Here is a 72,089-nt window from a genome sequence, read left to right as displayed (position 1 = left end):
TCTTTAACATAAAAAAAGCCAGGTTCCTAGTAATAGTTTTTAAAAAAATACTGTGAATCTATAACAAATAATAGCCATAAGAAAAGGAAGAGCAACAGTGATGTCCCACAGCCCTTCTCATAGTACGTGGTATGAACTGTATTTCTATATTTAAAATCTTTCATCATTTTCTCCATCTGTGGGGCCTGGACATTGTGTTAGTGGTCCCCACACAGCTTTGGAAACTTGGGGCAGGGTGGAGGCTGCACAGTGTTCTCATGTTTTTTGAAAATATGAGAGTCTATAAAATGAATAAACATTTGCTGAAAGCTAAAAAGATTTCTGCTGGCTGTTAAGTTACTTTGACACTGTTCTTAAAGTGTCCTTAATTGAGGAGGCCACAAATGGACCAGAACTGTCTCTCAGCTGACATGGATGCCCATCAGCATGGAGGGTGTTTAGTTATCTCCTTATAGGATTATGGCACTTTCTAATGCAGTTTAAGGCTCCTTTTCACAGTAATATGCACATTACTTTTCCTGACTTCCTTTTAATTTTTGACAAAAATTAAACTATGAATTGTTTGTTCAAATCCATTGATATCTTGAATATCTTGGGTTTGCATTCAAAACCACTGATTTACTAATAAAAAATGACACAGGGCAAGAAGTAGGAAGTAGGAATATCATTCTTCTTGCTATATCAGGATTTGTAGGATTCCAGTACAGGCTGAGATTGTAAAGGAAAGAGAACCTTCAAAACTACTCCTTTATTAATTTTGTAAAATCCAAGAGATGATGATTTCCTGTGAGACAGACACTGAAATAACTGGAAGGAAATGTAAGCATCACCCTCCACCCCCACCCAACCCAATACAGATCTGTACCAGCTAGGGCATATTGCAGGGCAAAAATATGTCAGTCAGGAAATCTGTGCTAGATACACCCCTGCTGGTTCAGAGGGTTGCAAATAATTTGAATAATTGCTAGAGAGCAGATGGTAGAAATACTCCAGTAGAAGAGTTTCAAATAAAGCTTAATTCAACAAGGGGAGTGAGAAATACATACAAAATTTCAAAGACAATCTGGCATAAAAATTAAAACTAAAATTAAAATTAAAACAATGTAATTATAGTTATAATAATAAATTAATGGGGGAAATTATGCCAAAAATTTATGTTTGAGGCTATTGCACTCTAATGGATGCCTCTAGAAAAAAAAGCAGTTTATTTCACATCATCAGCATGTCTGAGAGTACCACTAGAGCTAGATACCATCAGTTTGGTGATACATTATGCTATTTCTGACTTTCGAATAGAATCAAATGGATCTCCTGAATTTCCCAGCTCTTTTCCGCCTTCCCACAACATTATCAGATACTCGGGTGCCACTCAAGGATGAGAAATGTGCCACTCCTTGAAATGCAGTAACCTCCTCAGCCAGAGCCTTGCCCCAGGGCACAGACCCATGAAGCTCAGGGTCGAACTAAGTTGCTCATCTTTAGACCCCTCTTTTTTCCAATGGCAAAACTGCACGAAGGTGTGCCCTGCAATGCCTGGGAGCCCAAGACAGATCACAACAGCAGAAATGGGTCACAGAATCAGCACTACAACACAATAAATCACCAAAGATGCAGCTCTCCTGTGGAACAGTGCTGTTGTAAAATCAGAGAGATTGAGTGAACCTTGCTGAATGCCCTTCCTCAACACTGCCAGGAACGTTCATCATATTTGTCAGATTAATAAATTGTAGCAAGAGAGCAGAAGAACACACATTTGAGAAGGACACCATAAATACATTTTGATACAGGTGATAAAAACACACCACAGGATGAAGTGTTACTTGGTTAAATTCTTTATAGACTCATGATTAATTTGAATTTCTTTTCACTACTTTATAAGCAAACATGGAAAAGAGATACATAGTTTTGTCTATTCATTAATCACCCCATATGATCTTGAAAATAAAGAACAAATCAAATGCAAATGTGGCAAAGAAAGCTGGCACTGGCTAAAGTATGTGACTTTGCAAAAGTAATGGTCAGCAAACTGATCTTTGTAAAAAGAAATAAAAGGAATTACATAAAATTATACAAACACCATGTACTTTGCCTCAAAATCTGGGATTCACCATACTCAGTATAATGTAAAACTCTGTTAAAGATAATTCACTATAATTTACACTGCACCCTGTGTTAGATACTTTAAAATCAATGATGGGAACATACATTTGGATAAAATTAAAAATTAATAAATCAAAAATAAAAATCAATAAATCAAAAATGGTAGCAGTGACATCAGAATTTGAACCTTCTACTTATACCTGTAAAATTTAAGTCAAATTCCTAGCTTTTCATCCAAATGATTACATTTATATTAGCAAATCTGACTTATTTGTATTTGTTTCTCTTAGGAAATAATAACCTTGTGGATTTTCATTTGTGTACAGAATTTGTATTGCACAAGGCACATTTTAGAGACTTTGTACTACCAAAGCCATGTGTATCCTATGCCATGTTTCATATTCACAGCTGCTGCTTACCTTACAAAGGTTTTAAAAATCTACAGATGAAAAAAACAGCAGGAAACAATATAGGCAAAAAAAATCCTAGGTTTTTCTATATTTCCTTAAGCACTGAAGAAAGCTTAAAGAAGATCAAGCACTTCAAATATTGCAAACTGTTTCTCATTTCCAATCAAATCAAGCAAGAACAGAATAAAATTACATGAAGAATAATGAAGTCTATAATAACGATTGCTAGATTTCAGTGAGTGGTCTGCTTCAGCTTCTCAAGCTTTTCTTTTGTAAATGTCACCATTAGCTGCAAAAGTAGATTAATTAGGAAAAGAAATTTTCTGTAAGAAAAAAAATAGTCAGTGTTTAAAGCTGAAGATACTCATCTTTTACAAAGTGCATTGCAGAATGTTCTAAATGTGCTGAAAATAAAAGTGTGCTCACAGCCTAGAAAGCCAACAGTGTCCTGCATCCAAAGCAGCGTGGGCAGCTGGTCAAGAGAGGGAATTCTGTGCACAGTGCTGGTGCAGCCTCCAACATGAGAAGGACACAGAACTGCTGGAGCAAGTCTAGAGGAGGGCCACAAAGTTGGCAAGAGGGCCGAAGCACCTCACCTAAGGAAAAGGCTGAGAAAGTTCAGACTGTTCCACTGGAAGAAGGGAAGGTTGTGTGGAGACTACCTAGCAAACTTCCAGTGTCTGGAAGGGGCTACAGAGAAGCTGGAGAGGGATTTTTTGTCAGGAGCTGTAGCGATAAAACATGGAGTAATGGGTGCAAATTGGGAAAGGGAAAATCTAAGCTAGATACTGGGAAGAATTTCTTTATTGTGAGGGTGGTGAGATACTGGAAATAAGCTCCCCAGGGAGGTCGTGGATACCCCAGCTCTGGAAGTGTTTAAGGCCAGACTGGATGGGGTCTTGAGCAACCTGGTATGGTGCCAGGTACCCCTGCCCAGGTAGGACAGGTTGGGACTAGATAATCTTTAAAGTCCCTCCCAATCCTCATGATTCTATGATAAAACTGTACCTACACTGCTGAGAAGAGGCAGGACTATTACTTCCCAGCAGAACAACCCACAGAGAGTAAACACTCACGTTCAATAAATCTCTGTCTGTGATGTTGGCAGGTCCTAGGCAATGCCAGGCACATAAACTGCTTTAGAAATTAACATTCCCACTTTTGTTTAATGACTGTGACAGGGGAGAGAGGAAGAAGAGATATTTGTAATTAAAGATGGATACAGGAAATACAAGATTTAGAGGAAATACTGTATTAGTTGGCCTTCAAAGAGTCTAATTCCCCAGGATGATTTAACTAACTCTGCCAACCAGCTGCATGTCAGATGAAGACAATGAGTATTTTTTCAGTGCTTCTTTAAGACAGAGGGAAAGAGAATCAAGGAATACAAAAATGTACTTTATGCTATGCCACGTGGATTCTCAGCCATACTGATCACCAAGACAAAGCTTTCACCAATCCCTATGACTATCCTGCTAAATCCACTGTTTAGGTTGAATGTCTGTGTGTGATTATTCCTAGTTGAGGGTTTATAAATATCAAGGACAAAAATGAATGTTGCAGAATGCGACTCTAAAAATTTGATGCCATACACAGGTTGAAAAGTGCTGCTTTCTGAGGACATGCTGGATTAAAAACAGCAGCAGTGTCTGTACTACAAAGAAAAACTACCTGCACACATTCTGCAGAGAACTGGTCATTTCAGCTAACTATTACTAACTACTGGAAACAGAAGGAGGTTTTATAAAATCAATCCATTCAAACAAACTTCAAGCAGTAGATATGAGTGTCAGTTGAGCTACAACAAGCAGCATACAGCACAGAAATGCCCCACTTCCCTAGGAAGAACAGCACTGGGGTGTGCAAGAAGGCAACAGGGTCTGCCTGGAGGCAGAGCTGTCTGATGAGCTCTGCAAATAGAACATCTCACACAGCTGGGTCTTGTTCTTGACCCCTCTTGAGGAACCTCACATCTGCCATCACTATCAACAATTTGAAAAAACCCCCAAACCCTCTAGCTGAAGTGGACTGAGATGCTACAAACGGCACTGGAACACTTGTACAATGCTGACACAAAAAGGCAAATGCAAATCTGGGACATGTGGATGTGGCTCATCAGACACAGAGGTGACAATTCAGGAAATTAGGTTCAGCAGAAGTCAACAAGACTGATAAACAGAGTACATGAGGAGAGAGTATAGAGCCATAGGATTGACTTACTTTCAAACAGAGGAGAGACATAATGAGATTATGGGAAATACTGTCATAAACAAGTCAGTGATTAATTGCTTTTCTGTGTATTATCTATACAAGAAACCAGCAATGTTGGAAAAGAAGATTTCTTTAAGGTGTAGAAAGAATCTGTTTATAAGGAGAGGTAGGTGCTGAAGCAGCTGGGGAAGAAATCCTTGTGTTCAAAGATTTTTAAGAAAGAATGCAGCACTATTTGGACTCCTACCAATTGGACTTTTTCCTACAGTGTCAATTCAAGACGGGCAAAGATATTCTAGATTTCTCTTGATTCTTTCTTGTCAATATCTCTTTGGTTGTGGGTGGATTAAAAAAGCCATGACCATATTGCAACTATAACATAACTCTTACGAATGATTAAATATGAATACAGAAAAACACATTCACATTCTTTCTTTTTCACATTTGTGAAGCCAAAGAGATTTCCACAACTTCCAATTTGACTCTTAACACCCCACAATCAAAACAAATATTGAAGATAAACAACATTAAATGCTCAAACATTTTTTTTTATAGGTAAACATAGATGAAACAAAGACATATATGCTGTTCGATATGTGTGGTATTTTTTCATCTGTATATTTCGAATTTGAGTAACACAATAATGTGCTTTTATAAATTCTCTAAAATACCCAGAGAATTAGATACAATGCAATACAATCATATTGCTTGAAATAGACTCTTTTATAGAAAATAAAATATTTATCACAAGATGAAACACTAGGAACCAGTGAAGGCACCAAAAATAGGAACCTAACACATCAATATTCATTCTTAATTGTGTACAGTAGCTCACAGAGGTCTTCTGCATTACAGGCCTTAAGGCTGATACAACTAGAGAAAACAGATGTGCCACATGTTTAAAAAATTAAATCCAGGACTTTGTGCTACTTGGAAATCTCAGACACTGGGCTTCAGCATATTGAAAAGATACTAGAAATTATGTGAATGTGAAGAGAATCATAGAATGGTTGGGACTGGAAGCAGCCTCTAGAGATCATCTAGTCCAACCCCCCTGCTAAAGCAGGTTCATCTGGAGCAGGTTGCACAGAATTGCACATCCAAGTGGGGTGTGAATTTCTCCAGCCAAATAGATTCCATGGCCTCCCTGGGCAGTCTGTGCCAGAGCTCTGTCATTCTCAAAGTAAAGTTTTCCTTCACATTCAGATGAAATGTCCTGTGTTTCAGTTTGTGCCTGTTGCTCCTTGTCTTGTTACTGGGCACCACTAAAAAGGGTCTTGGTCCATCATCTTGACACTCACCCTTAAGACATTTGCATTCATCAGTGAGAACCCCTCTGGGTTGTCTCGAGGCTGAACAAGCTTCAGCCTTTCCTCATAACCAGCCCTTCTCCACTAGCTGCTTGTTTCTCTTGAACTGAGGAGCCCAGAACTGGACACAGCACTTCAGATGAGGCCTCACCAGGACTGAACAGAGGGACAGGATCACCTCTCTCTTCCTGCTGAAAATGTTCTTCCTAATGCACCCCAGGATACCCCTGGCCTTCTTGGACACAGATATGCTGCTGTCTCATGGGCAGCTTGTTGACCACCAGGACACCTAGGTCTCCACAGAGCTGTTTTCCTGCAGGGCAGCCCCCATCCTGTCAGTACATGGGGTTATTCTTCCCCAGGTACAGGATCCTGCATTTGCTTTTGTTGAACTTCACCATGTTGCCCTCCACCCAGCTCTCCAGCCTGTCCAGGTCTCACTGAATGGCAGCACAGTACTCTGGAGTATCAGCCACTCTCCAGTTTTGTAGCATCAGTGAACTTGCTGAGGGTACACCCTGTCCCTTCCTCTAGGTGGAACATGACTGAATCCAGCCCTGATCCCTGGAGAGCACTGCTATCCCAGTCAGATTCTGCACCACTAATCACCATCCTCTGAGCTGTGCCATTCAGCCAGCTCTCAATTCACATCACCTTCACTCATCCAGCCCACATTTCCTGAGCTTATCTACAATGTTGTATGAGATGTATAAGGTTATGGAAGCATCACGATGACAGTTCCACTTCACCCCTGCACCTACACAAGCAGTGGATTGAGATGCCTAAAATTTCCTGTGCGTTTGTTTCCTGGACCTGATCAACAGTGTGGGGCATTTTGACATCTTGCCAGGCAATTGCTTTCCCTTCAAGAGCACCTCAGCCTCTCCCCTGCTTTCCTAAAGAACTGGATATTCAGAAAATGAAAGAAACATTTCAATTTGCAAACTGGTTATTTAGGGTATGGTGTGGTCATGCCTATTTGAATGCCTTAGTGTCACTTGAGACACACCAAAGCATCTGACAAATCCCTGAAGAGCTGGTCTATATACACTTCACAAGACCTCTATGAGACCCATTTGCTTCTAGAGGGAGCTGGATACTCTGGATAGCTCAGACACCACTGGAGCAAATTAATCAAGCCCAAGGATTTCAGCTCTTTCTACTTATCCACCACCCTGAAATGTTCAAGCCATAAGAGAAAATGCTGACAGAAATAGCTCTGTACCTCCTTCTTAAATCTTCTGATGGAGTGGGAAGAGGAAAAACAGGTCAGGAATGGTGGAAGCACATTGGCATTGCTTGGCTCCAGGGACAGACAGAACAGAATATCTTACTTTGGGTAGAAATACACAGTCTGAATGACAAAACAACATAACATGGCCTCCTCCTGTGAAGCCTCTTGAGTATAATAATGCAATTGCTTTTTTCTTATTATTATAAATAGATTGTTACACAGCCCTGACTTCTCTAACCTCCATAGAAATATTAGAAGAATTACACCACCAGGACAATAATAATACAATGGTAAATCATATTAATTCTACAAATAGTGTGAGAAATTGTGGATAACCAAAAAGGTTAATCCCTGTTTAATCTTCAGTTGCTGTGCTAGTGTGGTATAAATCTAATGGCAAATGGGGTGGCAGGAGAGCAGAATAAAGTGCTGCATGTAAAAGTTGTCATCTGAAAGTTCACCTCTTACTTTGCTTTAGCAGTATATTATCTCATAAAAGGCTAGTGAATTAACAATAATTGGAAAAGAAGTACTAAAAAGAATAGCATTTTTCTGCCCTTTCTGATATGCTCACTTCAAATGCAAGAGTGTAGGGAAAGATAGAAATACTGCAGCTGAACTGCACAAATCATTTGTTTTCAGTACAGGGAAAAGGCTCCTCAAGGGCTGGCTAAAATACTCAAAGGATGTATTTTCTATACATCCAAACAACCCTTAAATTACTCTGCCCATAGCACTTCAACAACAGGCAAGGCAGATCCTGAAACAAGTATTAATTCTCTGCATGGTATTTTTTGTCTCTCCCTGCTGCTGATATTATTCTTATGACACCAGACACTGCATAATTTGACATTTCAAATGTATGGCACTGTCACAATGATACATGAGGAAACATTTACAGAATCTGGCACAGGAAGCAAAATTAATGCTGAAAAGAAAATTACTTGCTTAGATGGGCTGCCATTTCTCAGTTTGCAGGGTAAATATTCAGTTTAACAGTTAAACTTGGGAACACAAATAATTGATAACTTTTAAGCAATGACTGTAGATATTTACCTCCTACCTGTTCAACTACCTGGTTTTTGCCAGCACCAATGTTATTTTGCTGCAGGTATGTCTGGATATATGACCAAATGTGTCTAAAAATACACTGTGAATTCATTATGTTCTTTATGTAATGAAATTATCTTTAAGATTTCAAGGAGAAAATGTTGCATAAACACAACTGAAGAAATAACCCCATGGAGGTCATTCAAGGAAAAATTAAAAAAAAAAAAAAAAAAAAAAAAGAAAATTAGTAAAGTAGTATTCTCTTCCCAAAATATTTGTTCCTCTTTTGACCAATTTGAAAAACAATTTATGAAAAGATAATGAAGAAATACACTGAGTGTTTTTGCTATGCTGTCTTGCCCCTCCACCCGCCCACTTCCTTGCACAGCATTCATTCAAGACACATCCTCATGCTTGGTTTGCCTTAAGCTCAATCACCCTAAAAGAGTTTTTCTGAAGGTCAAAAAGAAACAAAAAAATGTATCAACATTAAGGGAAGAGGAATAATATGAGTGTGGGTGCCAAGAAAGAATCAAAGAGAAACCAATCATATCCTGGGTAGCAGAAGAAAAACAGAAAATAAAAAGCTTCACCCTCCAAATTCCAACACTCCAAACAATTATTTCTCATAGCATAAATCAGCAGAATGGATTATGCAAAAACTGTAAAACCACCAGTAGTATGTCCAATGATCTTATCACAGCTGATATTAGTGCATAAAATGCTTTGGTCTGCACTTTCAAGCAGGTAGCTAAAATGGACAGCTGCATTGCCAAGGACTAAGATTAAATGGGTCTTTCCCAGTTCAGTGTTTTAGGGTGAAAAGAAACAAGCTATAGCCTTGAGCACTGCTAGATTAACTTTCTGCAGATGATAATAGACCTGTAATCTCCACGGAGTGGAGCACAGCACCATTGCAACACACACAATGCCTTATTACAACCCCAGCTAGGACTTCGAGGTGTTTGGAAGGTTATCAGCCAAGATCCTCCTGATGTAAGATCAAGTCTCCATATAACTCCAGCCTTCTGGATCTAAACTGCATTTGTTCAGAGGTTTTAATACATATACTTGGTTGTAATAAGCTTTTGGTTGAGAAGCTTTGTCTCATGAGTGATTATGAATGCATATTTGTGAAGAGGTCAGAGAACAAGGACTGAATACTCTGCACTTATTTTCTTCATACTCAATCCCAAATTAACAAAATCCTGATGTTATTTCTGGGCTACTTCTAATATATATTACCCTTCACTACATTTCATTTTTCCTTAGTTAAAAAGACAAACTCAACAAACACTGGTATAAACAATTTTTGTCATTCTCTAAGCACTCAGATGTGCCATCAAACATCTAGCTGGGTTTTGAAATTTTAATGATAAAGAAAACAATCTTTCCTTTAAATTAGGTCTTTTAATGTCATTTAGTAAGTTCTGTAATGTTTTCATTTATATTTTTAGTAACTGCTAAAGGCCTTATTAAGTGACCAATTAATTTACTATCATAATAATATAATTTATTTCTGAAGTGGAACCTAAAAGCAGAGCAAATCTCAGTCACAAATTCCTATTAAGCACTGACCCTGAAAATGAAACCACATGGAGAAAAACTGGTTTTAGATAAAGAAGAAGAAAGATAAAGTCAGCTCACATTTCAGAGAGGAACAAAGCTACTTCACCTGGTCCCGCGTTGAAGTGTCTTTTGTGAAGACTCTACACAGAGCATTTTTCTTCCTGTAACAGGAATGATCAATAAATATCAATTTGCTTTAAGAAAAATTCTCTGTCTATAAGCAATTTCTACCAAGTTGACAACCCTTTTTTCTTATAGAGTCCTGAAGCAGAGCTTTTAGACTGCATTTTGGTGAGAGCTGTGTCCTTCAGGAACACTTTCAAAGTCAAGTGATGTTTCACATAGAAATTGCATCTAGGACTGGCATTGAAGGCATTTAAGTTGGTAATAAAGCCTCACATGGCCAGTTAGATCCTGCAGCTTGGATGGCTCCCATGAGATGATACATCAAGACCTTATCTGTTCTCTTCTTAACTCAGATGACTTCCACATCAGCTTGCCAGAAGGTAAGATTCCAGCTCAGAGCTTGAGACTGACATGTCTTTTGAAATAATCAAGATGAACAGATTAATAAATGTAATTTTTATATATGCTTATTTTTGTCAGGTTGACAGTGTTTGACACAGAAACACAGGAGTGTTGAGGGAAGGAAAAATAAGGCCTGATTCCCTTTGCATTTAAAACCCTATCCTGTCTTGCAGGACCTCATCAGGGCTATGATTCATTAGACTAAAAAGACTATACCAGATAAATAAGATTAATAAGTAATATTGCCAATTATGCATCTGTCTAAGCAAAACAGTGAGACTGAAACAATTACACTGAGATTTGCATTGTTGTACTTTAAAAATAATGTCACTGGATATGTGACACATATTGTCCACACTGCAGTCCTGTCCAGAGACTGCCAGTCACATTGCCCAGCAGCAGAGCCAACCACAGACATACACCATTAATTACATTGGAGAGTGCTGGAAGTACAGAGAAAGGTTGAAAAGGGAATCTGCTCAAGACAGGGAGATAGGAAGATTGGGAGAGTGGGAGAACATAGACCAGTATAGTGTTTGACTGCATGACAAACCTAAAAAATTTGTCAGAACTCAAAGGTATGTTTTTGATACAAAATTGCTTGGTGTAAGTGAACAGATTGTATTCTGCTGTGGGATATATCAACTCAGGTGGATGTGGAAAGTAAAACCATCAGTCAGCAACAGAATAAATTAGCTCTGTGTACACAGAAAGAATTCTGAACATGTTAGAAGTTATGTGCCTCCATTCTGAAAGAAGATGTGAATACAGCTGTGCACTTGAAATTATTACAATTAATAGCTTGCATGATAATCCAAAAGAATAATAAACTCTTTACAGAATTTAAAACAACAGACATCAAGTAAGACTGATTTGTTCAGCATAACTTGTTTGATGCTGTTAAAGCCAAGCTGCATGAAAAAAAAGATAGATTTATGTATTCTCTAGTATGAAAGATGTCAGAAAGTATTGGGGAAAAAAAGCTATATTCAGTCTTGCAGGAAGATGATTCACCATCCGCCCCTTGTAGTCACTGAAGTCAGACACATTCATTACCCATTATGCTGAGGAGTTCTATTCTTCCCCTTTCAGTGAATAAATGCTGAATTACCCATATCACTGAGCCACCTCACTAAATGTGCTGCCTGCTGCTCACCGAAATAATCATGAAAAGTTTATCTGTGAGGAACTCCAGACATTTAAATACATGGAAGCTGCCTCTGCTAATAACAGAGATTTATATTCCATTCTGAGAGGGGTGTACACAAATTCTAAAAATCTCTAGTCAATATTTCATGCAAGTACAAATGCTCAGTGAATACTTGTGGCTTAAGTCTCTTCCTTTCATAAGAAGCATTCAGCAATCTTCAGGGACAGGTTAATGAAAATGTGAAAAGAAATCACTAGTGAGGATGTATAATCTTCTAAATTCTAAGGGTCCCCTGTTACATATGGATTGGATTTTGAATTCATAGCCAGAAGCCAATCCAAACATCAAATTTACTATTTTAACGTAAAATTTAATTTCACTTTTTGTCAAGCTTCACATTGTTTTTAGCTTTCTTCTTTTAATCAATTTACTCCACAATAGCAAAATGCAACCATTAGGCTGGATTTTTACCAGTATATATCTTCCAATCTAGCTTGATACTACCCATGTATTAATGTGTTCCTGTAATTAAACACTTAAAATAATATTAATCACTTAAATTGTACTGCTACTGTCACCTAAATCTATGCACTACAGTACCACACAAAGGCCTGCTTATTAATGTATCTGTGTAGCTGGAGAATAAATCAATTTATAAATAAATTCATAACAAAAATTTCTAATTTAGAATAAACAAATCACACAGGTGTTATAGAACTGTATGGAAGAGTCCTCTAAGCTATTATATCTAAGTTTTTTCATTTATTCTATTCACTACTTATATGTGGAGTTAAGTGCTTCATTGTTTGCAGAAACTGGAACAATGAGGCAGGTTCAGTCACTATTCCATTAAAAAGAATGGAATAAGATCTACTTGCTGGACCAAATTTGACCCATTTAGGATTTTCACTTATTGATTATGCTGGTGACTACCATTTAATTTTTCAGAAAAAAATTTTATTAATCTTGTACAGTTAAGCTCTGATAAACCTAGCCAAGAAAGACACACATCATTTCAAAGCTTTTTCAATTGTTCTTCACATTTTTTGAAAATTTTATATGTTTAAGTGGCTTTTATTCTGCTACACTTAAAACTAGACCTATATACAATAGTCCAAAGATGGTGGGGTCCCTGCCTAGGAAGTGATTGAGGCACAGTTCAGTGGTAGCTCTCCAACCAAGCTTCAAGCAATGATGAAATCAGTTTTGACTACTGTGGAAGAAAGAAGTAGTTCACATTTTCCTAAAATTTTAATACTGCTGATTAATGCCAATAAGCTAAATCATGTATTCAGTGTTTTCAAAAGCATAAAAAAAAGTTAGCCCTAGTGATTAATCTATTTGCTTGGTAACTGGAATAAGGATAGGCCAGAAAGATAGGTCAGATCATCATAAAGCAAATCTCAGTCCAGGCTCAGTCCTGAGGATGCTGCAAATTAAGCTGTTTGCTTTGGCCTTCAGACCTTTTTAGGCCATGTACCAGAAATGCAAATTTCAGTCATTTATCAGTCTCTTGCATTGAACTTCATCAATTGAACTTCAACAATTCAAATATAACTCAATCTTATTTCCACTCAATCAGATTTTGTCATCCTTTATGTCAGGGAAACTGCTTACCCAGTAAAGGACTCCCCAATATGTGGCATCCTTCTCCTCACGACTCATGTAAGGTCTGAAGACAAAAAAAACCACTAACAGTTAAGCCATGAATATAACATCTCAGTTTTTACTCACCACTGCAATAAATACATAACACTGCAATAGCTAAAGGTACTACCAAAAAAAAAAAAAAAAAAAAAAAAGGTAAGGAGTTGACCTTGATTTTAAAGCTTTTCATATTATACAATTCTGCTGAATAAAGATCTTGTGTACTTTTAGAACATAGACTCAGATTAAGATTCCCAAAACTGTTCTGCAGATATGAAGGAAAACCGACTTCAATGCAACTGCCTTTGGTTATTAGAAGTGAGGTGCTCATACACAGCATGCTGTCTCTGCCAAACCCAGCTGCCACCAATTTTACAGAGGAAAAATTCTATGCAGAAATTTCAGACAATTAAAACTGAGTAGTGGTTTTAATTCTGAGCATATTGAAAAACATATAGAGTAGATAAAATTACCTATACAAATGGCAAGACTAAACAAACCAAAGGGTGTTAAGTACAATTAGAAGTTTAGGTGGAATGAATGTACAGCGTGACACAAGAATGATAATGACTCACTTTCCTGTTTCACAATCTATTTTTCCTTCCTTGTGGAGATCTGATTACATATCTGATCTAGAAGCATCATTTTTCTCATCATTTCCACAAAATCAGCTCTAGATCTACTAAGAAAAAAGGTTCAAAAAGGGTTTGTTTGGTAACTGAAGCCAAACAGAACCAACTCCTGTGAGAGCACCCCTCTGTGCTCACATCTGGTCCGTACAATCACTTCAGGAGACACCTTACATGATGACAGAGCCACTCCAGCTTAGCACCCTGAAATTAACCCTCTGCCACAGCCAGGATGCACCAAACTCAGGAACTCTGAAGAACTTGGTACAACAAGTCAGATGTGGTTTGTTGGGACATTTCAAATCTTTGATCGTTCTTGCTCCTGAAACAAATTTTTAGTTTAATCAAGTTTCTGAGGAAAATACATTCTCTTTCAGCTAATGAATGTAACGGAATATTAGCCTACAAAAATTGACTAAAAAGAGCCCTGTTTTCCTCTTCTTTTTCTTTTATTCCATGGTGTTGTGAATAAAATTGTTTCTGACTCAGTCTCAAGATAAATTCAATACTTCAATAATACTCCTCAGAAATTAGCTGTGGTGACAAAACCAGCACATTTTGCATGTACTAAAATGCTACAGAACTTTCTGAGTGAAAAGGAAACATTTTAAGGTCCTCATTGAATCACATGCACTTTCACTGGAAAATAAGAAAAAAAGAAAAAAAGTAAAGAAAAAATACTCTCTGTGAACTGCTGCTATCTACTGGAAATTAAATAGAAAGGCATTTGGTTTATATGTCTAGAACAAGAATCAAAACAAGGAAAATAAAGAACATACTCCCTACAATACTACCCATAATATGTGCCTTGCTGACTTGATCTAATAAGAAAATAGTTTTAATTACTTGTGCAATTGCTTCTGCTAGATTCATAGACTGATTTGTCTGAACTCCTAGGCTTTGCAGGATTTTTGAGTTTGTTTTTTTCTTAAATGGTCTGAGATGGTTCATTCCCACGTATCACCTTCTCATCACCTCAATAAACAAGCTGTTATTTATACTAGATAGTGGAGATCTCAGGCTAGGAACGTCTCTTCTTTTACAGTACCCTGAACATCAAATGGTCCAGCACATGGCTGAGGTGACACTTCAAACACCAAAAAATGCACCTCACTGAACTCCAGCTGTCACAAAGACCAGCATCAAGTTCAATGCTACCATTGAGGCTTCTTCTCTGCCTCAGAAGAGGAGAAAGACAGACACCTCCAGAGCATGATTCATCTCTTCTGTTCCAGGAGGGATAAAACATTCACTGGAAGTACCTTCCTCTCTCTTTTTGAGGTGACCAACCAGTCCAGACCTCATAGCTAACCCCCAACACCTTCAGTTAAATGAGATGACTGCCACCCTGACTGCCTGAGGCTGTACCTAATTACCAAGAAAAGAACAGCACATACTCCAGGATTTGATTGCTGATCTGGGGTCCTCCAGGACTTTGCTTGGTTTTCCTTTCTGCAGAAATTAGAGCAATGAGATGAAAGGAGGAAGCAGCCTTGTGCACTCCAGGGGTCAAAGGCTGACCAGGAGGCAGGACACGGTCTCTGACAGCCCCTCAGCCAGATTAGCAATGGCAGCTTACAGCTGTACAGCCTTCCACTGCTGGAGATGTGCCTGCTCAGTGTGGTGCAGAGCTGCAGAGACAGCCCCTGGGCTCCCCAGAACAAGCCAGTCCAGAGCAAGGCAGCTGCCTTGACCCAGCCCTGTCCATCAGCTTTTCATCACAGCTAATTAGCTATTTTAATTCAGCACACTATCCTTGTTAAACGGGCTCTACACAGTTCAAAGACAGCTTGATTATATCTTCATTTTAGACTCAGCCAGAATGCCTAGGAGCTCACAGAGATTTAACTTGCTTATACTTTTAAAGGTGCCTCTGCAACTAAAGGATAGGAAACACATTTTCCCCACATGAAAATTTATTTTCTGGAGCACAGATCAGGCTCAGGGAAGATAAGAGAGGGAAACAGTACAAGGACAAGCCCTGAACTGCAGGGCTAGAGACAGACTACCAAAACACAAGAAAAAGATATTTCCATATTCAGGAACCTCCATGACTCCAAGGTCAACATGTTCCCAGTACTTATAGGCTCAGATAAGGTTATAAAATAGGTGGGAGACAAATGTCTCTTTCTATTCCTCAAAAAATTTTGAATGCTAAAAATTTCAATCACATATTACAACCAGGTATTATGCAAATTTTTTTTCTTTTAGATCTATGTTTCAATTGAGAGATTTTGAAGGGTGGTCCTTTTGTGATCTCCAGCAGTGACAGAGCTGCCACTGGGAAGAGCTCCTTGCTTAGGTCTGGGGTAGCTGAGGCATGGACTCAGACTCACCAGAACCAGTCCCACCCTGCACAGCTTGATTTCTTCCAAAACCTGGTATAAATAGCAAAATTACCTAGGGCTTCCTCTGACAGTCATTGAAATCAATGCAGTGATGGTATATATGCTGTATGTCTTTCCCATACATCTCTTTATTTTGTTGAGTTTAGCCTGCCTGTTTTTTGGGAAAGAAGACTTCTCTCTCACAATACAATTACTTGTTTGATGGTTTTGGCTGGGGTAGAGTTAAATTTGTTCACAGTGTGAGGTTATGCTAACAGTGTTAATAATTCAGGGATGTTTTTGTTTTTGCTGATCAATGCCAAGACATTTTATGCCTCTCCCACTGTCTCAGTAGTGAGCAGGCTGGGTGCACATGAGGAGTTGGGAGGGGAAATAGCCAGGACAGTTGACTCCAACTATATCTGATACCATATCACATCATGCTGAGCATAAAAAGCTGGGGGAAAGAAGAAGGCAGTGGGGAGGGGACATTCAGAGTTGTGGTGCTTGTCTTCCCAAGTCACCACTGTGTTGCACGGAGCCCTGCTTTCCTGGAGATGGCTGAACACCTGCCTGCCTATGGGAAGCAGTGAATTAATTCCTTGGTTTGCCTTTCTTGGTTGCACAGTTTTTGCTTTACCTGTTATGCTGTCTTTATCTCAACCCATAGGTTTTCTCATTTGTACCCTTTTGATTCCCTCCCCCACACCACCAGGGGTAAGCCAAGAGCCTGGGTGCAGATTTATTGCTGTCTGAGGTTAAACCATGACATTTTCAAGGTATTCATGAGCAGATATCAAAATTACATGGAACTTAACTTTGATATATATATTTATTCAGTTTCTGAGGGCAAGAAGCAGTTTAATACATCTACAGTGTGTAAGGCCAAATGCTCTACTTCCACAATCATATTCATGGTGTGCAGAAATGAGCTGCACATTCCTTCTTCTCATAATGCCCCAGGTAAAGGGATCTCTCAAAAGAAATAGACACTCAGCATCACCTTTACAAAAAGCTCTAAAAACAGTAATGGGGACTGGTAGGAACACAATATTTCCTGGAAGTCTCCAGCTAGTATAGAAGCTATTGCAAACTCATAAAACACTCAGCTTCAAGCTTCATATTGCTCCACCAACAGTAATGGCAGCTGAACAATCCTCCTCTTTTTCTTTTTCACACAGCAGAAAAGAATCCTTACCAGAAAGATTTGATCCTTTATCCATTAGGAACAATAATAAAATTTGCTAGAGGTAGATGTGGGATTTTGATGGTTCACTGAAGTTATACCTGTGCAATAAACTACCTACCTTTGAATTCTGTATTCTAAAGATGATTTGGTATGATATGAAAAAGAATGAGTATTGTTCCAAGGGTTTCTGAGCACAGTAATTCCACACTTCTGAAAGCTTCCACTCACCAACATCCACTACTGAATATGCACAAGTCTTTAACAAAATATACCTTGCTGGAGCCTGATACACTGTCAATGAAATCCAAGTGCAGTTTATTTGGGGCCTGTAAAAAAAGCTTTTGAGGTATATCAGCACAAACAAACTCAGTCACTGAACAGAGTAGCCCTGTCTGCTAATAGAGTCTTGAAAATAAATGTCAGGCATGCTTTCATCTACACTCAAAACTGAACCAAGTTGTCTAAGGGGACAACATACCCTTTCACATAGCCACTCATCTGGAATGAAACACTTTCACCATGGTACATGAGACTGGGGAAAAAACCAAGAAATTAATTCTAACTCTGAGAGGAACTCTTTTTTTTTTGTTTTTAATTTACAGATTTGCACACATTACTCTGTCTTGTTTAAAATGTCTGATGGAAATTGGCTTCATAGTTGATGACAGATCTTGATCTCATGAGACATAAGGAGACAACAGCTTGAGCTACAAATGAAAGTGCAATTAAGAGTTAGTTACATCATGTTTTAATTTTTAGTCACTCCACAGTATCAATCACACCTAGTTTATACTGGAAAATAAACACCAAGGAACATGGGTTAAAAATTATGTAACTTAAAAGAAGCAAAAGGAAGCATCAGTACCTTTCTAAGCACTTTTGGGGGGGTGGGGGATGATTCCCCATGAGAAAGATAAACATAGGTGTGTTTTCTGTTTTCCAGAAGGATGTTTTGATCTGCACAGAGAGTTGGTCCAAATCAGATTCAGCATACACAGGGCCTGAAGGAAACACTCAGCTGCACCAACTATAACTCAGATTTTTTAAAATAAAAGTAAGATTTTTTTTTTTTTAAGAAGGGGTATAGGGTTTGTTATATAACTGAAATATTAGCAGATGTTTTTATTTTTAATTCTTTTGCTGTTTGGATAGTTCTAATCCTCACTACCCTCACATGGCTCCTACTAATCACATATTGAGGAAAAACATGTGTTTATCATTTCATATCTCCTACAGAATATATGAATCCTAGCTTCTCAATGTTCAGGAGAAATGCCTAAAAGCAAGCATTTTGTTTATACACAACTTGGCCACAACTAATCATAATGCAACTGCCCATAGGTAATGAGAAAGCTTAAACAATCTTCAGCTTCCTTCTGAGTACTAGGGGGAGAAAGGGAATTCAAAATGAAAAATTAGTTTTAGACTTTATAATGAAATTTTGTCAACCATCCAGACATAGTGTAAACACCACTGAATGTTAAACCAAACAGATAATCTTCTCCCCAGGGAAGAAAAAGCATGTTTAAATTAATGTTCAAGCATGAGATTAAGTAAGTAAAATTAAGGTTACAGTCTAACCTCTATTCTACCAACTCCAATCATAAGCAGCCCAATTCTGCAAAGAAACAAGTATACTTTCACACTGATTGCCAATAAAGCCAATGCTTGCCAGGACTGCAGTTCAACTTGTTATCTGTACCATGTTCACAGTCAGCATTGACTGGCAAAGAGACCAGACCAGACTCCCAGCTGGGCTCTTCAGTTTACCATTAGTTTAGCAAGACAGAAACAGGGAAGAACTCACTGTCTCAATTTCTCAGTAGTTTCTGACAATAGCTACTGACTCCTCCTCTGCAGACAGTGGGACAAAGGAATTCCCAATTTAATAGGATTGTAGAGGAGTTTCACATGCAACACTGGTAGAATCATGATGAAAACAAAGAAACAGACCATAAATGAATCCTTCAGGGTGATAAATAGAAACCTCAGCCCAATCTCCAGACACAGTGTGGTAGAAGAACTGATGTAGATCCAGAGCACAAGGAACAGCCTAAAGAATGAGGCTGATGTGTGAAAGTCTTTGTGCAGACGTGAATAGAAGTCCTTTCTACAAAGAGAGCCCATGACAAAACAAAATGTTCTCACTGTATGGTGGTGGTCCAAATGGCCTTTTACTAAACACCTTTCACAACCATTTGTACCACTCAAGCCTTCTGAACTCTCTTTCCTTGCAGGTGGCCCCATGTAGTGTACAAGCACAGGCACACTCCCAGGGTACCTTGAAAAATTCCTCTTACCTTGAATAACCTTCAGTCCATGGTCCTGGATCAGGAAAGGATTTAATGGCACACATCTGTGCTCTTTTAAGCAAAGCTGGAAACAGAAACTTCTAATACAGAAGCATCTAAGTTATGTTTAAACACTCTGCAAAATATGTTTCTTCTAGAAGAAGAATAGGAGAAAGAATGAGATATCAACTCTCCTCCTTCCTTTTAACAGACAGGGAAGGAGGCTCAGGACTAGTCAAAATGTCTGTGGCAGAGTTAGGTACTAGTTTTAGTGTTAGTAAGTTTAATAATTTTAACATCAAAACATTTTGTCTATTAAAAGAGTACTTTTAACATGCAACTGGATAGCAGAGTAGGCAGTAAGGTGAAATGCAGTACTCTAACAATAATAAAGCATGCCTTCATCAATGAAAAAATGTGAAATCCAATGCAAATGTTTTGCTATAATATAATGTTTGGACCACTGAACAGACAGAAAAAAGCTATCAAGAGACCAAGACTGTAAGAATTCAAAATCATCATTAGGATCTGCAACATACTACTAAAATATTACTATTTTAATAATTCTGAATGATGGTATTAAATCTCTGTACTATTGTGAGTAAAGAAAGTGACACATTATTATGTGTAGTAGCTCAGGTAAACAGAGGACCACATCAAAAAAATAATTGAAAAAAACCTTCCAAGTACAAAAATTAGTCCACAGACACTCTTTTATTATTTTTCATTCCTTGCAACCTGTTAGCCAAGTTTTTTATTTTAAAATAAATTGCTTCACAACTTGGCTCCCTCCTTTCACTTCAAGAAAAATGGTTGAGAATGGTTCAACAAAAATTCCTTTGCATTTGTAAAATATATCTTCCCCTTCAGCTAGAACCTGTAAAAGAACATTTTCCTTATATCAAATTTTGCCAAAAAAATTTAATTCTGGTTCAGTTAATTTAATTTCTCTTCTCACCTGCTTGACCAGTTCAAATTATACAACTGGCAAAACTGAGTCTTTTTAATTCAGCTGCAGCTAAGTTATTTCAAAGGCAGCTGGGAACAACAGGCATCTTCCAGGTTATGCCCAAAGAAGATGAGAAACCTTCACATTTTGTTGGGCAAAGTCAGACTACAAAAGTTTTAGAGAGAATTAAACCAGGCAAGAATAATATTCCATTTTGTCAGATGCATTCAACATTTTTAAACTGAATGGCAGAGTTGCAAGCTCAGGATTTCTCCCTTGCTGCCTGCCAAGCAAGTCAGACCTTCAGCCTTTTCTTTTTACTTCAGTCTACTTAATGAATGACAGCACAACACAAAATCCCTGATTCAGTTCTGAGCCAATTTGCAATCCATCAGTCCAAGAAAGAGAGCAGATCCTGAGTTTTTTGCTAAAAAGCTAAACTCAAAATAAGCACCTCCTTGTCTTTAATATACAGACATTAGCAGAGGCAACATTTTCCCTGGGTAAATACAATGGAGATTTTTTAAATAACTGGTGAAGTTGTAATGAGCTTCTGTGTAATACATCATCAAGTCTAAACATGTATAACCATATTAAAACTTCCAACCTTTAAAATCACAAGTTATCACCTTTTTTTAGCTCCAAAGAGTCAGTAAATGCCTAACATAAAATTAAGGTGCTTTGAAGACACAGGTCACAGGCCTTATTCAGGTAAGGGGACATACTAGTGAGCTAGGTGAAAAAAATGTTAAGCTTAACCTAAACTTTATTATGTGCAAAGATTTCCAGAATGAAGCATTTTTACTTTTGTGTTGGAGGCATCTCTTAGATATTTTTGCCACATCACAGAACAGATAAAGAATGACCTAATAGAAGAGCCAAATGACAAATTATGTTGTGTTGACTTCAGAAAAGAAAGACAACTATGTTTAAGTCATTGTTTCAGGCCAAGGAAAGCAGCGATTCAGACCTACTTACCATGATTACTTTTAGTCCTAAACACCTGAATAGTGCCTGTTCCATTATGGCAGGTTTTTACCTCTGCATTATTTTCCAGCAAATTTTAAAGTATCCAAGGTTTTCCCTATGTTCAACCAAGACCAACAAGCAAGGCTTATTTCAGATGGTGTTCCTTGCAAACCCAGCTCATAGCTCACTATACCACACTCAGCTCTGCATAAGCAACTCCATTGACTTGTACAGATTTTTGCCCAATTCCTCAAGGTCTGATTAAACAATGATCTCTAAAACACTCTTAAGCAGACATCAGAGCTGCTTCCATTTATTATTTTGTACCACAAACAACTATTCTACTATCCAACATTAACTTAAAATCAATTGCACAGCACTACAGCCAGCTAGTTATCTAAATATACCTGAAGTAGGTAAGGAGTGAAGAATACATAGAAAAAATTAATCACCAATTCAGATGGGCATCAAAGAAATATATAATCAGCAAGGTACTGCATGAATACAAAAGAATGTGGACCCACTTTGTGAGTTAATTCTCTTGTATTTCATTACAAACAACTTTCAATAATTTCTTTTTCTCATATTGATTAATTGGGTGGAGTGAACAAGACATAGATTTTTAAATAGATAAATCTTTTTATATAGTATAAAACTTTTAAAATAATTTATAACTATCTGTGCAGAGCCCTTGATCTAGTCCAGAAAAATCAGTGATTTTTTTCTTTTTTTTCTTTTTTTTTTTTTTTTGATACTGTTCTTGACAGAATTATTCCAATGACAGACTCTAGCCAACACCCAGAACATCTGGTAAATTCTGTCTTGGCTAGGGTCTAGATGTGGCTTTCACTAGTAAAAGTCTCCATAAGGATTTTTCTCACCATCCTCCAGCCCATGAGAGCAGCCCCAACAACACCAAAGATCCCAGGCACAGGACAGCAGATTGCACAGCAGACCCAGAGCTGAGCAGACCCTGACAAGGACAGCCTGCAAGTCACCAAGAATGGACTGAGGAGCACCAAATAAAAGAGGAGGGTTCAGAGTGACCAAAGATGGGCTGGAAACTGTGATGCTGTTCTCAAGTCAGGCACTCTGAGAATGTGCTTAGAGATGTGTCATAGACCAAGAACCTTTAATGAATCTTGACAACTCATTGGGTATATGATGCATTTATTAGATAAGAATAGCTCAAGTGCAGTGAGAGAAACATCCTGAAGGAATATTCCTCATGATCAAGAGCAAGCCAATGGAAACAAAAGGGAGAGGTTCCTTTTCTCTTATTTCAACTTCCTTCCCTGAGAATTTTCTTGGATCTTAGAAGCATTTGGATATTTATTATCCCCATCTGATAGATGCAAAAGACAGCTGGAGTTACAAATTCCTCTTATATACTGGGATTTCAATTTTGTGCCACACATGAATGTAGAAAAGCAGGTAAAAATGAAAGACTTTGGGACCTCTGCTGTCAGTCAAAGCTTAAAATCCTCTCCATTTGTACAGTAGATTTTTTTTTTTTATTCTTTTAATTTAAGAGCAATAAAAAATTTTCTTTTAGAATGAATAACATGCAAAGTTTTGGAGCTCTGCATCAGAGCAAGGTTTTAGCAGTGAAAGCACACATTCATCTTTTATTATTGCTATTATTGCTATCATTATTACTGTTATGTGATTTTCTTTCCCAATGCTTTGTTACCTGGGTGAGTTCTATCCTTATCTATCATTGGAATAATTTATCAGTCCTATACCTATGGGAAAATGAGAGGTTTTCTTTTCTTCTTTCTTGAATGTTATCAGCTCCAAGATAAAATATAACACCTGCTGTTTTCTATCAAATACTTATGAATAGGAAAAAATAACACTATATTTGATATTGTACCTCTTTGTGAATATCACCTAATTGTACTTTTCCTATGGAATATACAATTAAGCATACACACAAGAGAAAAAAAACTCAAAATAAGGATCATGCTAAGTCTGCTTTCTAAGCAAAAAGAGCAGCAAATATAGAAATAGGTACTTGTACAGAGCCTCCTGGCCCTATAGATCTGCAGATAGGCTTCTGATGGCTGCTGGGAGCTCTGGAAACTCTGCTGGGAGTTCCAGGCAATGGCAGGGATTGCTGGTGTGATGCAATGCCCACCCCACCCCACAGTGGGGATCTCAGCCCTGCAGCACCTGCACATGAGCCAGCCTTTGGACTAACACAACATCAAGAGTGCTCAGTGATTGGGGTACTCAGTGTTAATGGTGGATTTGATGGCCTTGGAGATCTTTCCCAACCTCAACAATTCTATGATTCCATGATAGCACAATGTCTATAAGTTTCTGTAGGAAGAAGGAGAAACTATTTATCAGACAAGCAAACTAGAAAAGGTCACAGTGAAGAACTTTGGTACATTCTGCACCCCATTTTGTCAGAGGAAAGATGCTGGACCATGCTGAGGATGCAAGCCTGTGTCTCTGCATGCATCCCACTTTCTTCAGCATGCACAGACCCACTCTGCTCCTCTACAAATATTTGCTGGCACTAAGAGTCCCTGTGCCTGACATACCAGTGCCCCAGTCTTCTTGCCCAGATGTGTTCATTCCAGAAAAACTGCAATTTTGAAGAGAATGCTGAAAGCATCCCATAATTTTCCTGTTACAAACCATACCCTCAGCAAGAGCATTTTGAAAGCAGAGATCAACACAACCACACCAGCACATCCATACCAGTGCTATGTCTGGCCTATAGTCCTGCATCCTGACCTTTATTTTGTCTTCAGCTTCTACCTGTCTGAATTACCATCTTTCCCTTTCTCTTACAGCTTTTTCTTTCAGCCTTGATCATCAATTTCCTTTCTGCACAAAGGATGCTGAGGCAGGGCAATGTGCACAAAGATTTATTAGCAGGATCCACTGCTGATGACACATATCAAATCTAATAGAGAAAGTAATCCTGAGGGAAAAAACAAAAACAAAAGCAGAGAAGGACAGAGAAAAGAGAACAGGAGAGAGGAAAATGAAGAGAGGGGAAGAAAAAGCTGCTTGGAGATGAGTCAGTAAGGGCAGCCATGGGGTCCCAGGTGAGCCTCATCCTCTGGACAGTGCCTCCAGTGATGATGAAGGAGGACTTTACCCCTCATCCTAAATGTTTCACTAAAAAACAAATTCCCTATGGACTGCTACTGCTTATGATGGTGTTAGCACAGACCAGAGTACATTATTATCATTAATGTGATGCAAGCACTGTACATCAACTGATTTTTAAGCTTTTTTCCACTTATATTTCTGGATAAGCACTTGGTTTATTAAGCACTTGGATGACTGTTAGCTACTTGTTGTACAAAGTGTTTGGTTTCTCTAATATGAATTAAAGTCTATTCATATTTTAATGATTGTAATTATCTCACAGTCTTTCCTAATGTAGCTCTGAGGTAGCAATGTAGTACTGAGGTAGCAATGCCAGAATTAGGTATTTGTACCACAGATTAAAACAGAACAGAGCTTTCTAATTTCCAAAGACTGAAAACGGAAGTTATACCATCCTATCCTTGAATTAAACTGGTAGGCTCACTACATTTGTGGTTATCACAGGTAGGGAAGGTTTATATACAAAAACAGACTCCAAACCAGCAGGGGTACCTCAACAAGGAGGCCAGGAACTAAGTGCACATGGTGAGTAAATTATCCACTCTTCCAAACTGCTCCCTCTATATGGCATTAATGACATACATTAGTCGTGTGCACCAGCACAGAAAAAAAAAGAGACATGTTTCTGAACAATTAATGATCACTTTATCAAGATGGAACAGGTGGACTATATAGAATGGCAACAACTAAACAAATAAACCAAATTATCAAATAAACAATTTGTGAACTTCATTTTACTTCCAAGGATTAGCTCTAATCTCTCCATTTGGATACTGTCCTCAGCTTCCATTACAGTAAGGTAAACTCACAAATGTTTGTGATATGCACAGCCTTGCTGAGCCACTGACCATGTTTCTGTGAACAAAGACAGGATTCAATTGCTAGCATTCAAAGAGTAATAGGAGGGAAAAAAAAAAAAAAACAGAAAATTACTCAAAGTTCTATAAAATGCACTGAATGTCAAAGACCACAATCCAAGTGGTTACTTTCTAGAATAACATATGATTAGATGACTAAATCCACCTACAGGCTGCTAAATGCACTAGGAGGCCATCACTGAACCTGAAAGTGAAAATCCAAAGCAAGACAAGGCAGAGAAGAATAAGGACTCCAGTCCCTGAAAAAGTTACAAGCAATTTACTGACATTGGTATGGGAGGGAAGAATGCAGGACCACTACCCTGCATCAGGATATTGGGCCAGCCCATGGGGCACCATCCCAGGAACCATGACAGGCAGTGGGGCTTCCTAGAAGCCCACTCATTCCACAGATGAAGGGAAACAGGGGTCAGTGAAGTCCACCCCCTGGGAAGCACACCTGTGCTTACCTGGAGATTCCAGCCATGCACAGCACATGCCACTCCTGAAGGAACAGGGCCTGCAATCTCACTTTCTCTTGATTCTTGTGTAGATGTCGATTTTCAGTGCTCCCTGACTCTTGTAGAAGATGAGTGACAATTCCAACACCAGACTGGAAATTAGGACCACCCTGTGTGTCCTGTGGGTTTCCTATAGTCTGAGATGGATTGAATTCCAACACACACTAGGAATGCTCCATTCCCAAGGCTGCCAGTAGAAAGATGAAGGAAGGCTTCACATTAGGAAGACTAAATCCTCATTCAGTGCTGGTGACTTTTCTTAGGCCAATTTCAAGACATTTCCACCCTTACTTGGAATACTCAAAATTAATTTCCAAGGTGGCGATATTTACAAACATTGATCTACTGGGTTTCTTCTAAAAAGCCCAAACTAAACCTGAAAAAGCAGTACTCCAGCAAATGAAAACATTTAACAGCTAGTATCTTTTTTCTTTCATGAAGAATATATGAACATTCATTTGGAAAAAGAACAAAAACAGGACAAAAATTAGGGCAAAAAAGTAATTTCAGAAGATTGGTAACAAAAAGCAAGTCTTTCAGCTCCCACAAAACCTCATACACACAAAACCATTAGATCACACACTGTGGTAATGGAATATGTTGCCCTTTCAGGTACCTATAAAAACTCAATTGTAAAAAATTTTAATACATAGTATGCTGTTAACTCAGAAGATTACTCGTGTGACATGTTTAACAAAAATATGCTATTCATTAAAACAGTAATATAGAGAATGGGACAACTGATTTATATTCCAAGAGGCTGTAGTGGGAATTACAGACAGGATGGATGATCATCTGCAAATTTAACCATTACAAAAGTTTGGTATTAACCAGAAAGTATCACCCAGTTAGAAACTTTATAAAGTCCTCTTGAAAAAGAATAAACATAAAATCATTTCCAGCAAGCCTCCAGGTCCTACTGAGATGTGCACTAACCTTTGAAGAATCAATCTACACATAGTCCTTGGCCAAACTGTGTTAGTGTTTAAAACTAACAGATCCTTGCTAAAACTGTGTGATTTCAATTGTCCTGGGTTATCTTACACTTCTCAGATGACCTCCTACTGCACAGCACCACAGGAGTGAATTGGTTTAAAGCACATGACATCCTCCAAGTACAAAGTTACGACCACAGCCTTGTTTCTGACCCAGAAACTGAGACTGCCTTTTTGTTACAGAACAGATGGTAGCAGGAAATCAGCACTAAAGCATGCATCTTACAATTGGCATTTAGCGCTGTTTCTAGTTTCTGAATGTGATTTTCCTCCAAATAAATGCAATCAAAGCATTGTGAAAATTGCATTTTTTGTCTTCTCATACAGATTTGCAGGTTAAATATCTCAATATACCAGCAAAATTGCTTTTTCTTCTAAATCTCAGGCCCACAAATTCACTCTGGGGAACAGGAAGTCAAGCTGGGTTTTTTCCATCTTAAACATTACTACCAGAAATAAAGGCTTCACAAGACAAATTTAACTCTCAGTTGTGCTTCTGTAAATTCCCTGCTTTTAAATCAAGCTTTTCGTTTCAAACATCACAACAGGTTAATTTAAGTCTTAGGTGGTTCTTAGAGCGAATATTTAGGTTTTGGAGTTGAGTTTGGAGGATTAGAGGTTACAGGAGCATTGTTGATGCAGGGACTTGGGACCTGATGTATATTGTCCTGTCAAAGGTCTCTGCTAAGTGGTCAGCCCCACTCTGCACACTTGAGTCTCTTACCATGACTTATTGCAATGTCTGCTTATTAGTCTTCAAACTCCTTTGGCTCTCAGACTGCTGACTCACACAGATTCACAGAATCAGCTAGGTTGGAAAAGACTTTTGAGATCATCAAGTCTAACCTAAGTGACCTAGCACCACCATGTCAACCAGACCATGGCAGTAAGAGCCACATCCAGTCTTTTCTTAAATGCCTCCAGAGACGACAAGAACACCATCTCCCTGAGCAGCCCATTCCAATGCCCAATCACTCCTTATGTGAAAAGCTTTTTCCTAATGTCCAACCTAAACTTCTGGAGTACCTTATGTACCTTCTCCTGTGCTACTGGTGGTTGCCAGGGAGGAGAAACTGACCTCCATGAGGTTACATCCTTGTTTTTATACATCAGTAGAAAGTGATAAGGTCTCTCCTGAGCCTCCTTTCCTCCAGGCTGAAGATCTGCAGCTCCTTCAGCCATTTCTCACAGGATTTGTCTTCCAGACCCTTTACAACATCATCCTCCTTCTCTGAACATACTACAGCACCTCAACATCCTCTCTAAATTTAGAGGCCCAGAACTGAACTCAGTGTGCAGCCTCACCAGTGCTGAGTACGGTGCAAGAATCACTTCCCTGCTCCTGCTGGCCACACTGTTCCTGATACAGGCCAGGATGCCACTGGCCTTCTGGCAGGGGACAGTAGCCAAGCAAAAGCAGGCACACCCATGTTTAGTTCTCCCTCCTAAGTGAGCACTCCACTCATGCTAAAAATTTACACAGCTCAGTTAGCATCCTCCTGCACTCCTCAGAGCTTGTGGGAAACTGCTTCAGCATTGGTTTGGGTTCAGTGAATTTGGCAAAGTCCTTTTGGGATCAAGTGCAAGGTCGGGCCCACCCTGGTGACACATTCTTACCATTGCACTGAGTGGCACAAAGAGCAAAGTCATTTCATGGACAAGTAAGGGAAATCATTGCAAGACCTTCCAATCTGGGACTTTTAATTAAAATTAATTTCAACTTTAAACTCTTTCTCCAAGTCTTTAGTCAACCAAATAGTTTCAGATCAGCTCTAAAACACCACATTACAAATTCCAGGAACCCCAGAAATTCTGTGACACAACATTTTTACCTGTTTGTGAAATGCTTCCTAATAAAGCAGTGTCTTGACTGAAACGAGCCCCAGAGAAATCTGGTAGATTTCCTTATTTGTTTTAATGCAAAAAACTCCACAGCAATATGGGTACATGTCTGAAAAAGCTGATGGCAAGCCATGTTTATTTATTTGTTCACGTCTACAGATTCAAATTGCCTTAGTTAACTTCTTTGGAACTAATACCATTATAAATATTTGTAAATGTAAGAGATTATCCTCTTGGTTTATTTTGTATTACTTACTCTTCAGTGCTTTAAAATAATATAGTGCTGTCCTATTCAAAAGCACTTTCTCCAAGTACATGCAAATGCACCAAATTCAAGAGTTTCCTATTGTTTTCAAGCTTTTCAAGTAGTGGCAAAAATTGACAACCTGATTCCAGAAAAGAAGTTTCATTGTACTATTATTGCAATCACTTATGGAAAAAAATGCAATAAATAATATTAGATTGCAGAACTGGTAATGTTAATGTTCTTACTTGTCTATTAAGGAACAGCTGTAATTAAATATGCAACACACAGTATACTCTAAAGATTTACTGCAGTTTAACCCCTGTACTCAGAGTTAGCAAAAGTGAAAGATAAATATACCAGTAGCACTTTTTAGGAGAAAAGCTAAGTGTTTGATTTGAAAAGAAAAACATTCTCCCCACTATTTCATCTCTAAAACCCCTTTTAGACAAATACTTAGAAATTGAAAGATTAAAAATTAATATAGAAATTACACAAAAAGTAGGCTGGGTAATAATCAATCTTGTCATAACCAAAACTTACCATCGTATAAAGAATACAGCTTCAGTGCATATTATGCTCCATTTTTATCTCTGAGTTTTAGGTATATTATACTTTGTTTGAAATATAAAGAAATGGTGCCAGAGCTGTCTAAGACACAAAATCAAGCCTTACTTTAAGTACTAAAAATTGCACAGTTCTTGTGTACTTACAATCAGCACGACCCTCACTACTTAGAGAATGGAGCTCTATACAAGGCATAACAATAGGAATTCATGTATTCAAAGTTTGTTCATTCTTCTGCTTTTCCTTCCTTTTACATTCTTAAAAAAGGATAATAATCAAGGATGCCTATCACTGTAAATACTTGATAGGACACTAAAACACAACATACCCATTTTAATCCTAAAATAATGTGAACATTATTCTAAACAGCAGACCATGCATTGTTCTGTCAAACCAAGAAAATCAGGTTTTACAAAAGCAAAAAGTGGCACTGGAACAAAGAAGCAAAAAAAATTACTTTTAAAGAGCACATCCAGAAAAGCATTTCTATAATTTTCAATGGTCAAAAAAATGGCATTAATATTTGGATTTATCAGCTAAGGAATCATTTTGGTGATAACACTAAAGCCATTCTTGAAATTGGAGTCTCACTGTTTGGAAAGGTGAAATGAGGTAACAAACTGAGACAAATCAGGGGAAGCAACTTTGAAATTATTTATTTGCCAAGACCATTGAGTGTTCCATACTGTGCAAAACAACCTACTAAAGCAGCCTCACTGCAGCATATACTTCTTCCAAACTAGACACAGGTATGCAAATCTTAGCACTGACATACTTTATTGTGTTCAGGAGGCCACTATATAGTCCATGGTAATTCCATATCTATAAAATTTTCCCATTTGAAAATTCTGTTTACATTGGCAACACTCCTAATCTAGATAACCAGATGTTAAAAACAGTTCTTTGTGAATACAGTTAATTCCATTCTGAAATACAGATTATATTATGATAGCAAAAGATTCTTTTCCTGCTATAATACACATCTTCCTTGGAAGACGTGAGGGGTTTACCAGAAAATCTTTTAAAATGATAACAGAAAGCAATACTTCTGACATCCAAAAATGATAAATATGCAAGACACAAAATAAATTCTTTATTGTTGCCTTATGAATGAATGAGAACATGAGGGTTTTTATATGCTGGATGAGTTCATATTATCTCCCTTATGGCTTATTTGAACTTTTCCGGAGAAGAAAAATTATTTGCCTGGCCACATTTTATTACTTATAGGACAGATTAGAGAGAATCTTCCTTCCTCCCTGAGACATATTACAGGTCTCTGTCAATGTCTCCTGAACACCCTTCTTTTGTGGGAGTCTTTCTTCAAAAATGGCAAAGGTGACCCTATGTAGATGAGGGATGAGATGCAACAAAAACCTTAAGCATCATTAGCTATGGAGATCACACTGTTATAGGCAAACTACCAAAGATGAGCAAGCAGTTTGATGGAATGCTCAAAGTATTCTCACCAAATGTAAGGTGAGTTAGTGATACATCTGTGAGAAATGCATAATGCAGGATCAGCACAAATGCACACCATGCATACCAATTCAAATTGCCTTCCTAAATTCACCGAAGAGCACCTTCCTCATTTGTTTCTCTGAACAAGAATTGTTCTATACAGACAATAACTGATACTAAGAACTCTCCCAGGGCTGCTAGATTCAACATATTATGTAAATGATGTAATTCAGAACTTTTCTCCATCTAAAATGCAATTATAAGACGTACCTGTGATATAGCAAGAGAAAATCCTTTCTTGCAAGGAGATGATCCTAATCAGGTTAACCTGAATTTTGACATTGATTTGCATAGAAAAAATATTGGGACTCTGACTACTTATGCATGAAACAGCAGTTATCTGCCTCCAAGACATTTCCTACATTGGTAGAGATCTGTCACCTTGCATGACTCTCCCAGCTTCCAAATTGAGCTTCTGAAGTGGTCTAATTTTCACATCACTGTTCCAAAGTCAGCAGCTATTACCCATAACTAATATAATATGACAACACTCCTCAATGTCTCACTCTTCAAATGCCCTTAGTAATTGCCATCACTCAATATTTAGAATTATGCATGCTGGGAAAATGTAGCTCATAAATGTAGAGTCTGTTATGCACAGAGATCCAAACTTTTCGTCTCAATTTTTCAGATATAATATAAGCCCTATGAATGCACTTCTTCTAAACAAATATATTCCAAAGCAACATTTTCTTCCATGGAGAACATCCTTGAAAATATAATAGAAGACATTTTGACCAAATTGTTTTCTGTTTGCCTGCTACCAGTCACACTCAGTTCACATCAGTTAAGCCATCCAGGTTACCTGGATGCCAGCAACACACTAGAGCTAATCCTGAGCTCTGCAACCAATTTTGCCAACACTTCTCTAGATTACAGAAGGGGAATATCAACAAATAATGAAATATAATTACTGCTTGTGTTTCTCAAGGTGCATTATCCTACTGATTTGTTCTTTCTCTCCCAGAATCAAACATTTATTTTATGACAGGTCTTCCTCCGTAGCAGAATGAGTTAATATCCTAACACTGGGCTCAAGCATAAACACTCTGATTTTGTTACCCTTTCTTACATAAACAGCACTTTGTCACACGAATAGGTACACTGAACCTACAAGCACTTCCAGAACAAGATATTACCTGAAATGAGTCAGAACCAAACTCTTCCTATTTAAAGGGGGCTTAATCTGCAGATACATGCCACCACTGCCTGCTCGCACTGCTCAGGCAGTAAAAAAGGCCCTTGAAATGGGTGCAAATGCAAATGTCAGATCAAAACCAGCACTGTGCATGCATACTGCACAGTCATTAGCAAGGTACAGAGTGTGAACAATGGACAGAGGTGGTGTTCCTGTGCACAGCAAGAGACAAGTGACTAATAGTGTGCATGGCTAAATAACAGGAATAAAAGGAACCCAACAGTCAGTGCTTCACTCCTTTATCAGAGGTTCAAATGTCCAGAAGTAGATCCTTGCAGAGAAAGAGGGGAATCAAAAATGCCCTACAACAGCAGCACCTGCCACCCTCAGAGCAGCAGTAGGAGCCTTTGAGACCATAGGAGCTTTCCTAATGCTTTCTATTATGAACTTTATAAAAGTCTATCATAAGCACTGAGACATGACTGGGGCCCAAAGAACCATGGTTTAAAACTCAGCATGAGAAAGTTGTCATTGAAAAAGTAAGCACTGCCTGAGAGAACTCACTCTGAAGGAAATTAGCTCGTGTTCTAACAATGGTATGCAAGATTAGGTTAAAAGAGTTAAGTGTGAACTAAGTAAAAGGCAGAAATGTGAAAGTGGCTTTGGGCAAAAAACTATCATCTCCTAAAAAGATTGGCTTCATATCACCTGACTTCTATGCACTTAAGGTGAGAGAAAGCATTAACAAAAGTAACATTTTTCCCTCTACTCTGAAATCTTCAGACTGTGATTTTGTCAGTCAGCTGAGTGATCAACTTACCTTCCCTGCATCATCAAGTACTTGACAGGGTGTTATTTTACAAGTGCTAAAAAGCCCAGATGTCTCAGTCCATATACAGAGAGTTTCTGAGGGTAGAAGTCTTCTCAGACTGCAGAAACATGTACAGAAGTGTCTAAAGAAATCTTTAAAGACTTTTTTAAAAGTAAACCAGTCAATTTCATGAACTTGACTGGTGCCAAATTTTTACTGTCACGGTCCTTGAAAGCATTCTCTGTTTGAGTGGAGGATGAAAAGTAAAGGGCATTTAATTGTATCAAGTGCAAACTTACATGTGTCAATGTATTTACTCTGTTTACCAAGTTTTTACCAAGTTTTTCTTCCAGTGGAAATAATTTAATGGAGTCAAACCTATTGAAGCAAATTAAGTAGGAACAGAAGACAGTTTTCTCAGAACCAATATGAACCCATTTATTTAACAATGTCTTTTTCCTTTTTGGCGGTTAACCTAACTAAAGATCAGGTAAATTTTGCTTTGCTTTAGTTTTAAGGGTTAGAAAAGAAGCAGAAAAGAAAGAAGGCAAAAAGAGAAATAGCAACATTTTCTGATTATACTTTACTGAAAATACAGCCAAAGATGATAGCAAATACAATCAAGAACAGAAGAGTTTAAAACTAAGCAAGCAGACAGCATACGCAATTAAATGGACATAAATTTAGAATGAAACTAGCAGCAAAAAAACTACCCCAAACTCTCTAAAATCTCAAAATTTTCTCTGTTGGACAGGAAAATGTTAAGATAGGCCAATATGGAGAAAGATATTAAAGAGAGCAATATTCATTGCAAACAGTTAATATGACCATGTATTTTTTGTAGCAAAAATGAAAAGTTTGTTCTGTAGGTGAGAATAATCAGTCAAAATTGAAAATTTTTACTATAAACACTTGAATTTCATAATGGAAGTAGTCTCTGGTCTTCAGGAAAAAAGTAATTAAAAAAAAAAAAAAGAAGGGATACTGCAGGTAAGAGAGAAATTTAGAGTGTTAAGGTAGAATAACTATAGACAAGACCTAAAAGTTTTAGAAAATTGTCATTTTTTTCCCAGTGTGATTAAATTAGTTAGAGCTAATCTTTAATTAGAAACCCTTTTTGAAAATAAATTATGGACAATTTATTACACACTGTCCCTTTTTTATTACTTTAGAGAATAGATAATAAATTTATTGCCTTCTATTTTAAAAATCCTATTGAAAATAAATGAGCTAGCTTGTTGCACCTTTCCGCACTAACTCAGCTACAAGAAGACAGCAGTTCTGTCACCTAGGAGAAGTGCTTGAATTATTGATCTGCTCTTGGTGTGGTTGATCCTACAGCTAAGTAAATATCCCAGCATTCATCTGCAAATCACACCTCATTCTCTGTTCAGTACCTGCCACTACATTATCTTTTAGGGACACCACTGAGATTCCATTAGTCCTATTTCCAGCTTTTACAACTTGCATTCAGAGACTCCTTGAATCTTTCTTTCCTTTATGGGGATTCTCAAATTCAGATAGGAGACTTAAAGGAAAGCTCAAGTACATTTGTGGAAAACCTAAGGGGAGATAACAGATTTTTTTCAGACCACCCAGAATGCTTGAATGCCTCATCCTTTTCTCTAACCACACTGATTTAAAATTACACATGACAATAGGGAGTTAGCACAGAGAAAGATAGTCTTCTAATTTCACACAGTTTTGTGAGAGCATTATTCTTTCACTGTTGGAAAGCAGAAGGAAATGGTACCCCTACCCATCACTCCTGAAGAGGTTGCTGAGATATGTGTAGAGATTCACACAATTGAGACTGATGCTGCAAATTGCAAAACAGTATCTCACTGGAATACATAATGAGCTATTTCAGGAAGCCAAAGTGGGAACAAACAGTGTTTCAGTGCATTTATCTAAGCAATCACAATTCACACTTCAAGGCAATAGAAGAGTAAAGTAAGTATAATCAAAGAAACTCGCTTGTCAAGATACATTTAATAAATAAAGATAGATGTGGTCCTAAAGAAAGAGTGCTGATCTGCTGGTTGGTAATCATCAGCATATACTCTTCCCTAAGTCCTAGTAGTGGACAGGCTATATAACATTATTTCCAATACAGAAAATGTGAATTCTCTGCAATACTGAAAGCACATACAGCTGGTAGGGGTAGAGGCAAAGATGGACCTTCACCCAGAAATCAATCATGTTATAGTTAGTTACCTCCTTCCTCATTAGCAGCACTGGCTCTAGAACAAACATCTGGTCCAGACAAATGGATCTTTAACAAAACATGGCAATAATTTGTTTTTCAATTTCCAATAACATCCAAACATATAACCAAGAGCACAGATCAGAGTAGCCCTTTTCCTCTTTATTTTCCCTCTGAAAATTAAAATAAGAAAAAATTAAGGCAAAAAAAGAAAGCACAAGGGAAGGCTCAAAAGCAACAGCTGAACAATTTCAACCTTGGCTGATAGAAATGTGCTAGTTGGGTATCTTAGTCTGTAACACCCACTTGAAGAGCTCTTGGTGCTAATCTGGGCCTTTGAACAGATACAACACATACCTACTACTGTTGATCTGTAAGCCAACACTGAATTCTTTAGTAACATTTTTTTTGAGGGAGATAGAAAGTACTGTTTTTCCCATTTTATTGACTCCAAAACTGAAAGAGACACCTCAATAACTAATTTGAGGCCCCCAAAATAAAAGTTATTATAGATAAGCTTTCATTGCAGGAAGTCATAAAAAGTCCATGCTCTTAAGTAACAGGAAACATTGCTTTCTGCCTTCAGAGTTTCATCACTAACATTTTCAGCATGAATATTTAACTGTTACTAAAATGTCACATTCTCCTCTTTTGCTTCCCTTTTTTTTTTTTTAACATGAAAAGTATCCCCCCAGAATACATAATACATCTTCTGTTCATTGCTGCTTTTAATTTTGTAGTTCCATATGTGAGCTCCATATGATAGTTCTTGCATGTATTTCCTCTCTGGCCATACAAACACAACTGAGACCCAGCCATGATGAATTGGAGTCCAACATTTATGTACATGGAAACCTATGCAAAATGATACAAAAACAATCATGAAAAAAAGTTCTCAGAAAAACAAAAGTCCTCTGAAAATGCTTTTGTTTAGTATGGGCTACTAGGGATATCCACTTTGAACATAAGCTTAGATGGTTTAAAAAGGTAAGAAGAAACCTTGGTCCTGAGTGGGTAGGAAAGACACTCCACTGATGTGACAGTAGACCAGATGACACAAAAATCTGGTCTGGCAAAAAGGACAAGTTCCCCAACCACTCTACATCATTCACTTAACTTTTTCATAGAAGGACAGTCTGTCATGTTAACTACAATTTTCTCTCTGCAATGAATCCTCAACCACTGCTTATTCCTTGATATCAATTGGGTGCTATCACTCCAGGCAATCTTTTTTTTTTTTTTTTTTTTTTTTTTTTAAATATCTAACAGGAATGAGAACAAAACAATCAATTCATACCAAAGAGACCACTAAATAATCTCCTGGAGGTGACAACTTCAAACCACTATTGACACAGCTAGAAAAGGACTAATGATTTAGATAAGAAAGATGCTTTATGACACTGGCAATCCTTTTGCCCTCTACTTGCCCTCACTACAATCTTTATAAAACTTTCATTAGGGAAGATATAAGGAAAGATGGCTTGTAATGCAGTATCAGATACAGTACTCCAAAAACTTCAGCTTCTAATCACATTTCATTTTTAATAGTCATCTCCCAGATTATTTATTTTTCAGACAGCAGCTGAAGTTATTTGAACAACTTTGTGAGCAATTTCCTTTACCTCATTTCTTCAGACATTTGCAGTAATTTCATAGGTACTAGCTCTTTACATTATTTTCTAGCTCATCACTTTTACTATCATTTTGACTCAGAGCTCATTTCTTTGATGTACAATAATTTGTTGTGAGAGCACAGGATATCAAAGGACAGAAATATCTTCATCATCTAATGTGCAGCACAATCTACATGTCAGAAAGAAATAGTAAGGTTATTATTTATGCTTCCTTTCAACCATCTCTCTTGACATAGTCAGATTGCTATATTCAAATTACAGCACACAATTCATTTCAAACCAAAGAAGCTCCATTTAATACCAGGCAAGGAGCCTTGTGGTGTAAAATCCAATATATTACAGAGTAAGAAAAGGCCAGCTCCCTTTGTCCCAAAATTGTTCACTGCTCTTTAGATTAATCTGCAACACCATCCAGAACACAGGATTTGGGTCCTATATGTAACATTTTTTCTTTTTGTTTTCTTGTTCTTGTTTATTTCTGTTCTTTCCTATTTCACTGTTTCTTTTTGGTGGAAATCTATTTGAGCCAACCAAGACAGAACCTCTTTTTATTTCATTGTCAACCTATGCCCTGGAAGGTGCTTGATGCAGGTTAGCCTGGGTTTTGGGCTGGATGCAGCAATAGTATAATGTACTTGGCATTCTAATTCATGAAGCTGAAAGATAAATATCAGCATCAACAATAAAAATGTAACATTGGCTTTTGTTGTTATCTTTTCTTTTGTGTCTATTTGCCTTGTTTGGTTCCCAGCAAAATTATATCAGAGCATAAATTTGGGGGAAAAAACAGCTTGAATCCATTCCAACTACATTTTCTTTTTCCAAAAGAGACATTTGATAAAGTCCATATTATTACCTATAATACAGCTTAACTAGAAGAACTCCCTTCTAAAACCTTTTTATATACAAAGAAAAACAACAAGGTGATGCCGATTAAATAAAAACTTAACTTCTTACTTTTTTATCGTATTATATATTTTTACAGATTTTATTTTTTAATTTATCTTTAAAAACCCCAAAAAATTATATTATATAAATTATACCTCAAATATATTATACCTCAAATTATATTATATAAATTATACCTCAAATTTTCCAACTACTTTCCTTCTATTTTTCCTCTTTTTATTAAAAGACTAAAACAATTTGCAGTGTCAATTGTGGACCTAATAAGCCAGGGTCTTCTTGCTGAAACATCATTATCATACAGGGAATCAGAATAACATGACAGCATTTAGGAGCACTTATGAAAGTAACACTATCAAAAATAAGATGGGTTTTTTTTCAATTATGACAGTAGCATGCATTTGTAGGGATGTGGGTATTAATGGTTGTAGTGGTGAAAGGTAATATTGATTTCTGATTAAAAACTGGCCAATCTAATATTGGCTTTGTTCCATCAATATGATATCTCCTCTGAAATACCTGTGACAGTTCTGACAGCAAAACTCCATCTAACATTGCTTACCTTCCTCACATCCACCCTTGTTTTTTGCCACCTCACTCTACACTTGCAACACCTCCATTCCCATTACATCCAGCCACAGGAATGTTTTCATTCAAAAGGCATCCTAATGACTACCTTCCTCATGAGCACATAAAGGATATTATTCACTCATACAATTGTCTAATTTTCCCCTTCATTTAAAATTATTGAGTTATGGGGAATGCTGCAATATTCAGCAATCAGCTGTGTCTATGTTTCTAGGTGAAACTACCAGTACTGCTTCTGAACTGTGGTACCCATGGCTCTTCTCCAGTCTTGGTGTGAGACATGGCAGTATCCTACCAACATGCTGGGACTACCCCAGCTTCTGCTTCCCTCCCATACTCATACATGCACTGGGAAATCAGGCATGTGTGCAGTTCAGAAGGGAGGCTTTGGCATTCCAGACCCTGGAACCATGTCCAGATGACAGCAAGACAATCAGTGCAGAAAACACTGTGAGGCAGCCTTGCCTCATAGTGTCTGTGACTGGGCGTTTCCTGCCTGCCTCCTCAGTGAGACTTGAAACAGCTGAGATGTGTTAAGGCATTCCCTCAGACCTCATCTCTCCTAAAAAAGTCTGCTCCATGTAATCATCCATCATAAACAACAATCTGATAATAAATTCTAAGTCAAGGCCTCAGGTAAGTAAGTGATTGATCTTCCTGTGATAACCCTTGCTCTCCCTTACCAATTTGTCTGAAATGTTTTTTATCATCACTTGTTTCTTCCTGTTCAATATAAAGTTACAAATCCATCTGAAAAATAACAATGTTTTTCTACATCTCTGCAAATGTTTAGAACACCTGTGGGCTCTGCAAGATAGCAGGAGCAATAATCACTAAACAGTAGCCTCCAGCCCTAGAATAGCCTGTGATATTGTTTAGTTAACATGTCAGTGTGCAACATATCCTTTAATTGCAATTCACAAAGAAAAGTAGAAAGAGACCAAAAGGCTAAATAAACAGAAACTAGAAAACGAAGTCCTTCTGAAGAAGAGATTTTGATCTTCTTCAAAGCTAGAAGTCCAAATTATCTGCAGGATTTTTTTACCATAAATTAACTACAGTATTGTATAATAGTCATCTAAAGCTAACTCCATGTTGCTACTTCAGAGGAAAAAGAGAAGAGTATGATTCTCTCCAATTTAACGTGTGGATGTCATGTATAGCAGCATTATTTCAAATTCTACTTCTCACACAGAAGGAAAAGCTGCTAGAATTTTGGCTGGCTGAACAGAATTTGAGCACAATGCAGAAGCTTACTTAAGTGTGGCAGTACTGAACATTGCCACCCTGGCACTTAGTGAAGCACAGGGTGTGCTCATTTCCATATCAATGTGACACATGTTTCTCCTAGACAAAGCTGTTTCACACCACTGCAGCTATTTGAACTTTGGAAATGAATGGAAAGGTTTCTGTGCTATTGTTAAAAAACAATGAAACTTATATCCTTTGTGCACAGGATACAGCTAATGAACGCTGTTCTTTGTAGGGTTGTATTAGTGATTTTGGGCAAAAGGAACTCATTGTAACAGAGTTATGTCGTGCAAGAAAGACAAGCATCAGTTTAAATTCAGAACACTGAGTTGCAAGAGTAATAGTAATGCCTTTCAGATTTAGAAGATTATATTCACTGCAACTTTGTTAGCTTGCTGAATGAGCCTATAGCAAAACCTGGGAATCGACAATAAAGTGAAATTTAAGTGATCTCTCCAAGGTCACAGAGAAACACTGGAAACAATTAACAGTCTGTCCCACTTGTGTGTCTGCTCGTGTTCTCCTTACCCCACAGAGAAAGAAACACTTTTCAGACTCTCACAAACCAATACTAAAATACACTGCACCATATAAAACAGTAAGATGTAGAGCATTAGGAAAGAAAAACAAAACCTTTAAGAAAAGCTGTATCAAAGGACCAGAAGCTTTGTCACATCACATTAAAACCCAGGGTACCATTACATCCAAAAGGGTATTACTGAGAAAGAACCACCTCTTCCCTGCAGCAAAAGCAAGCAAATGGTTCAATGATGTAAAACCAAGACCAGTTAAAATCGCTACTTTTAGCTAAGAGCCAACCAACCATTTTAAACTTGAAGTTTCCCAGCCATGTAAAGAACTCATTATTGTACATGAATATGATTCCTCAATCTAAATGCTTGTAATCCCTGCCAGAATACTTTTATTTAGCTTGAAAAGAAAACACATAGTCTACTAAATTAACAATAATTCCCTGTTCTCTGCTCCCTGGGTTTTCCTTACAATGTTCTTTTCACAATGATTACAGGGAAGAAAAAAGAAGGCAAGAAAAAAGTACCTTATTCAGAAAAAAAGTATCAGAAAATACATTCAAAGATTGCCTGTCAACTTGCCACAAGTTGAATTTTACTTCATCACACATCAGCAAATGAGAAGTTTTTTCTCCCATACTCTTTGAAGAGTAGTTGCTTTTAAGAAAACAGAAATAGAAATGGTGCTGGTACCTTTTGTTCTTCAGCAACAGCAGGATAGAGGGTCTCTAAGCTCACAAAAATCAGAAGGGTTGCTGATGCAAGAAACCTTTCAAAATCATCTAGTCCAGCCCCTGCTTAAAAGAAGGGTCAGCTAGAGCAAGTAGCTCAGGGCTGTGTCCAGTCAGGTTTTAAATATCATCAAGCAACTACTTCTCTGGACAATCTATTCCAGTATTTTATCACCCTCACAATAAAAATGTGCTTTCTTATGTTCAGATGCAATTTTCTCTATTTCCATTTGTGCCCTCTGACACTTTTCCTATCTCTGGCAGCCACTGAGAAAAGCCTGGCTCTGACTTCTTTGCACACTCCCATCAAGTATTTCTGCACATGGGCAAGGCATCCTTGAATCTGCTCTTCTCCAGGCTGAACAATTCCAGCTTTCCATCTGCAGATGAGTGTCTGCTTGTACTTGGCATTGGTGAGGCTGCACCTCAAGTGTTGTGTCCCTCAGGTTCTGGGCCCCTCACTTCAAAAGGTGCTGGAGGGTCCAGCAAAGGGCAGCAAGGCTCATGAAGGGTGTAGAAAATGAGTCACATAAGAAGCAGCTGAGGGAGCTGTGTTAGTTCAGTCTCAAAAAGGCTCAAGGGGCACCTTATGACTCTCTACAACCCCCTGAGAGGAAGTTGTAGTGAGGTGGGGGCCACTCTCCTCTACCCTGCCTGAAGTGAGAGGAACTGAGGGAAAAGCCTTAAGCTGAGATGGGAGATTCAGATTGGATACTAGAAAAATTTCTTTCACTGTTGAGGTAGTCAGCACTGGGGTAGGTTGCCCAGGGAAGAGAAGGAGTCACTATCCCTGGAGGTGTTCAAGCAGTGTCTGGATCTGGTGCTGAGTGATCCAGTTTGGTGTTAGGTGGATGGTAAGACTGCATGACCTTGAAGGCCTAACATTGATGGTTCTATGCTTGTATTTATTAATGACATATTATTATTAGCAGTTGGTGATCATAACTTGAGTATTTTAAAGCTGAAGTAAGATATACCTAGCCAAGAGAGGAGCCAAAAATGCTAATGGTAAGAATAAGGAAGGAAGAAGTAATGACAGTTTTCTAGGCATTTCAATAACTGCTACTGGACAGAAGCAAATTTTATAACTCAAATTATTTTAGAGTTCACCCTTTTAATTCATTCGTCTCAAAATTCTAGCCATAAAATCCATGAGTTTCTCTATCCGGAAGCAATCCCCGAGAGAAATATTCTTGTAATTCAAAGCAGACCTAGCCTGGCAGGCAGAATTTTTTTAACTTCTTAGAGACTTTGGTTTTTTTACTTGACTCCCATCTAAGAGAGAAGCACAACAAGCATACCTGAACAGAAAACTATCAAGCCTCATTCTTAACTCAGTGAATTGCCCAGAATAATACAGAACAGCTGAACCCAACATGTGAACCTGTTATTCCACAAAAAGCCTAACAAGTCTACCTTTATTCCATAAATGGACCATTATCATTATACCACACTGGAACCAATTGAGGTGTAACAGGATATTATGACCTTGGTTGATAACAAGCATCAGAAGATGCTATACTGGTGTTACCAGGCTGGGAGAATCAGGTGCCACAGAGGTAATCAGTCTCCCATACCTGAAGTCATGGTCAAGGGTCAAGTCTGAAATTCAAAACCTGAGCTAGAAAACATAAAGATCCAGAGCTAATAAAAAATGGACTTTAAGAAAGTCTAGTCACTTAGCATGGACTCTGAACAAGGACTGCAGACTTCCAGGAGCCTACACTGCACAGACAAGGTGCCCCACAATGATTTCAAAGGAAACTTGAACACAGTCAGCCACAGAGCAGTGAATCACAGAGAGTCAGGCCAAACCTGCAAAGAACCAGCCCACAATGGAATTTAAATCCTGTCTCTTACCTTCCCCCAAGTCCTTTCTGGATATCTGAAACTGAGTATTAGAACCTCCCAAGGACAGGAGCTCTCAAAAGATATGCGAAAAAGGTTGTGGTTTTTTAGCTCCAAAAACCAAGGTCCTTCTGAACAAGTGCTGATATCACACAGGCACAGGAAGTATTTAAATATATCATCCACACACACTGATATATCCCCTCTGAAGAGGGGACATTAGAATGACAGGGCAACTGCTGAAAGTATTACAGGGATGACAACTCAGGATCAGAAACTCAGAAATTCCTGCCAATACAAAATTTCCAGTTTCAATGCTTAAGTGTATTTTCAAAACATCCAACTGTACATTTCTAAAGTTGTGCTGTTTTTAGAAATTGGAAGGAATTAAAGAATTACCTTTAGAAGAAGCTCCACCACTTCTAATACTGAAGGCTCTACAGCTGAGAAAAAAATTGGCTGTTTTGTCATAAAACAAATGTCCTCCAAGTCACAGACTTCATAGTATTCTGAGAGAGAAAGGCCCAAATCCCATTGGAATATAACGGGATTTAATGCAGGCATTCTAAACTACAATGGAATTTAAGTGCCTACATCCAGTTGAAATGCAATTAGATTTGAGTACCTAAATCCCATAACCTGATTGAAAGTCTACCCTCAGTGTTTCACAGGGTCATAGGGACAGGTGGGACTTTGAAAACTTATCACATTATGACTCAACTAGAACAAAAGATGCTGCATTTAATTCAGTAAGATTATTCCAGCATTCTCACCTACAGGATTATTTTCTTGGGTTTTATTGTCTTACAACAGAAGGTGGCATTGCTGAACCACCAGTGTTACACAATTGGCATTTCCCCCATTCTTCTTCCCAGCAGAGAAAGTGCTGGGAAGTTCACAGAGGTTGCATAAAGTTCTCTTGCATTAATAGGCTTTCCTGATTCTGCAAGCCCTAGCCCCTAAACAAGGTTAAATTAAGCTAGTGAGCCAGCCAGCATTAGCAAGCATCATGGTTTTGGCACACAGGATTATAAAGGCTGTACAGATTTTGATCAGGCCCATAATATATATACCAATCCTCTGGAAAACTAAATAACTAGCAAATGGAGGCCGAACACAAGTGACATCTGGTACCAATATATGAAAAAAAAACCCAAAAAAACAAAAAAACAAACAAACAAACAAAAAAGCTTTCCACTGTTTTACTCATTGAGCAAGGAGTTTTGTCCTTTTGCCTCAATAAAGGCAAATTGCAGGGTATTGCCACAGGGTGGCTCATCTCGCTCACTCACAGCCCTTTCTGCCTGCACAAGCAGCCGCAGCAGAGCCGCCCATTAGCAAAGGCGGATTGCCACAGAGCGAGCACACAGGGGCGAAGGAACTATTGCCCAGAGAAAGCCAGGAACAGCACAGACACGATTCTAATTCAGCTTAGCCCTGCATTGCCTCTCCCGCCAGTGAGCCAAGAGTCATTCCTGATGATTTTGCGGGCGGATAGAACCCTGTGACGTGAAGGCAATGATGCTTCATTCTCTTGTTTCTAACTTTTTTTTTTCTTTTTTGCTTTCTGCTGCTCCACGTTAAGGAATATTTTCATCCTGAGTAAGATAAAGCTTAAAGTTCATAATAATTATATACTCAGCATATCAGGTTTGGCTGTGCCATTTTCAAAATGTAATTTAATCAATTTCCTCAGATTTAATAGGGCATTTCCAAATCTAGTGCAGTGTCTCTTCCCAGTACAGCATACTAAAAATAGAATTGGATCAAAAAAAGTTCCCATTGCATGGCTTCCGAATTAGCCATTCACAAATGCTTTTTGAATGTATTAATTTACTCACGATGAATACGAGCTACCCTGCCAAATCCAGTGTGTCATCCTGCTTATGTACCCTACATCACTGTGAGATAGCGAAACACCGATTTATCCACCACTATTTAAGATCAATGCTTTCCACCTCGCATTACCCGGGAAATTCCCAGATTACTTTGATCCGTGCAATTTCACACGGCGCTCCACAACCACTCCCGTTGCGCTGCCCTGCACCGGCAACTCACGGTACAGTAGCGGGGCTTTATAGCAGGGCTTCGTGAAACCACGTTAAGAGCCCGCATTTAGCAGAGACCGGGGGCTTTTGTGTTCCCAGGAACCGGGAGTGCGGAGACCCCCGATCCCCCTGCGCCCTCCCTTCCTTCGCCCCTCAGGGCACAATCCCCCTCTTCAGAACTACACCACCACGCCACAGAACTACCAGACCCAAAATGCACCGCGCCGCGCACCGGAAAGCGAAGCTCACGGTGGCCGGCGGGGCACGCCGGTCTTTGTAGTCCCTGCGCGGTCCCGCCCCTCCCGCCGCTCTCGGCAGGCCCCGCCCCCTGTTCCGCCCCCCGTGCGGGGCGGGCCGGCGGTGGCGCGGCGGAGCGGGGCGCGCGGCGGGAGCAGGTGAGCGGGGCCGCTGGGCGGGCGGGCACCGGCGCGGCAGCACCGGGAACCGGGGCGGGCACGGAGAGAGCGAGGCAGCGGGCAGCCCGCGCGGGGAAGGCCGGGGAAGTGGAACCTCGCCGCTGCCGTCCCGCGCCGGACGACGACCCCCGCCGCCTCCGCGCAGCTGTCGCAGCTGCCGCGCACCTGTGGGGAGGCGGCCGCGGGCGGTGGCACCGCGGGGTCCGGTCCCGCTCGGGCGGGACGGCCGGTTCGGAACCCCGCGTTCCCCGGGGCGGGGCCTCGCCGCGCCTCCAGGTGTTTCCTCGGCGGGCTCCCGCAGCCGTGCGGAGGGACCGGGAGGGTTCCCCGGGCTCCGCCGGTGTCACGGGCTCGGGCCGCCGCTGGAGTTACGTAAAGCGGCGGCGGCGGCGCTCCCCGAGCGCGGCCCCTCGGCGGCGGGGCCGGGCCGGGCGCTGCCCCGCGGTGCCGGCCGGGCTGGTTTGGTTCTCCTCGGTGTCAGAAGTAGCGCTCCCTGATGTGCGGGTTCCGGGACAAGGTACCTGCAGTTCTTTCTGGGTCCGTGGGAGACTCTTTGGGGCAGGAATTGCTCCTCTGTGTATGTGTGAGGTGTGGTAAATAGCCCCCCCATTTTGAGCTCATAAGCAAGTAAAAAATGTTGTTAGGCAACTCGGCTGAAGTCGGCACAAAATTATTATTTTAAATATTATGAAACCGAAGTCTGGAAGTTGTTTCTTTATATATTCCGCTTGTTCTTCAGCTGACATTCCTCAGTAGCACTTAAACCCTTAACAGCAGAGATCAGCTTCTCTACGTTATCCAAACAGAGGCACAATATATGTAACCAGATCACAAATAGTATTGCATAGCTAAAAGTCTTCTAAATCCAATTACAACTCTTAAGTACGGATTGTTTTGTTTCTAATCTATTATCCTTGAATCGTGTGGCTTACGTGTTTCTCACTGAATATACAAGCCATTAGCTTAAAAAGGTTTGGAACTGCGATAGCTGCAAGCTGCAGGCAAACCCTTTTTAAGTGGTTTTATTACAGCCTATTTGCTTCGCCCGCAGAAAGGGAGGTGGCTGCTGTAAACACCGGGATAAGTTGGTGTCACGCTGCTCTTGTAGCATGTGACAGCCGGGTTCCCGGGACTGTCCTATCCTGTTTCAGGTCTTGTGCTTCCAGCAAATGTTCTCTTCCTTCTCTTTTCGTTCCTAACTCACAGCTGGGAATCAAGCTAAACAAATACAGGTTCCGAACAGGAAGCAGATTTCTTGCAGAAAGTCATATAAATAGGTGGACAAGAAAGTGCAGTCTCTGGGGTGTCTCATAGGTGTCATGAGCAGTTTACTCTTAAAGTTGGTGTGCTGCAGTGAGTCTGCTGGTTCTGTGCAGCTGGGGTAGAGCAAACTGATCACACAAACCCTCCTTGCTGTGCCGAGGTAAGTAGGGAGTGACATGGTTTATCTGAAAGGATTTTTTTTAAACAAAATTGTTCTCAGTTCCTTTAATTGCATGAGTTGACAATAAACTATATTTGTAGATAAGGTTGCATTCCTAGGGTTGTGACCCTTGTTCGAGCACTGTATGTTTTTCTAATATTCAGAATTCAGCCTTCATAAAGTGCAGATTGATGTGATTTTTGAACCCTGTTGTAACTCATAGCACGTAAATATTTTACATACTTGGCAATTGTGATACTTCTACAGTTGAAGATGGATTTACATATGTATTTAGGAATAGATATGTGTTTGTGAGTCTGTATATTTCTGTATATTTCTTGTATATTTCTTTCAACTGTTTTTAGAGAAAAAATATTCAAGTTAAGTGAAGCCATGTTCCATTTGCTCACTTGACCTGACATTTCTCTTACTCAGGGAATACTTTCCTGTTACTCTTAAAAGTTAGAAGAATCTGTGAGTGACACAGGTAGTATCAGCCCCTTTTATTTGTCTGTGGGCGTGTTTACTGTGCCAGATTGAGTCAAGAATGTCCTTCAGAAGAAAACAGTGTCATCATCACCTTTAATAGTCGTTGACTCACAATTTGGGGTGGCCTTGCAGAGTGCAAAAGAAACTAAACCAGAAAATGTACCCTGGGAGCAGGTTTAGTGGTCCAGCTGCTAATAAGTACCCAGGCAGTGGTACTGAATTAGAGCTGGTCTGAAATGAAAGCTGCTGAAGCATGTACAGTGCAGGTGTTGGCCTCTCAACACCAAGGGCTTTATCCTCAGGGTGGTCTGTGTTGAGCTCTCTTGCTTGCCAAATTGGTGCAGCTGCTCAGAAATTCATGTGCAGTTAAGAGTATTATGTAGTAAGTAAACAAGCTCAAGACATCAAGTTCTTGACTGGCATTTCGCTTTAAAGAAAGAAGTTCTTCTAGGAGAGACTGTTCACAAGTATTTTCACTGGTGAAAATGTCATTGTGGGGTTTTAGGTTTGGTTCTTTTCATAAAGTGATAAAAAGTACAAGCTTTTTTTGCATCTTAAAATTCCACAAACTCCTAGGTTAGCTTCAGCAGATAGTCCCTGAGATGTGGGTTTGTTTTCCACTCCAGGTTCACAGTCATTCAACAGAGAATGATCACATTTTACGTATAGATTGTTTGATTTTTGAGGTCTGGACTCACTTAGGTTCTTCCTTTTACAGTAATTTAATCCTATACCTAGCAAGAACATAGCTGGGTGGGACATTGTTTAAAGGCATGCTCTCAATTTCTTGTGCTGGTAACCTGGAAGAGTCACTGAAGTGGCAAGTGAAAAAGGAGTTACCTTTTTTAAGGTTTAATTTGTTCAGAGAATGTTGCGAGAGAAAATTTATCAGACAATGCTTCACACCTTGCTTTAAAGAAAAATGATGGCAAAACTTACTGTTTGAGGCAGAAAATAGATTTTCTTCTTAAGATATGGGTGGAAAAAAGGTATTTAGATCTGGTGTAGCTGCAGGAGAACATCTTGTCTCAGAGACAGGTGTGACTTGCTTCTCCACACTGAGGCTGAGGCAGGTCAGATGTCTGGCACGTGGCTTCACTCCACAATCTGTGTGACTGCAGAAGCTGCTGGATACTTCAAATCCCATCCCTGACCAGCTGAGTGAGTCAGCAGGGGTTTATGATACTGGCATTTCAGCTCCCTCAGATGCTGCTGAGTGTCCCGCCTCATTCCACAGCGAAGAGGAGATACTCCCAAGAAATTAACGCCAGTTTGAAATTGTTCTGGTCAAGTTAACTGAACTTTCTGACAGAGAGTGTGTGAAGGCTTCCTGATATAGCTGAAAGGATGACTAAGTTTGGTTTTTTCCTTCACTCAAGGAATTTGTTCAAGAGAATTTTTCAGTCTTGCTTGTGCTGCTTCATTCAAAATTTATTTGTTTATTCCTCTGCTCTAGGATTAATTTAGAGCAAGAGAGGGGAAGCATCACTTCACACTCACAATTAGGAATCTCATTTGGTTTTGCTGCAGTAGATGATTGATTGATATGAATCAGATTGGCAGTTTCCCATTCCACAGCTTCCTGCAGCCTCCTGGTTGATTGGTTTATTCCTGGGTGAAATGGATCATGGCTCAAATCCTGTTAATCCAAAGAGGTGGCATTTAATTTGCATCTTGTAAGCGCTCCTCTGCTTTGTTAAAATGAGGAGATGGTGCTTTTTTACCAGTTTGATACTGCTGTCTTAATTTTATTTTGCTTGTTTTCCAAAAATGTTTACACATACACACAAAAGACTTGTTTGAAATGGTTTTGTTGTAGAAAAAAAAAACCTAAATTGTTTATTTCATTTTTTTTCTGTGCACTTTTTTTTTTCCCATTTTAATCTTCTAGAATGGAAAACTACCTGCTATAACAGCCCTGCTTTTGATGTGCATGCTTGTAAAACTTAATTGCTCCAATTCAGACTCCAGAAAATGTGCCCATTTGCATTGTGACAAATGTCTGAGGCATTATATACAACAGAGTTGTTTTGAAAAAATATTTAGTATTGAAAACAGATCCATTATGCTTCAGTAAATGTGTAATATGCAAATAGGTTTTCACCTAAGCTGTTTACTGTCATGTGTTTTGATTCATGTCTTGTGTATTGTTGCCTGTGTGTTTGGCTCACATAGTCTGCAGTGGATGTCTTACAGAACCAGTTCTGAGAAAACCTTTTGTACTATTTTGATGAAACAGGCACTGAAACTACTCCTCATATGCCAAAAAATTGCTGACTCTGGATAAAACTAAATAACACTGAAGTCTTAAAGGACAAAAGGATTTTTGTAATCTTGCTTTACCTCTTTGCCATTTTGATTTTAATAGCTGGGCAAGACAGAACTCTTGTAAAGCTGTCTGTCAAATGGTTGAGATACAACCTAAAAGCACCATTTATATGAAGCCAAATTCTTTGTGAAAATGTTTTACCATCAGCACTGCCACATACTATTTCAGAGCTAACACAGTTTTTTTTCCAAAGCTCTTAGTGTTACTTTGACTTAAAAATTACAGCAATACTTTCTGTCCTTAATTGCAGGTACTGTTCCTGAAAACAAGAGGAGACATGGTTTGTACAGCGAACTAAGCTTAAATTCCTGGACCAAAAACTGAAGACTTTTATTTTTTTCATGAAGGATGGCAACACCATATGTTCCTGTTCCTGTTCCTATTGGAAGTTCATCATCCAGCTTTACAAACAGAAACCAAAGAAGTTCTTCCTTTGGGAGCATCTCAACGAGTTCGAGCTCCTCAAAAGGACAGCTGGAGGACACTACAGTTGATAGTTTTAAAAAGATGAGCGTGCCTGACCAGATTGGTTCCACGTCATCTGCATGTAGCAGTCCACTTGTTAGGACTAAATTTACAGGTCTGGATACATCCATAGAATATTGTACTCAGCCTGTAGAAGAAATAGAGCAGAATGAAGATTCCAGGAGCTGGGAAGATCGACCATCAACACCTACTATTCTTGGCTATGAGGTGATGGAAGAAAGGGCAAAATTCACTGTAAGTTTTGGGCATAGCGTAGTTGATCCTGTAATGACAAGATAACAATTGAATGTGCTTTGCATGTCCTTCAGGAATTAATCCTGCAGTTCATGGATGTTACCAATTTAGCTTCAAAGTATTTCCTGACAGGCAAAAACCATTCCTCTTATACAGTTGGGAAAATTGGGACTAGAAAGCAGTCTTTTCTGTAACTGTGTTTGTGGAATAGAAGGAATTAATTCTGTTTCATGTATCAACTTCTGCTGGGAAAGTCAGGAATTCCTTACAGATACAATTCCTTGTGAAATTGAACTTGTATAAGTTCTGTGTAGTTGAACTTCCTAAAAAAAATGTAGTCTTTTATTTGACATGAATGATAAGAAACTTTGATGTTAGCCCTTTGGAGTTATTAGTAACTTCAAATATTTCTGTTGAAGTGCAGACATGTAAGTTTCAACTTCTTGCCCAGCTCAGTTTCTAGTAAGGGGAAATCTGTTCTGCAAACAGACTGGGAAGTCACTTATGCCATATCTCGTGCCAGAACAGCAGCCTAACTGGTTTGTATTGATTTTTCTCAAAGTGCACTGTAGCTGGCAGCTCTTTTTTTTTGCATGCCATAAATATATCAATATACCTTTACAATTTGTTTTTGTGGGTGTGGTTGAAATATTTCTTTGAGATAATACAGCAGTGCTTGTGAGACTGATGAAAGCTGTTACTGATTATTAATTATATTACTTAAGATGAACAACATTAATCAGAAATGGGTAAGTAGAAGGAAATAGCAGACAAACTTTTTTCCTGCTGTTTTAGATTAGAGAAGTGCAGAATCTTTATGACAGTTAAAATACTAATGAAATAAAGATCCTTTCACAAAGAGTTAAATAATGAAACTTTTTAATCATTTGAGAATGATAGCCTATCTTTTCCTGTGATTTTCAGTTTCTAACATCTTCATGCATGTTAGTATAAGAGAAGAGCAAATTTTTTTTAACATGTAGTTTAAAAAAATTGTTTTAAGTAACCAACAGTTGTTATTGTTATATGTACAAGGATTAGTCTGAAGATACAATTAATCATTTCAGTTGGAAAAGACCTTTGAGTCCAGCCTTTCATCACCATCTTGACAACCAGATTATGGCACAAAGTGCCACATTCAGTCGTTTCTTGAGCTCCTCCAGGGATGGCAACTCCACCACCACCCTGGGCAGTTCAATGCAATGTTTAACCACCCTTTCCATGAAGGAATTATTTCTGATGTCCAACCCAAACCTCCCCTGGTTCAGCTTGAGGGCATTTCCTGATTGCCTGGGAGAAGAGACCAGCCCCCCACCTGGCTACAGCCTCCTTTCAGGTGATTGTAGGGATCCATAAGGTCTCTCCTGAGCCTCCTTTTCCCTAGGATAAATATCCCCAGCTCCCTCAGCCCTCACATGACTTGCTCTCTAGGCCTTTCACCACCTTGTTCCCCTTCTTTGGACATGCTTTTCTGTCTTTTTTGAAGACATTGCCAAGACATATTGCAGTGTGCCTCTAAGGTGTTTTACTGCATTAACAATGACAACTTTGTCTCCTTATGTGTGTAGAAGGCCAGGTCACAGTACAAGTGAAACATTCTTCCATTGTAAAATGCTTGGATGCATTTTTGCTCTTCCCAATTTCACTTCTATTGCTATGTCGGTATCTGAAACCACACAATTAACTTTGTTTTCAATTGCATGTTCTGCATGCAGTTTGCTGTTGTGCATTAAAGCCAGCAAGTAATTAGTCCTAGGAATTTGAGTTGCTTTTGCAGTGCTAAATCAGTGAGATGGAAGAGGGGGAATCAAATTAAGATCACTTATCAGAAAGAGTAGACTCCATTGCTGATTTCTTTTTTTACTGTTGGTAGCATCTCATAGTGTCCAAAAATAAGAATCTGATTAAGCTGAATGATGTACAGACTTCAGGAGTTAGATGTTAAAGCATGTTAGAGTACATGGTTGCTGAAGCTTATGGGAGAGAAAACCTAGGCTGAAAAATATCTCCTCATAAACATTTAGTCTTAAGTGAATTTGCAGTCCTGGACTGTTCAATTAGCACTTTTTTCTTTTTTTTAAAGCCATGTAGAAATTATAATGATGTGCTGGATCAGTCAGAGAACATTACCACATGAGTGTATTTTTACTGGTGTTTTTTTTATTTATAGAATAAAGTAATTCAGCAATTTATAATTGAGTGGAATAAAACAAATTTGTTGAATTAATTTGTGATTTTTATCCAAGATGTTGTATGAAAGAACTGAGTTTTTGTAATATTCTAGTTCTTATTCATTAATTGAAAACCTTAAAAAAAAAGCCAAAGAACAGCCAACCACCTTACTTTGGGTTTTTTAAACTTTGGCAGTAACAAACATGTTTGCTTCAGGTTGTCCATAATTTTAAGGCCAGTAATCACAAGCTGGTTGCACTCCCTGTTACAGTTAAGTTCACTGTAATTGGTGAATTTTATTTTTGTTATCTGATGTTCACTTGGAAATTATTCCTTTTTTTCTCATGTACATGTTTACCAGTGCTTTTGCAGAACTTCCAGTAGAATACAAGAATAGAAATACTGATCAGCAAGTAGATTCACATGCATGTTCCAAAATTTCTTGTACTCATTTTACGGTGTACTAGTAAGGAGTCTTCACAATTTTACATTTCTTTCTAAAATTTATTTGTGAAAATAGAACTGCTTATACTTTTAGTATTACAGCAAAGTAATAAAATGTTTGCATATATATATATATTTATATATATACATAAAATGCAAGATAGAAAAATTGTATTTTAATGCTGGTTTTCTAAGCATGTCCTGCAGCTTGAATTTTAAAGACTAATAGCTTTTTTCTCTTTCACAATCCATGACTTTCACAGATAACACATCTTGGAAGTGAAATTATGTTTAAAACATAGATAAGAGGAGTACTTGCTGAAAAATTGCATCTGATTTGCACCACAATAACTTGTAATTTCTTTAACTATCTGGACCTTAATATATTATGGAATACAAAATTGCTAGAAGCAGTCTCAGACCTGTACAGAAGTTGGCTAGCACTGGGGTTATCACATGCTGGGTATGCAATAAAAAAAATACACTTAGCAGCTAAGACAACCTGCTGTGACAGCATGAAGTACTGGAAAATATTTTACTATGTCACTGATTCAAAAATGTTTTAAACAGAATTTGGTTAAATGAGGGATTGTTTATCATCCTAAAAACTTCTTTTTCTTTCTTGTATTATATTTTTTATATACAGACTGGGAAAAGCAGTACAATTGCAGAACCTGTCTCTTCTTAGTTGGAGAGAGTAAGGTTGTGACATTACACACTGTTTAATGTTTTCTAGTTGAGGTTGTTATTAGATTCATTGTGTTCAGATTCATTTAATATTCATTGGAATATTATTCCTCCTAAAAAGTAATTGTAGTATTATTAGAATCATTGTCATCCTTGTTTTGTTTCTTTATCCATTTGCGTTTAAAGAAGAGTCTGGTGTTGCAGTGCTGTTGTCTTGCTAAATCTGATTCAAAGTATCCATTACTTCAGTTACTCAGTGCAGAGAGGCCTCCAGGGTCAATGAGTAAAACTGTAATTTAGCAAAGCGTGAAGTAGATCACTAAAAAACACTTCCCTTTTTTGATAGCTCAGCCTTTTGTTCAGCTGGGCAATATGTTCTTTCTTGCAGACAGAAATAGTTGTATGTATTTAGGAATTAGAGGAACTCCTTCCTTAAATTCTGAAATTAAATTAAACTTTGTACTAATTATTGTTATTTGCATTTCTTTTACTCCAATTAAGATTTTTTTATCCATGAGTTTTGTTTCATTAAGAAGCAGAGGATCATTTCAGTCTTCCAGACAATGCAGTGTGCAATTTTGCACATTTTTCTGATATATCTGTCATTCCACACAGGTATACAAAATACTGGTGAAAAGAAGTCCAGAGGAAAGCTGGGTGGTTTTCAGACGGTACACAGATTTCTCCAGGCTTAATGACAAGGTGGGAATTATAAACTGGTAAATTCTCAGCTGTCTTACCTCACTTCTTTCATGGCTTATATTTTTGTCACATCTTCTGGGTTTTTTTCTGATTTTAATGCATATAAAATACATACTGTATTAATGACTAGAAAAATATGATTCCTCATTTTTTCAAAGATACATGTAATAGCTACCACTGATGTAAACAGAATGTAACAACTTCATCTGAAGCTGTTAGTGTGCTTCAAACTTTATTTTTATTCTTAGTTTATATAATAAAGGAATTAACTGCTAAATGCTTATCCCCCTACATGGAAGTAGAACTAGGGGCTTGTATTCTCTTGCAGGAATGATCCAATAGTTTAGTTCTTTTCTGTGTAACAGACTCTGCTTTCGTTCATCATAAAACTGAAGTTTCATTTTTATGTTCTCAGTATATTGGTCTCTCTTTAGTTGAGATCTTTTGAGTTCAGATCTTTGAAGATGGAGGAAACACTAGATGAATAGGAATTCTGGGTCAACAACTTAATATTTTTAGAATATTTGAAGGGAAAAAAATGTTTGTCTGAAAAGCACAGGTTTTTATGATTGCTAAATAGTGTTTGGCTATCAAAAGCCAAGAAACAGTTGCACTTTTCTTTGTCCACAGTTCACTCCGAAAAATAATCTTTCATTGCCAGTTCAACACAATTTCTGCTAGTATGTTCTTTCATGCTTCAACATGAACATTATAACACACCCTTTTTTTACCCGTAGTAAGGGATTTTTTGTGTAGGTTATCACTTTGGATTTGTGTGCCTGATCAACTAAAAGCTAAATCCAACTGAAATTTTGAAAATGGACTTGAATTTACAAATTTCTCCAGGTTCTTGGTTTGACCTATTTGAATATCTTCTAGGCTACCTTTGAAGCACCACTGGACTCTAAAACTGTATTGTTAAATGTAAATTAATTAGTTTAGAGATTTCTTTCTGAAGAAATTCTTGTCTTAAATACAGTCTATCTTAAATTAAGGAATGTCCTGATATTGACAAAAGCCTGACTTCTTTTGAGACAATGATCTTGGTATTTCAATTCAGATTTTGGAAGTCAAGTCATACAGCATTTTGGATTTTGATCAGCTGTGTCAGGTATAGGTCAAGAATTGGCTTACCTCTGTTGATTTTTAGTGTGGTTGTTAGTGGTTTGAAAACTTAAAATGCTGAAATATCTATTAGAATAAATATTTAAATTTTATACGAGACCTTTAGTCTTTGCCACCAAATGTTTGGCAAAAATATTTGGCTTTTACCATTATTTCTAGGTGTTAGTACTTCTGTTTATAGGAAAAATCTCTATTTTGTTTGATTTGTCACTGTCTGAAACTTTTTCATATTTCAGTGTACATCTAAACCATTTACTCTTTGGTTTGTAAGACATACTTTTTATAATACAGAAATGTCCACTCTAGGAGCTCAAACATACCACCATTCAGGAAATATTAGAGAATTACAAAATAGTAACATAATAATGGTTTGAAAACACCTAATGAAATGGCCAGTCTAAAGAACAAAGGAGTTTACCATTTCTCCCCAGGACTGTGACTCATGTGACATTTGTAACGTCACATGGTGATGTAGGAAGGAGCAGGACAGGTGCTGGATCCAAGCAAGCAATCATAGCCAGAGTAAGTTGTCTGACCCACAGATTTTCCTGCTGTGTCTCAGGAGTGCTCAAGAAAGAATGCCCCAGGACTGTGCTGTTGAAAATTAGTCCACTGACAGCAGCTGGTTCTCACACTCTTCATCCACAAAAGGAGTAATCTGTGGGTAGGTGTACTCTCTCCTTAGAATTAAATTACATGATCCATGTGACCAGGCAAGTAAAAGTACCATTAAGCAGAAATATCTGTGGTTGAAAAGCTTTGCCAGCAATGGTTATCTACGATCTTCTGTACAACTAACAGGAACTCATTTTGTTATATTCTATGGGTTCTGTTCTATTCAGATACATAATTTTATACATATATATATATATATATATATATGGTATTAATGATAACTTGGTAAGACATGAAGGAATTTTGAGGGACCCAAGATAAACATAAAGATATAAAGAAGAGTCTAATATCAAGATGAAATTCAGTAAGAGGAAAACAAGTACTTAAATTCAGAAATAAAGATCATGGCTTTGATAACAAACCATTCTGTAGATTAGAACTAGTATCTATCATGAGCTATTTGAATAAACAGTACTTGTTATGTTTAAAAAGCACCCCATGCTGTGAAACAATACTTATATAAACAAAGGTGATCCATTAATGTGGTTCTTTCTTTAAAGTGTGCCAAGAGATTCTTCTGTGGCTCACTCCTTACACAGCTCACAAACTGATGAGAGACTCAACTGACACAGGTGTCAGCCCCTTATGTAAAAATTTTTATAGGTTCCCCCAATTGACAGTGGGCTCAAAAGGCTCATGCCAAAGATGGCAAGCATCAGCAGTGTATTAAAGCCACGTGCCTTTTCTCTGTTGCAGCACAACACGAACCCCTCACATCCCCTCTCTCCTCCTTGTTTTTTATACCTTTTCTCTCACATGCATAACACCTGCTTGCCCTTTTACTCTTTTGTGATTGGACAATACACATCAGCATTCCATGCTTCTTCAGTGCTGTTCACCTGTCTTATACAGCTGCACACCCCATTCCTAATCTTCCACAATCTATTCTCCTACAAGATTCTATTTGAAGTGCAGTATCTGTTCTAACTTTTCTAAAACTTAATCTGGTGAAAGAGCTGCCCATTAGTATTTCTATCACTGGAGCATTCATGTTAATATAATTGATGTTTGCAGAGCATCTCTGACAGAAGCTGGCTAGATCCTGTATTCAGAAAAAAAGATGAAACATTTCTTGTGGCAGTTGAGATATCAGACTTTGTTTGCTTTTTTGTGTTGGTTGTAAATCCTCTCCCAGATTTTTCTTTGTGAAGCATAACCATTGAATTTTTTTTTATCAAAGTGTTAAGTTTTTTTTATTATCATGCATGTTAGAAAAATAATTGGTACACTTGGAGAGGTTCATTGTTGTATAATTTTATGCTTTCATTCACTTGTATATTTTATTTCTGAATTCAAAGAAAAAATCTGGGTATTTCCAATATCAGCTGTACCCTGTTGCTGTTTTAGTCAGTCAGAAGTATGATTTTGCATGTTACTAGGGTTTGAGCCAGACTTGCATATTGAAATTTTATTTTTCTGGTTGTACAAAGAACTACTCTTTACAAGAAGTGTCTCATGCATATGTTGTAATTTATTCTTCTAGCCCCCCAAGAAAGACAAGATGGAGAGTTGTAGATCTGTAATGGGGTTTTATTCTAGATATATATATATGTATATATATATATATATATATTACTTTTTATCCCTGAGTACTTTAGAAGAAATACCACTGAAATTTTTATTCATCTGATACTTTTTTTACAGTTTTCTTATGTTTACAGACTCAAAGGCTTTAAATAGCAGACTCAAACATTAAATAACCAAGCAAAGGTTTTCATTCCTATTTTTATCTGTTAAATTTGAGGAAAAATACAAAGCACTCTATTGCACAAGTCAGCTCAGCAAGTGACAGAACTGTGTTTGCAATTTAAGTTCTAATTTGGATTGTACTTATGGTCGAGACTTATCTTGTGCTTGAACTTAGCAGAAGTCAGAAATGTCTCATAAATCTGAGCAAGAACTGTACAATGAGTGCCTGTGGCAAAATGAGCATTTTTCTCATATTTTAAATTTTTTAAATTTTCATTTCAATTTCAGCTAAAAGACATGTTTCCAGGCTTTCGGTTGGCCCTTCCGCCAAAGCGCTGGTTCAAGGACAACTACAACCCCGACTTCTTGGAAGATCGACAGCTGGGGCTGCAGGCGTTCCTCCAGAACCTGGTAGCTCATAAAGATATTGCCAACTGGTATGTGATTGACCTCTGCTTGTGCTTTTGTGGCTTTTGTTCTGTCCATACTCCTCTTATAAAGCTCCAGCAGTGTATCTTTGGGCAGGGTGGTGAGGGATTTCAGTAGCATTCATGTTGTGTATTTAATCGTTATGTAAATTATTCCATCTCCTTTTAAATTAATCTTAGCATAAAAAAGTGGAATTGCAGTATTTTGAATTGTACAGGGATAAATAAAAGCTGTAATATTTAAAATGTTAGAATAATTCCATATTTATTCCTAAAACATTACTTTTCTGTGCTTCACATTGGAATTGATAATATTGTTATATTATACTAGGTATGTTAGGCTTTCATAATGGAGAGTACCTACAGTATTAAGCAATTACTTCTTAAAATCTGTACTAAAGGTTTATATTGACATAAAAAAAAACTACAGGTTTTTAATTGACATGACATGAAAATAGTAGGAGTATCTTTAAGATTCCAGTACATAAGTAAATGTAAACCACAAATCAAGAAAGTCTCAATAGTTTAAAAAATATAATGTGTTTAAGCACCAAAGTGAAAAGATTTCTTTCAGCAGTGTCTTTTATTGTACAAAGTGGGAGATTCTTCCAAAGCAGGAAAATTAATAGAATGTAATTCTGGCAAATGAAATGTAAAGTAATTTTATTACGGATGAGAAGACAATTTAAGTAAGCAACTTGCTAGAGGCAAAGCAGTTCATTTTAAAGCCTTTGCACCAGAAATAAAAAAGTTAAGATTGCTTTACTAGAGATTCTTTGAGGAATGAGTCTGAGAACCTGTCATCATCTGAAACTTCATTCAAAACAAAAAGAAATGTTCTTAAGCAAACCTAATTCCCTCGAGACTTTTAAAGGAACAAAATTTTAAAATTACCAAGCTATGGTGTGAGACCATATAATGCTTATATCTACTTTACTTTTTTGTAGAAGGGCTGTTACTACACTTGACATGTTTTTGTAAGGCATTTGATTGCTGAATCTGGAAAATAGGGATTTGTACATCAGTCTGACTTTGGTACTGCTTGCAGTAAAAAAAAAAAAAAAAAAAAAAAAAAACTAAGTTGTAAGCAGGTAAATAAAAATAATATCATATTTCCTGTGGAGACAAAAAAGTAGCTGTAACAGGGCTCATATAAAATGGTAAAAGACAAGGGGAAGAGGATTGATGGAAATTTAGGGGTGGTACCACTGGAATGTTAGATCACAGTTGTGGACACTGATGTTCAGAACATCTTGAAATTATCTGGAGAATGGAGTGAACAATGGATCGCAAACTGTTGTAGAAGGATGCTGAGGTACAGAGTGACTAACATCAATTTTCATGTCTTGAAGTAGAAAATGACAGTAAGTACACCCATACAGATTTATGAACTCAGCTGGTTTTTGCAACATGGAAAATAACTATTGATATTGATTCCACTAGTTTTTCTGAATCAGTACTCAGCAGTAGTCAAAAAGTTTCACTGGAATCATTACAGGAACTTAAAAGGGGAAAAAGAAGTTACTGCTCTGGGAATCTGAATTGTACTTCCATATAGTTCAGTGCTAAAACACAGCACTCCATTTCAAAGGAGGTATCTGTTAGAGGTACAGCAAAAGCAAACAAGAGCAGATAAAGCTGCAGAAAAACTTCCCTGCAAGAAGAGTTCTCTTTAGTCTGTTGTCTTAGGTGAGACAAACAGGGTGTGTGAAATCATCAAAGAGGGGGAGAGGGAAGGTGAGTAAAGAGTGTTAATATTTTGATGATTCATAGTCATCCTGGAGTGTGTCATGCTGAGTGGCAAAGCTTTGTTGTGAGATGTCAGAGACAAAGCTTAAATGGTTTAAAAAAGAAATGGGGCTCATCTTGCAAGTTTCTGTTTCAGTGGTTATTAAATATGATTATGTGGGTGAGGTATGCAGCTGAGAGGTTAAAAAACTTCCTAACAATTAAATTGCACAATAATAGGTGTGCTAAAAAGAAGAGGAATCAATCTCTAATAGTCCCTAAATGTAGCTTCTCTTGTGTTGCTGGAGACACACTAGTGAATGGAATGGACTTGCGTAAATAGATCTGAAGTCTTTATGTTTCATATTGCAGCTAATTCAGCATTTCAGCTGGCTTGTTTGTATCTTAGTGATGGATATATTGGACAAAAGTGTTTGTCGTAGTTTAAGGCAAAAAACTCCAAACTGTAACTTTTAAACTGTGTTGGTGATCAGATAAGAAAAAGAATTAAAATAAAATGTTTGTGGAGTCAGTTTGTCTTTTGGCTAATGAAGAGATGGTTAACTGAAATGTGGTTTGTAGAGCTTTTGTCCATGTGGGGCTCTGCATGAAGGCAACATTTTTTAATACACTTTATAACCTATTGACATGATTCCAATGTTTGGATCTATGGAAGGTCTGAATTCCTCAAGAACAGATTAGAAAGAGGGAGATTTGATCCACACCCACTTATCAGAGAATAAATTTGCTATTAATGGGAATGTATCTCATATGAGCAGTGGTGAGCATTTCACCCTGTTTTCTCCTTTAAAGCTCACCATTTGCTTCTCCAGTTTTGCAAATAAGTCAAACTGCTTGAGTCAGACCTAAACCAAAAAAGCCTTTTCTCTTTGTAGCGAAGTCTGTTTTACTTCTCTTTTTGTACTAGATTGACAGTGGGAAATTTGCCTTTCATGGATAGGAGACCTCATTTGGTATACCTATTTTTAAATAAAACTTGATTCACAAAGTACTTTAAAGATAAAATGGGAGATAATATATGCAGGTGGCTAAATTTAGAGTTTGTGTTTTATAGACTTCTTCTCAATTTTTATGTTGTATTGAAGATTCAGTAAAAGATGAAATTGAAATCCACCCAGAGTTAAATTGTGTTCAGGAAAATTTCATATAACTCGTGAAGTGGGAGAAAGAAGTTTAACCTGCTAAACAGAAGCATCATCTGGCTTTATATAGATGACAGAGCTGTCCTGTCTCCACCCTGTATAAGAAGCCTGGAAGGGAGGAACTCAGCTTGGAGTCAGGAATCTCATGTGCTGCATTGCCCGTTGCTGCTCTCCTAATGCTGGCACTGCTCCTCCCTGGAGAGGGATGTCAGCCAGCACACGTGTACAGCCAGCTCTGTGGCAGGGCAGAAAAGATCCCTGTGGTACTTTACAGGCAGAGTACTCTATGCATGAAATGAAAGGAAGAGGTGTAACACATGGAGAGGAGAGCAGGGTCAGAGCAGACTCAGAGCAAAGCTAGGCTGCAAATAAATGTTCATGCCATCAGGTGCCTATTTTAGGTAAAGAAAAAAAACCTAAATGTTTGGTGTACTTTAGATAAATGTCCTTTAGAGTCTTTTTAAAACTACAAGTGATAGTATAACAGAATTAATGTTTGAAGAAATTTCTCCTCGTTTTGCTTGCCATACCTGAAGCTGGTTGGTTAGGATGGTAGCTGGGTGAAAGTTTCTTTCTTGTGTTTGTACTTTGTGAAAATCTCAAATGCAGAGTGCGTGGAAAACAGAAAATTACTGCCTTTTGCCCTCACCTTTCCATGGGGGCTCAGGTGGGAGGGAGAGACAGGAAATTAAGTTTGGATTCACATTTTTCATTTTTGTGCACTCATTGCAGTAGGAGATTAAATTAAAGATTTGCAGTAGTGAGTACCCAGCACAGCATTGCTCCTAAATTACTGCTTGCTAATTAATTGTGTATGCAGTGTTCTGATTTGAGGTTATTTGAAGAAGAATGAATGCAATTGAGCAGGTAAGTCTTAAAAAGGTGGCTGAAGGGATATATTTGGAGATGTTTATGAGTTCTGTGCAAAGTAATCTAAATTTGGAAGGTAGAATGAGACACATGCTTGAAATACTCTGTAGTAAACCACAGGACTACACCTACTTCCTTTTTCTGGCCTTTGCAAAACAACACGCAGAAGGGGATGGCAACTGTTAAACAAATCCAAATGGAAGGCATTAGTTTGAAATGTGTGTTCAGAGATGGCTGTGTAGCAGATCCATGGCACATTGTCTGCTATAATTTTATAACTTATTATTTATATTAAAATATAGACTGTATATATAAAAATTATATAATGTGTTTATGCCAATGGTCTTAGCAAAATGGAGACTTGTGAACATGTTTCAGTACTCATGCTTAAATCCCATGATGCCACCTGAAGGGATCTGCATATGGATTTTAACAGCATACTTTTCATCCACTAAGTATAATACTTATTTTATAATACTTTTCTCCAGGAGAATTTTTCAAATCTCTTCAATACCAAAGTGATAAACTTGCTAGTTGTCATGTAGTAAAAAAATCTGTGAAAATTTTGAAAAATCATGAAAAATTGTGTTCTAAAAATGCTTACTCATCTTCATTAGTTACATTCTAAATACTGTCTCTGGTCAACTTAATAGTTTGTTAACTATTTATTTGTTAATTGTTTTGAATACTTGGGAGTAAATTTGAGGATGCAAATTTTTGTATCACTTAAATATCTCTGTTTTGTGATCATTTTTAAGTGTTGTTGCTGGTTTTGTATTTCAACTAATTAACTCTCTTTTATTTGGTAAAGCCTTGCAGTGAGAGAATTTCTTTGTCTGGATGATCCTCCAGGTCCTTTTGACAGCCTAGAAGAGAGCAGGGTAAGTGCTAAGTAGTAGGATACAGACAGAATGCAAAAGACTGGTATTGTTAGAATATTGTAAGGTCTGTGTAATGATACAGAATTAATCACTTCTGTTTCTGTTCTTTCACAAAAATCACAGAAGGATGTGTTTCTAGAATGGGCATAGTCTAATAATTAGTGCACACTGATCATCTTTGACTGCTGTACTTCATCCCTGTCCCAAAACAGATCTTCTTTTTTGCCTTTTATGAGCCATGGATGAAGTTTATTTTGTAAAGCTACTACTTTTATAAGGGACCTACTGAATATAAGGAGAGATTTTGGAAGTTTACATTCAACACATAGTTACAATGCTTATACCTTAGACTTCAGGTCTTGCTGGGAAATGTTTCTTGCTGTAAAATCACAGGATCATTGAATGGTTTGGGTTGGAAGGAACCTTAAAGATCACCTACTTCATAAACCTCTGTAATGGGTAATGAAAGCAGTTAAGTGATTAATTCTCACCACCAAAAACAATGTTCTTGCAGAAAACTAGTGTCAAGTGGTGTTGTAAACCAACAGCCTTTCAACGTGCATATGAGCACACTGAGCAAATAGTACTGTGTTCTGCAGCCTGTTGTATCAGAAGTTTTACTGACATGCAGAGCTGTATCAAGGTTGTCTAGAGCAGATGATCTTAGATTTTCTGCTTTATAGAATAACTAGAATTGTACACACACTGTTAGTCTTGCAGGAATTATGAATGTTATATGATGTTCATTCAACTAAATTTATATTTGCCAGTTTGTTTTGCATGTATGTAGGAGTTCCTTGGCTTTTGTTACATTACTATGTGCATGTGACATGGTATGTTTTTTGTGTCACAAGCTCGTACTTAATACAATCCCTTTTCATCACTGACATTTAAACTGATTTTTTTTTTAATTGCTGTAATTATTTATTCAGATAATTTAAAAAATTAAAGTGCTATCTTCATTGAAATTTCAGTCATGCATGCTGTGATGAAATCTGTGTTATTCTTCCACTGGAATTTAATCAAACCATTAGAACAGCTGTGCTGTTGTAGTTTTAGCTATTACCCATTTCAGTGAACTTGCTGAGATAGCTGACATAAAATTCTTCAAGAGATACCACACCTTCTTCATAGAGTGACTGAGGTTGGAAAGGACTTCTTGAGATCTATTCCAACCCTCCTGGCTCAAGTAAGGTCAGCTACTGCAGGTTGCTCAGGTCAATGTCCAGTCAGGTTTTTAATGTTCTTCAGAGGAGACTTCACAGCCTCTCTGTCCAGCCTGCTCCAGTGGCTGACCACCAGCACAGTAAAAAGGTGCAACCATGGACATTAGTATGTCCAATTTGTTTAAGTGCTCCCTGATCTGTTCTTCCCCCACTGCAGGTGAGTTTGTCTTGACCTTCCTTCTGGTTTTAGGGAAGGAATTACTAAAGGCTGATCTTTCCAATCAACACAAGTCCATGATTTCCCATCTTTGTTTTGTTGATGATGTACTTGTAGAATCCTTTTTTTTTTTTTTGTTTCTTTTCACATGCTTTGCCAGATTCAGCTCTAGCTTGTCCTTCACTTTCATAATCCTTTTTCTCTAAGATTATTCAGCAGCCTTACATTGCTCCTGTGTCATCTCTCCATGTGTTCACCCCTAGTACAATTGCCTTTAATGTCTGAGCTTAGGAGATCCTTGCTCATCCACACAGGATACCTGCAACCTTTGCTTGACTTTCTACTTGTTGAGCTGCAGGTGGTGATCCTTAAGTATCAGCTAGCTCTCCTGGACTGCTCTTTGCTCCAAGGTATTTTCCTATGGGTTCTTTCTTCCAAGCAGGTTTCCAAAGACATTCAAAGTGTGCTTAACCTGAAATCCGTGGTTTTTGTCTTGCTTCTGATTGTTAGCAGCCTGAACTCCTGCATACTAAAAACATTTGTATCTGTCCCTTACTGTTTGTTGCTTTTTTTTTCTTTTTCTGAACTGCCTTAAACAAGACAAGCACCAAAGTTCATGTGCTTATTCGTGGAGTTCATTTTGAAAAACACCTCAAAACTTACTTTTGTTTTGCCTTTCTATTACCATCCAAAGCATTGCAGAAAAAAATCTTCTGTTTTCCTTATAATGGAAAATATGAATAGCTTCTTTTTGATTTATGTCTATTCTGTTATTCCAAGGACTTGCCAAAACACATTTATCTTTTCTTCTTTTCTGGGGGAGAGATACAGGTACCTGCTCCATTAGAAGCTGATTAGGCCTAGAAATTTAATTGCAGAAAAGTAGTTAAAATATTCACTAAATCTTTTTTGTTGTTGTTGTGTTGTTTTGTTTTGTTTTTTGTCATATCCTTGGCAGTTGTTTTTGCAAATCTTTTCCCAGCCATCTCTGTTTCATGAAAGCAAAGCTGTCTCCCAGTTGTCCTTTCAGAATTACAGGGAAAATTAGTCCAACCTGGGTGTCAAAACTGTTCCAAACTCCAGTGTCCAGCTGTCTAAATAACAAGACAGCTCATTACACACTGTTCCCTTTCTCAGCTTTGGTTCACTTTTCTGCTATTGCAGCATCCTTCAGAATATATTGATGTTTTCTCACTCAGTTGCAAACAGTGTTTGCTTGGGCAGCTCATACTCAGACTGCAGTTAGAGATGAGTTTTTCCAAAAGGCTTTATTCAATTCTCATACAGAACAATGAAACAGTTTTCAACACTTGTGCAATATTTTTTATGTCTTTTGTGTATTGGGAAATTTCCATGTGCATACATCTAAATGGTTGAAATAATAAACTTAATTATATTCTTAAGGAAATAACATTAAATTTTCAGTTAGGGTATCAACAACCTTGAATTTTTTTACAAAGAGCAGAAAAATTTATTTAATTGGCTTGACTGAAATGGGATGACTGCTTAACCAGAGTGATAGTTAAAGAAAACACTACAAATGCTGTGTCAAGAATGAGTTGCATGACACATGCTCTTGGCTCTAGCAGACATGAATAAATTTATGGCTGAACTCATGACTGGTCTTCAAGTGCCTGTCAACAAAGACAAATTTGCTATCTGAGTAAATAAAATAAATTGCAATTCCATGGAAAAAAATAGGGCTATTGAATTGAAAACTCCTCATTTGTTTGTATCATATAATTACGGGAAAACTTAACATTTTTAAAGATCATGAGTTTGCTTCAGTTAAAGCAATGGATAGTAGATTCTTGACATTTGTAATGTGTTTTAAAACTTCAGGAAAAACAGTGTCTTAACAGCATTGTTCTTAACCAAGCTCATATGAAATGTTTGTATTCAGTGGACTCTGAATTGGTGGTTAGTTGCAAGTAATATTAAGCCAAGAACGCCTCCCACATGGAGCTGTTATTTATAGAGAATATGTAAATTATTGAATCAGAATTGCACATTACTGTTGGAAGAGTTGTGCTTTCCAGTAATAGATGAGGAGGCTCTGTGCCAATGCTTCTGTCACTTCCTGTGTTTCAGTGGATGTTGCATTAGACAGGGGCTCTTCATGATAGACTTTTGTATTGCTCACTGACAGATCCATCAGGGAGTGTGATACATACATGTCAATGCTCAGCAGAGGAGCACAGCATATTTGTCATGGCTGAGTAGTTAGTGTTCACAACATCCTATTAAACTTTTTCAAAATACATTTGTACTGGTCTTCTGATTGTCATGATTTCATATTTATAGCAGATTTTTGGTACAGAACTGTACAGGTTTGTGTTTATCCTGGGTAAGGAAGAATGTGTTCTTAATCCAAGCATTCCTCACGTTTAGAAATATATAGATACTTTGAAACTGACTTTCAAGTCATGTGAAAACAAATTTATGAGGAGAAAAGGGAGGAGGGAGTTCAGTTTATGTTCCATAAAGACAAAAAGGTTCAAAATCAGGAACTGCTCTTCTAGTGTCTCTTGTGAGACAAACAAACTATGTGATTAAAGTATTTGCATTGCAGTTTAGCATAGTAAATTGATCATTCAAGGCAAAGCAGCATTATTAAGATCAGAATTTTATTTAAAATGTACATAGCTTTTTATAGTAATCAGTCTGACCACAAGCAGCTATAACTGTTACACATTGGTATTTCTAAGAAAAAAGTTAATAAATGCAGTGCACTGAAGTTAAATTGAAGATGCTCTTAAATTTGTCTTTTAGGCTTTCTGTGAAACTCTGGAGGAAACAAATTATCGCCTACAAAAAGAACTGCTTGAAAAACAAAGGGAGGTTGAATCACTGAAGAAACTATTAAATGAAAAGCAACTTCATATTGATGCTGTTGAAAGAAGAATTAGGTATGTAGAAATTTTAATGGTTTTAGGAGGTTATCTCCATGAAAGCATTTTCTCTCTCTAGTCACAAGCACCAATTTTAGCTGTATTTTGGAATCCATTTTCCCTACATAACCACATACAAAGCAATATTTTTCAGTAAACTCTTATTTGCTGGTGGCTAAAAGCTGTTAAGTACAGATGACTGAGAAACTTGTCCCATCTTTTCCCTCTAAAGTAACTCTGATTGTTTCTTAATCCTTTAAGTCCTGTAAAGATAGAGCAATATTCTGTTCTGCTTTTGAAATGTTGAAAATGTGAAATGCCCTGCTAGAGATGAGTGAGAAAATTGCTTTGAGTTATCAAATACTGTCCATACTCAAAACTTTGACAGAGCATAGTGATCAAGCAGTTATATATCTGTAATAATTTGTTTAACTTGTTCTGAACTGCTTGGAATGAGATGCTGCAGGTACCATTTAAGTAGCATGGGAGATTGTCCGCTTAAACCCAAGGGAAAATGATACCTCTCTGCTAAATTCTGTAGCAGGAGTTGAAGAATGGATGCTGTGATACCAGTGTCCCATTAGAGCTGCTGAGTCAGTATTGCAGCATTTCCTCAGCAAAAGAGTGAATTCCTATGATCCCATTAGAATTTCACAGAATCATAGAATTCTTTAGGAACCTTAAGGATCATCCAGTTTCTGCTAGACCAGGTAGCTCAATGCCCCATCCAACCTGGTCTTGAGCACTTACAGGGATGGAGCACTCACTTCTCTGGGCAACCTGTTCCAGTGCCTCCCACCCTCACAGTGAAGAATCTCTTCCTAACATGAGATCAGATGAAAAAGCATCTTCTCTGTGTGTGTATCAGACCATGTGCAGTGGAGAAATTAAAAAAAAAAAGAAAAAAAATTAAAATTAATTTTATTTTAATACTGAATGGGTTGCTGAGTCCTACATATCCAGGTTGAAAAACAAATCACACCTTAAAATGTTCTAGTGAACTACCTTTGGAAAAAGCTTTAAATTGAATTATTGTGGCTGACTGAAAATTCTGATCAGAATGCCATATTCAGGTTGTTGCTTACTCCTGAAGGCAAGTAATTACATTTGGTGAGAAATTTCTGACAGGCTGCTGGCTTAAATAGCGAAATAGTCAGGAAAAGTTAAATAAATTTTTATTTGATGGCCAACAAGAATTAAGCATCTTATACCTACACACTCTAATGGTCAGGTACCTACAATGGATGAAAGGCAGAAGGTGACAGTTGGACAAGTCCTGAGACTTGCAAGATGATGATGATGATGATTATTACTATTATATTATTATTATTATTGCTGGGTTTGGCTCAAAAACAGGCTGGGAATCATGGTACAGAATGCTGCTAGGACTTTGCATAAAATGCATGCATTAAAATAAATACAAAATAATAACAGTAGTTAAGCAATTTTAAAAGGGAAAGAAATATGGTAGTATGACTTTAAACACAAAATGGATCACAAGCTTTTGTTTCCAGTTCAAGTCATAGCTTTCAATGCTAAGTTGACGTATGTTTTCCACATAGAGAAATGGTTTGGAAAAAAGGATTTCTTTGGTCAATCTGCATGACCATATTCCTAGCCAAGCTAGCTGAACCATTATCTTGTTGCCATTAAGAAAAAAGATGTCTTTATCACTAATGGAAAAATGCATTGCTTTGAAACTTAGTGTGTGGTTTTGTAAAGTTACAGTGAGAAACTATTGAAGAAATCTTTTTGTCATCCTCCTGTCTTCCTACTGACTGTATTTTGCCATTTAGGCAAGATGTGTGTGGCTTAGTCTGAATGTAATTTCTTGCCTTAAGTCATATGCACTCCTCTGGGACTTAAATTTTGTAAAACTACAAAATTGTCATGCAACCAAAGGATGATAAAATGGCCTGGATTGGAAGGGGCCTGAAAGATCATCTAATTCCAAACCCCCTGCCATGACCAAGGATGCCTTCCACTAGACCAGGTTGCTCAGAGCTCCATCCAGCCTGGCCTTGAGCACTTCCAGGGGCATCCATAACTTCTCTGGACAACTATTTCCAGTGCCTCAGCGCTGTCATAATAAAGTTTTTTTTTCCCTAATATCCATTCTAAACCTACCCTCTTTCAGTTTGAAGCCATTCTCCCTTGGGGGAGCAGTGCTGTCACTACAGGCACTTGTTAAAAGCATCTTTGCTTTTCTGCATCTCTACATCTTTTTTTAGGTTCCCTTCAGGTGGAAGGCCACAATTAGATCACCCCAAAGCTTTTTCTTTTCCAGGCTGAACAATCCCAATTCTCCAAGTCTTTCCTCATAGGAAAGGTGCTCCATCCCTCTAATCATCTTGTTGGTGAGGGATTTAGAGGACTGAATGCAGTTTAGGAATAAACAGCTGGAACAAATAAACTGTTTTAATAGCTCTCCAGTGCAAGCCCTGCCATCTCTGTACCAGTAAAAGAAATGGGGCATGCAGGAGTGAGATTGAAAGGTTACTTTCAGTCTTTTTGCAGAAACTGCAAGGGGAAAATGAAACAAACAGTTCTTCAGTAACAAATGTTTGCTGTATGGATTGGTGGTACTCTGTTCTTATCTGTTGTAGGGATTTATCTTTAGGAAAAATGACTCGTCAAATGTCAGGAGAAGAAAGTGAGTGCAGTGGTGAGGTGGAGTCTTCTGCAGTAGAAGCAGACCAGGGTACCCTGGGTGAGGACAGCTGGTAAATACTATTATTTTACTTGTATTTTAGTTATTTTTAAAGTATGTTTTCTGAAATGTTTGGTCTTGCATTAATTCTGCACATGTGAGAAATTCAGTATTTTACTGCACCTCTCTGCTGCATAAAGGCCCTCAGGATAGATAACCTTAGATCTGGAATAAGCGATAAGTTAAAAAGCTTTGTCAATGTTTTGTGGATTGTCTGCATAAAGTGGCTGTAGAAAATCATACCAGTTTCCACTTATTGATCTGTCTTTGCAGCTCAGACAAAGAGAACCAAGAACCATGCTGGAGTGGCTCTTTGGCTGGAAATTCTGTCCCAGAAATTGAAGTTGCTGAAGTAGCCTATACCGCGGATGAAGAATAGCTGAGCTGCCAGCAGCAGCTGTTACCTGGCCAAGGTTCATGTTAAGGGTGTATCTGTGGGTAGGATCATAGAGGAGCTGTGAAGAATTTACAAAGAGCAAGAATTTAGCAAAGAGCAAGAATGCACCTATTGAATGTTTACATAAATCCTTACAAATTATTAATGTCAGAAATATACCCAGTGCTGCTTTGATTTCAGTTTTTATCTAGCCTTTATATATTTAATATATTGAAGTTCTAATAAGGGCTAAAATCAGCTGAAGTTTAGATAGTGTACATACACAATTTGGCTGACTTTCCTAGCAGAATGACTAAAGTTTCACATTAAATCAAGGAACACATCTAACTCATATGTCATATATTGCCACTGTTGTGACACATTTGATGTGTTCATCTGTTTGGTATTTGTGTTTCCTTATAGCCATAAAATAATGCTTGCTGAAGTAAAAATGGACTCAGTTGTGTTTAGGAATGGAGAATATGTTTGTTTTATATTCCAAAGTTGAAGAAATTTTCTCTGGAAATTTTATGCAATGCAATAGGAAAACTTCCAGTACCAAGAGAAAAGTAGTTACAAAATGGGATCACAGTTAGACATTGTAAAATGGTCATTTTGCTGAAAGAACTGATCTGAGACCCCCAAAACACTGTGTATTTTCATCCCAAGATAGCATGCTGTAATACTTTTCGTTCAGTAATGCTGTTTTGAAAACCTGGGATCTCTTTGTTATGTACCCATGTAACAACAAAATCTCTAAGTTTGCCTTTTACTCAGAACACTACCTCTTACCACCTTGCTAATGCATTCATGTTTGTTTAAAAATATTCCAGATTATATGGAGGTTATTGAAAGACTTGTAAGGAAGCCATATTTTTTCCTGCACAGTTCATAACTAGATTGAATCTAGTCGCAGTGTATTTTTGTTTCAATATATTGTACACATGGGGATGTTGGTACCTATGTTGTATAGCCTATTTTTCAAAATGTATTAAGACAGGAGATGCACTTTATAATTAAGACTCCATTGTGCCAAGTTCAGTTGGCTAATTGGTTGAGAAATGGTAGATGCAGGAAGAGGATTATGTAGTGCCTTTTTGTATTTTACTTGTTCATTACTGCAGAATTTTGTTACAGTGCTCTGGGTCAGTTCTGTGGAATCTTTGATACAGCATTTTTCTGTTCTTCACTTATTTACTGAAAGTGCCTTGTTTTATTATGCTTTTCCAATAGGAAGAATGCTGTTTTGTTTTAATTTTTTTTCCCTATACCACCCACGTCGTTGTTTAATGTTGTCAATATGCAGTGTCTTTGTGCTGGAGTTTTCAAAGGGAGCTTTGTACTTCAGGCTATGCATACAATGACTTTTATGCAGAACTGTATAAACCTTCCTGGTGAAATAAAACCATGGACAAAACACCTGTCTTCTTTTTTGCATTGTAGAAAAAAAACAAATATTTGATTCCTTTTTTAGTAGAAGGATAAAATACTTCTAGAATGAGACATTTCTTACCTCAGAGATTTCCTACACTTCCTCAGCCTTGGTCTGAGTCCTGTTTGTACCAAAAATTGTCTGCATGAAAATGAATGAGAATGCTGTGACACCAGAAACCTTATTGTACTTTTGTTGAAGGTGAAAGTAAAAAAAGAACTGATTTTTTTTTTTAATATAATATCCTACATAAATCCTCCTAGATGTTGAGCAAACTCAATAAAGTTTTGGCACATTATTGAAAATACATGAAATCTTGTGTCAGATGTCACATATGTTTGAAAATATCGAACTTTGTCTATTAAAATATTGTTAAATTTACAACTATAAAGATATTAAAAATACTGAAAAGGTTATTGGGTC

At 37.8% G+C, this 72,089-nt stretch overlaps 1 protein-coding gene across 5 annotated transcripts; it reads left to right on the top strand.

Moving 5' to 3' along the window:
- The first annotated feature begins 45,233 nt into the window (after window positions 1-45,233).
- On the top strand, window positions 45,234-71,653 carry SNX16 (sorting nexin 16). 5 transcript variants are annotated; one of them, XM_079300074.1, is made up of 8 exons: window positions 45,234-45,328; window positions 49,841-50,310; window positions 54,229-54,315; window positions 58,093-58,241; window positions 62,805-62,874; window positions 67,030-67,166; window positions 69,755-69,871; window positions 70,132-71,653. In XM_079300074.1, the coding sequence occupies exons 2-8, from the start codon at window positions 49,939-49,941 to the stop codon at window positions 70,235-70,237; spliced, it is 1,038 nt and encodes a 345-aa protein (XP_079156200.1). In that variant the 5' UTR covers window positions 45,234-45,328; window positions 49,841-49,938; the 3' UTR covers window positions 70,238-71,653. The 5 variants fall into 5 exon arrangements, with proteins under 5 accessions (XP_079156200.1, XP_079156203.1, XP_079156201.1 ...); XM_079300075.1 differs by lacking the exon at window positions 45,234-45,328 and adding an exon at window positions 46,020-46,772; XM_079300076.1 differs by lacking the exon at window positions 45,234-45,328 and adding an exon at window positions 48,635-48,937.
- The last annotated feature ends 436 nt before the right edge of the window (window positions 71,654-72,089 follow it).

Source organism: Erithacus rubecula (assembly GCF_903797595.1).
Source record: "Erithacus rubecula genome assembly, chromosome: 3".
Lineage (NCBI taxonomy): Eukaryota > Metazoa > Chordata > Aves > Passeriformes > Muscicapidae > Erithacus > Erithacus rubecula.
This window is presented reverse-complemented; position numbering and strand designations above follow the sequence as displayed.

Excerpts from the sequence above, each read along its gene's own strand:
- SNX16 (XM_079300074.1), top strand. The coding sequence starts at position 49,939 with ATGGCAACACCATATGTTCCTGTTCCTGTTCCTATTGGAAGTTCATCA. Across the intron at positions 58,242-62,804 it reads CATAAAGATATTGCCAACTG|CCTTGCAGTGAGAGAATTTC; the intron begins GTATGTGATTGA and ends TATTTGGTAAAG. Across the intron at positions 69,872-70,131 it reads ACCCTGGGTGAGGACAGCTG|CTCAGACAAAGAGAACCAAG; the intron begins GTAAATACTATT and ends CTGTCTTTGCAG.